The 72089-nt window shown below is 40.2% G+C and overlaps 2 protein-coding genes, 1 long non-coding RNA gene and 2 pseudogenes across 8 annotated transcripts; 1 reads left to right on the top strand and 4 right to left on the bottom strand.

The window, feature by feature from the left end:
- Window positions 1–29169: 29169 nt before the first annotated feature.
- Window positions 29170–30240, bottom strand: LOC147455540 (uncharacterized). Its single transcript, XM_086514297.1, has one exon. It carries the CDS (start codon window positions 30238–30240, stop codon window positions 29875–29877), a length of 366 nt encoding a protein of 121 aa, XP_086370423.1. The 3' UTR covers window positions 29170–29874.
- Window positions 30241–30524: 284 nt separating this feature from the next.
- LOC147455538 (protein STRUBBELIG-RECEPTOR FAMILY 8-like) lies at window positions 30525–35669 on the top strand. Of its 6 annotated transcripts, none has more exons than XM_086514293.1 (16): window positions 30525–30658; window positions 30860–30992; window positions 31089–31160; window positions 31336–31401; window positions 31495–31572; window positions 31654–31725; window positions 32150–32221; window positions 32315–32380; window positions 32482–32547; window positions 32648–33000; window positions 33285–33532; window positions 33993–34270; window positions 34350–34485; window positions 34575–34714; window positions 34803–34959; window positions 35074–35669. In XM_086514293.1, the coding sequence occupies exons 1-16, from the start codon at window positions 30559–30561 to the stop codon at window positions 35188–35190; spliced, it is 2154 nt and encodes a 717-aa protein (XP_086370419.1). In that variant the 5' UTR covers window positions 30525–30558; the 3' UTR covers window positions 35191–35669. The 6 variants fall into 6 exon arrangements, with proteins under 6 accessions (XP_086370419.1, XP_086370418.1, XP_086370417.1 ...); XM_086514292.1 differs by having other exon boundaries at window positions 33270–33532; window positions 33999–34270; XM_086514291.1 differs by having other exon boundaries at window positions 33270–33532.
- On the bottom strand, window positions 31110–32040 carry LOC147455539 (uncharacterized). Its single transcript, XR_015188380.1, has 3 exons — window positions 31673–32040; window positions 31371–31570; window positions 31110–31248 (listed from the first exon to the last, which is right to left on the bottom strand). It is a non-coding gene; the product is annotated as an uncharacterized LOC147455539 (long non-coding RNA).
- Window positions 35670–66783: 31114 nt separating the features above from the next.
- LOC147455537 (uncharacterized) lies at window positions 66784–67357 on the bottom strand (annotated as a pseudogene).
- Window positions 67358–69438: 2081 nt separating this feature from the next.
- Window positions 69439–70952, bottom strand: LOC147455536 (uncharacterized; annotated as a pseudogene).
- Between the last annotated feature and the right edge of the window lie 1137 nt (window positions 70953–72089).

Below are 72089 nucleotides of genomic sequence, written 5' to 3'. Positions count from 1 at the left end.
TAGAGAGAATCAAAGGTCCACCACTTGTCCAAGCTAGGGTCCATTGAAACATGGAGAGAAGGATGCTCCACCATTTGTCCAAGATACGCTCCATTGAAACATGAAGAGAAGCAAGCTACACCATGTCTCCAAGATGCTAGGCTCCATTGAAATACCTCAAACCCATGATATTTTGTACATGGGGGGTTTACATTCAAGGTCCACCACTTGTCCAACCTATTATCTCTAGTAGCATGAGTGGTTTGGTCTCAAGATTCACCATTTTTCCACTCTATGTCATTCTATTAAGAATATCTGGGTGCTAAGGTCCACCACTTGTCCAACCTATAAGGCTATATCTTAAACTTTATTCTTTCTCACCACTTGGAGTTACCAAGATAGGTTTTACATGGGAGTTTGGTTCCAAGGCCCACCACTTGTCCAAGCTAACTCTATTGAAACATAGAGAGAAGCAAAGGTCCACCACTTGTCCAAGCTAGGCTCCATTGAAACATGGAGAGAAGGATGCTCCACCATTTGTCCAAGATAGGCTCCATTGAAACATGAAGGGAAGCAATCTGCACCATGTCTCCAAGATGCTAGGCTCCATTGAAATACCTTAAACCCATGATATTTCGTACATGGGGGTTTACATTCAAGGTCCACCACTTGTCCAACCTATTATTCTTAGTAGCATGAGTGGTTTGGTCTCAAGATTTACCACTTTTCCACTCTATGTCGTTATATTATGAAGATCTAGGTTTTAAGGTCGACCACTTGTCCAACCTATAAGGCTAGATCTTAAAGGGTATTATTTCTCACCACTTGGAATGACCATGATATGTTTTACATGGGGGTTTGGTTTCAAGGTCCACCACTTGTCCAAGCTAACTCTATGGAAACATAGAGAGAAGCAAAGGTCCACCACTTGTCCAAGCTAGGCTCCACTGAAACATTTAGAGAAGGATGATCCCCCATTGGTGGAAGATAGGCTTCATTGAAACATGAAAAGAAGCAAGTTGCACCATGTCTCCAAGATTCTAGGATCCATTGAAATACCTTAAACCCACGATATTGTTTACATGTGGGGTTTAACGTCAAGGCCAGTCACTTTTCCAAGCTATTATCCCTAGTAGCATTAGTGGTTTGGTCTCAAGATTCACCACTTTTCCACTCTATGTCATTATATAAAGAAGATCTAGGTGTTAAGGTCGACCACTTGTCCAACCTATAAGGGTATATCTTAAAGGGTATTCTTTCTCACCACTTGAAATGTCCATGATATGTTTTACATAGGGGTTTGGTTCCAAGGTCCACCACTTATCCAAGCTAACTTTATTCTTCTCATAGAGAGAAGCAAAAGGTCCACCACTTGTCCAAGCTAGGCTCCATTGAAACATGGAGAGAAGGATGCTCCACCATTTGTCAAAGCTAACTCTATTGAAACATGGAAGGTTTACATTCAAGGTCCACCAGTTGTCCAACCTATTAACGCTAGTAGCATGAGGGGTTTGGTCTCAAGATTCACCACTTTTTCACTCTGTGTCATTATATTAAGAATATTTGGGTATTAAGGTCCACCACTTGTCCAACCTATAAGACTATATCTTAATGGTTATTCTTTCTGACCAATTGGAGTGACCATGAAAGGTTTTACATGGGGGTTTGGTTCCAAGGTCCACCACTTGTCCAAGCTAACTCTATTGAAACATAGAGAGAAACAAAGGTCCACCACTTGTCCAAGCTAGGGTCCATTGAAACATGGAGAGAAGGATGCTCCACCATTTGTCCAAGATAGGCTCCATTGAAACATGACGAGAAGCAAGCTACACCATGTCTCCAAGATGCTAGGCTCCATCGAAATACATTAAACCCACGATATTTTGTAGATGAGGGGTTTACATTCAAGGTCCACCACTTGTCCAAGCTATTATTGCTAGTAGCCTGAGTGGTTTGGTCTCAAGATTCACCACTTTTATTAAGAATATGTGGGTGTTAAGGTCCACCACTTGTCCAACCTATAAGGCTACATCTTAAAGGTTATTCTTTCTTACTACTTGGAGTGACCATGATAGGTTTTACATGGGGGTTTGGTTCCAAGGTCCACCACTTGTCCAAGCTAACTCTATTGAAACATAGAGAGAAGCAAAGGTCCACCCCTTGTCTAAGCTAGGGTCCATTGAAACATGGAGAGAAGGATGCTCCACCATTTGTCCAAGGTAGGCTCCATTGAAACATGAGGAGAATCAAGGTGCACCATGTCTCCAAGATGCTAGGCTCCATCGAAAAACATTAAACCCACGATATGTCGTAGATGAGGGGTTTACATTCAAGGTCCACACTTGTCCAAGCTATTATTGGTAGTAGCCTGAGTGGTTTGGTCTCAAGATTCACCACTTTTCCACTCTATGTCATTATATTAAGAATATGCGCGTGTTAAGGTCCACCACTTGTCCAACCTATAAGGCTACATCTTAAAGGTTATTCTTTATTACCACTTGGAGTGACCATGATAGGTTTTACATGGGGGTTTGGTTCCAAGGTCCACCACTTGTCCAAGCTAACTCTATTGAAACATAGAGAGAAACAAAGGTCCACCACTTGTCCAAGCTAGGGTCCATTGAAACATGGAGAGAAGGATGCTCCACCATTTGTCCAAGATAGGCTCCATTGAAACATGACGAGAAGCAAGCTGCACCATGTCTCCAAGATGCTAGGCTCCATCGAAATACATTAAACCCACGATATTTCGTAGATGAGGGGTTTACATTCAAGGTCCACCACTTGTCCAAGCTATTATTGCTAGTAGCCTGAGTGGTTTGGTCTCAAGATTCACCACTTTTATTAAGAATATGTGGGTGTTAAGGTCCACCACTTGTCCAACCTATAAGGCTACATCTTAAAGGTTATTCTTTCTTACTACTTGGAGTGACCATGATAGGTTTTACATGGGGGTTTGGTTCCAAGGTCCACCACTTGTCCAAGCTAACTCTATTGAAACATAGAGAGAAGCAAAGGTCCACCCCTTGTCTAAGCTAGGGTCCATTGAAACATGGAGAGAAGGATGCTCCACCATTTGTCCAAGGTAGGCTCCATTGAAACATGAGGAGAAGCAAGGTGCACCATGTCTCCAAGATGCTAGGCTCCATCGAAAAACATTAAACCCACGATATCTTAGATGAGGGGTTTACATTCAAGGTCCACACTTGTCCAAGCTATTATTGGCTAGTAGCCTGAGTGGTTTGGTCTCAAGATTCACCACTTTTCCACTCTATGTCATTATATTAAGAATATGCGCGTGTTAAGGTCCACCACTTGTCCAACCTATAAGGCTACATCTTAAAGGTTATTCTTTATTACCACTTGGAGTGACCATGATAGGTTTTACATGGGGGTTTGGTTCCAAGGTCCACCACTTGTCCAAGCTAACTCTATTGAAACATAGAGAGAAACAAAGGTCCACCACTTGTCCAAGCTAGGGTCCATTGAAACATGGAGAGAAGGATGCTCCACCATTTGTCCAAGATAGGCTCCATTGAAACATGACGAGAAGCAAGCTGCACCATGTCTCCAAGATGCTAGGCTCCATCGAAATACATTAAACCCACGATATTTCGTAGATGAGGGGTTTACATTCAAGGTCCACCACTTGTCCAAGCTATTATTGCTAGTAGCCTGAGTGGTTTGGTCTCAAGATTCACCACTTTTATTAAGAATATGTGGGTGTTAAGGTCCACCACTTGTCCAACCTATAAGGCTACATCTTAAAGGTTATTCTTTCTTACTACTTGGAGTGACCATGATAGGTTTTACATGGGGGTTTGGTTCCAAGGTCCACCACTTGTCCAAGCTAACTCTATTGAAACATAGAGAGAAGCAAAGGTCCACCCCTTGTCTAAGCTAGGGTCCATTGAAACATGGAGAGAAGGATGCTCCACCATTTGTCCAAGGTAGGCTCCATTGAAACATGAGGAGAAGCAAGGTGCACCATGTCTCCAAGATGCTAGGCTCCATCGAAAAACATTAAACCCACGATATGTCGTAGATGAGGGGTTTACATTCAAGGTCCACACTTGTCCAAGCTATTATTGGTAGTAGCCTGAGTGGTTTGGTCTCAAGATTCACCACTTTTCCACTCTATGTCATTATATTAAGAATATGCGCGTGTTAAGGTCCACCACTTGTCCAACCTATAAGGCTACATCTTAAAGGTTATTCTTTATTACCACTTGGAGTGACCATGATAGGTTTTACATGGGGGTTTGGTTCCAAGGTCCACCACTTGTCCAAGCTAACTCTATTGAAACATAGAGAGAAACAAAGGTCCACCACTTGTCCAAGCTAGGGTCCATTGAAACATGGAGAGAAGGATGCTCCACCATTTGTCCAAGATAGGCTCCATTGAAACATGACGAGAAGCAAGCTGCACCATGTCTCCAAGATGCTAGGCTCCATCGAAATACATTAAACCCACGATATTTCGTAGATGAGGGGTTTACATTCAAGGTCCACCACTTGTCCAAGCTATTATTGCTAGTAGCCTGAGTGGTTTGGTCTCAAGATTCACCACTTTTATTAAGAATATGTGGGTGTTAAGGTCCACCACTTGTCCAACCTATAAGGCTACATCTTAAAGGTTATTCTTTCTTACTACTTGGAGTGACCATGATAGGTTTTACATGGGGGTTTGGTTCCAAGGTCCACCACTTGTCCAAGCTAACTCTATTGAAACATAGAGAGAAGCAAAGGTCCACCCCTTGTCTAAGCTAGGGTCCATTGAAACATGGAGAGAAGGATGCTCCACCATTTGTCCAAGGTAGGCTCCATTGAAACATGAGGAGAAGCAAGGTGCACCATGTCTCCAAGATGCTAGGCTCCATCGAAAAACATTAAACCCACGATATGTCGTAGATGAGGGGTTTACATTCAAGGTCCACCACTTGTCCAAGCTATTATTGCTAGTAGCCTGAGTGGTTTGGTCTCAAGATTCACCACTTTTCCACTCTATGTCATTATATTAAGAATATGCGCGTGTTAAGGTCCACCACTTGTCCAACCTATAAGGCTACATCTTAAAGGTTATTCTTTATTACCACTTGGAGTGACCATGATAGGTTTTACATGGGGGTTTGGTTCCAAGGTCCACCACTTGTCCAAGCTAACTCTATTGAAACATAGAGAGAAACAAAGGTCCACCACTTGTCCAAGCTAGGGTCCATTGAAACATGGAGAGAAGGATGCTCCACCATTTGTCCAAGATAGGCTCCATTGAAACATGACGAGAAGCAAGCTGCACCATGTCTCCAAGATGCTAGGCTCCATCGAAATACATTAAACCCACGATATTTCGTAGATGAGGGGTTTACATTCAAGGTCCACCACTTGTCCAAGCTATTATTGCTAGTAGCCTGAGTGGTTTGGTCTCAAGATTCACCACTTTTATTAAGAATATGTGGGTGTTAAGGTCCACCACTTGTCCAACCTATAAGGCTACATCTTAAAGGTTATTCTTTCTTACTACTTGGAGTGACCATGATAGGTTTTACATGGGGGTTTGGTTCCAAGGTCCACCACTTGTCCAAGCTAACTCTATTGAAACATAGAGAGAAGCAAAGGTCCACCCCTTGTCTAAGCTAGGGTCCATTGAAACATGGAGAGAAGGATGCTCCACCATTTGTCCAAGGTAGGCTCCATTGAAACATGAGGAGAATCAAGGTGCACCATGTCTCCAAGATGCTAGGCTCCATCGAAAAACATTAAACCCACGATATTTCGTAGATGAGGGGTTTACATTCAAGGTCCACCACTTGTCCAAGCTATTATTGCTAGTAGCCTGAGTGGTTTGGTCTCAAGATTCACCACTTTTCCACTCTATGTCATTATATTAAGAATATGCGTGTGTTAAGGTCCACCACTTGTCCAACCTATAAGGCTACATCTTAAAGGTTATTCTTTATTACCACTTAGAGTGACCATGATAGGTTTTACATGGGGGTTTGCTTCCAAGGTCCACCACTTGTCCAAGCTAACTTTATTGAAACATAGAGAGAAACAAAGGTCCACCACTTGTCCAAGCTAGGGTCCATTGAAACATGGAGAGAAGGATGCTCCACCATTTGTCGAAGCTAACTCTATTGAAACATGGGGGGTTTACATTCAAGGTCCACCACTTGTCCAACCTATTAACGCTAGTAGCATGAGTGGTTTGGTCTCAAGATTCACCACTTTTTCACTCTATGTCATTATATTAAGAATATTTGGGTGTTAAGGTCCACCACTTGTCCAACCTATAAGGCTATATCTTAAAGGTTATTCTTTCTCACCACTTGGAGTGACCATGATAGGTTTTACATGGGGGTTTGTTTCAAGGTCCACCACTTGTCCAAGCTAACTCTATTGAAACATAGAGAGAATCAAAGGTCCACCACTTGTCCAAGCTAGGGTCCATTGAAACATGGAGAGAAGGATGCTCCACCATTTGTCCAAGATACGCTCCATTGAAACATGAAGAGAAGCAAGATGCACGATGTCTCCAAGATGCTAGGCTCCATCGAAATACCTCAAACCCATGATATTTTGAACATGGGGGGTTTACTTTCAAGGTCCACCACTTGTCCAAGCTATTATCGCTAGTAGCATGGTTTGGTCTCAAGATTCACCAGTTTTCCACTCTATGTCATTATATGAAGAATATCTGGGTGTTAAGGTCCACCACTTGTCCAACCTATAAGGCTATATTCTAAATGATATTTTTTTTGACCACTTGGAATGTGCATGATATGTTTTACATGGGGTTTTATTCCAAGGTCCACCACTTGTCCAAGCTAGATCTATTATATATATATTATACATACAATATTCAACTAGATTCCCTACCTATCATGTCCAGTAGCATGGATGCTCTAGCTTGAAGGTCCACCACTTGTCCAACCTATACTCTCTTATGTAAGGGAGATCTCGCTATAAATTCAAAACCTTCTCGCCTAAATTTAAAATATCCCTCCCAAATCTTAAATATCCCGCCTAAATTTTAAACTATCCCGCCCAAATTTTAAAATTCAAACTTTTTTATAAAAATTTAAATTTTACTACTTAAATTTAAAATATTCCACGCAAAATTGATTTTAAATTCAAGTTTACCACAAAAAGATATCATTATACCACCTAAATTCAAATATGCAAACCTCAAATCATTATATTGTACATAAATTCAAACAAATTCAAATTAACAAGCCTAAACTGATATTAGTTTGCATAGATATGAATTTATCACACCTAAATTATGTCACCATGTTAGAGAGAGTGGTTAGAGAATTTGAACAAGGTCCACCACTTGTCCAACCTAGATACCAAGAAGGATTGAGTGTACAAGGTATTGTTTGGAGGTCCTTATAGTCCATTGGTCTCAAGGTCCACCACTTGTGGTAAGGGTCACCAAAAAGTGTATATATTCATCCAAAGAAATACACGTATTTTTGGTCTACATGTCCTAGTTTAAACCATTTATGTCCATTAGGTGTATCACTAAACAACACTACTATTTTTGAGAAACAGAAGTTACAATCATATCTACAAATGGATTAGAGGAAAATCAGCTCAGCATACATCCAGAACTCGCTACAAGAATCGACTTTAACAGATCACGCAAGTAAGTCTTCCATTCAATTTTACTAGTATTACAATGTGTTAGTTATTTGTGATATTTATGTATGTATATATACTATGTGTGCATATCGTAATTAAGTGTAATTGTGTATCTGCATTATGTATGAGTATTACAATGAAATAACACAAATATACATACATACACATAGATAACACAGACGCACACATACATGAGCATGTATTTTCAAGAGAGAGATAGCAAATACAGAGATAGATAGAGAGAGAGAGAGATAAATAACTGTTTTTTAGAGAGAGGAGAGAGAAAGATAACAGATTTCACTGTGTTTATGTATGTGGAAGAGAGGAAGACGATGTATGGGAATATGTGCACGTATTTTCAAGAGAGAGACAACAAGATAACAGATTTCATTGTGGTTATATATGTGGAAGTGAGGAAGACGATGTGTGGGAATATGTGCATGTATTTTCAAGAGAGAGACAGCAAGATAACAGATTTCACTGTGGTTATGTATGTGGAAGAGAGGAAGACGATGTGTGGGAATATGTGTATGTGTGCGGGGATAATTTTAAACTATGTATCTCTGTCTTTTGACGAGAGAGTGTGTGTGCAAGAAGAGTTACAGAGAACCATCTTCTCTATATGGAGAAAGACAGAGAGTGAGAGAGAGAGAAATACCTGTTTTTTCTCTATTCATGAGGTGTGCAATGTCTCCTGAGAAGACTGCCCGATCCTGCCCTTCTGGAAAGCGTTGTGTACGCTGCTGTTTCTTTGTCTTGTGCGCGAACTTTCAATCCTGTGCACTCCACCTGTGTGTTGTGTACGATGCCGAGCTTGCTCCTCTACGCGCGCGTATACTCCAACTGTGTGCGATCCGTGTGCGCTTTCTGTGTTTTTGCTGCTCGCCTGCTTTCTCTGTGTGCGTTTCTCGTGCGCTCTCTGTGTGCCTAATCTTGATAGGGTTTATTAGAATGCCACGTATGCTACAAGTCCATGTTTTATCATAGGATTAAAAAAAACAAAAGCAATATAAAAAATTAACCAATTCACACGGCCAAAATTAAAGAAATCATGGTTGAAAATATGAAAAACATGCATAACTCTATACTAGGAATTCACTTTTAAAAAAATAAATCTTTGGGCGCTGCCCCTAGCCCCGCCTAGCCCCGCGGGGGCGCTGCCCCTCGACCCCGCCCGGCAGTCGCGCCCGACAACTGCCGCCCTTGACCCGGGGCGCTGCCCCGGACCCCGCCCATAACAATATCCCAAAATCAACCTCCCAAGCCCCGCCATCGAGAGCGCTATATTCCACATCCCCATCAAGAGCGCTACCCCCAAACCTCACGTGGAAGCGCTGCCTTGTCACCCCATTGTGGCATTGCCCTAAGACCCCGCATCTGGAGTGCTAAATGGGAACATTCTTCATTAGTGAAATTTTGAACATAAATTATATTAGCATATACTTAAATATAATACAAATATTAACATATTAGCTATACTACTAATTTACTATAGCAGTTCTAGATTATGTCCCATACTATATTTAAGGTGCCAAAGGTTTGGCCTTATGGTCCTAGATTTAGCCAAGTGGTCAACACATATAGGACCAAGTGCACACTGTGCCACAAAACTTGGCCACCACTTCACTTGCCAAAGTTTAGGCCACATGGTCAATCCTAACTTTCCAATGTTCTTATTATGTCACCTTTTGCCTCGTGGAAAACCTAGGCTTGTTTTCACATACTCAGGCACTTCAAGCCACAATAAATTGTCATTACTCTTCGACAACCCTTTTGTTCAAGTCTTTGAAAAAACATTGTTTAAGGCCACCCTAAACCATTTTCATTTAGGGTGTCTAAAACTAGCTTTTTGGCAATTCGAGAAGAAAATGGTCAAAGTTTTATACTTAGTTTTAACCACTTGACCAATTCAAATATTGGAAAGCAAGGTCTTGTAATACTTTTCTTTGGACATCACACATTAAAACTAGGTCCCTCACTTGTCCAAGCTATGCTCTAATACAATAAAGGGCTTTTGGTTTCAAGATGCACCACTTTCCCAACCTTGATTCCATTAAAGAAGCTAGCTCTACTTAGACATTTAATAGCAAGGTCTTGCAGCAGTTCAGATTGAACATTTTCCATGGCAGCTAGGTCCACCACTTATCTAAGCTATGCTCTAATAGAGTAAGGGGGTTTTGGTTTCAAGATCCACCACTTGTCCAAACTTGATTTGGGAAGCAAGGTCCTATAATAGTTTGCTTTGGACATTCACCATTACAACTAAGTCCACCACTTCTCCAAGCTATGTTCTAATACACTAAGGAGGTTTTGGTTTCAAGGAGAACCACTTGTACGACTCTGTTTTTGGAAGTAAGGTCTTTACATAGTTCACCTTGGACCTTGGACCTTGGACATTGGATACTACAACTAAGCCCACCACTTGTCCAAGATATCCTCTATATATAGCCAAAGGGTTTGGGTTTCAAGATTCACCACTTTTCCAACCTTTCTTCCATTAAAGAAAGGAGGGGCTTTATAACTAGGTCCACCACTTGTCCAAGCTATGCTCTGATATGGAAAGGGGATTTTGGTTTCAAGGTCCACCACATGTTCAACCTTGCAAGACTCAAGGGATACTTGGACATTGGAAAGCATAGTCCTATAGTAGTTGATAGGTGGCAGTGGGTATTACAACTAGGTCCAACCTATGCTCTCATATAGCAAAGAGGCTTTGCTTTCAAGGTCCACCACTTGTCCAACCTTGCTTCCATTAAAGAAATGAGGGGCTACGTAAACATTGGCAAGCAAGGTAGCAAGGTTCTAAGGTGTTTCACCTTGGATATTGGGCATTATAACTAGGTCCACCACTTGTCCAAGCTATGCTCTGATAAAGAAAGGGGATTTTCGTTTCAAGGTCCACCATGTGTTCAACCTTTCTAATATAGAAAGGGGATTTTTGTTTCAAGGTCCACCACGTGTTCAACCTTGAAAGACTCAAGGGATACTTGGACATTCGAAAGCATAGTCTTATAGTAGTTAATAGGTGGCAGTGGGTATTAAAACTAGGTCCAACCTATGCTCTTATATAGCAAAGAGGCTTTGGTTTCAAGGTCCACCACTTGTCCAACCTTACTTCCATTAAAGAAATGAGGGGCTACGTAAACATTGGCAAGCAAGGTAGCAAAGTCCTAAGGTATTTCACCTTGGATATTGGGCATTATAACTAGGTCCACCACTTGTCCAAGCTATGCTCTGATAAAGAAAGGGGATTTTCGTTTCAAGGTCCACCATGTGTTCAACCTTTCTAATATAGAAAGGGGATTTTTGTTTCAAGGTCCACCACGTGTTCAACCTTGAAAGACTCAAGGGATACTTGGACATTGGAAAGCATAGTCTTATAGTAGTTGATAGGTGGCAGTGGGTATTAAAACTAGGTCCAACCTATGCTCTTATATAGCAAAGAGGCTTTGGTTTCAAGGTCCACCACTTGTCCAACCTTACTTCCATTAAAGAAATGAGGGGCTACGTAAACATTGGCAAGCAAGGTAGCAAAGTCCTAAGGTATTTCACCTTGGATATTGGGCATTATAACTAGGTCCACCACTTGTCCAAGCTATGCTCTGATATAGAAAGGGGATTTTTGTTTCAAGGTCCACCACGTGTTCAACCTTGAAAGACTCAAGGGATACTTGGACATTGGAAAGCATAGTCCTATAGTAGTTGATAGGTGGCAGTGGGTATTACAACTAGGTCCACCACTTGTCCAACCTATGCTCTCATATAGCAAAGAGGCTTTGGTTTCAAGGTCCACCACTTGTCCAACCTTGCTTCCATTAATATAGCAAGGAGGATTTGGTCTCAAGGTTCACCACTTGTCCAACCTATGCAAACCTTTTTCATGTTGTAGCATGATTTTTGGTTTGAAGAGTATTTTTCTATAACTATGGATTTAACAATGTAATCTTTTTACTTACAGGATGGACTTCGAATCTGGGGAGAAAGTACATATGATACTTGACAATGAAATCGTTGGTATTGGTTGTGTGTGTAGAACAGATCCAGATTCCACTTGTGGTGGTACAAAGATAGGGCTGAGAAATGTCTCCATACTAGTGGAGGAATGCTTGAAGGATGTGGTCCTACCTTTTCCTACAATGGATACTTCATCTCTCCAAGGCTCATTATGGAGTGCTGTTCGATGGTCAAAGCTTCTTTTGCAATCTTTTGTATTAAATGGGAACTTAATTGATCCACACGAAAGCTACAATGGTGATGAAGAACATGATCATTCTGATCCTCTAGTTACAGATGCAATACCTATGACAAGCCCAGAATTTGAAGCAATGATTCGAGAGTCTTGGAGAAATCAGAGGGTCCTTTTAAAAGATGACACAATGATGCAAACCATGAATGAAGGGACCATCTTATATGTATTTCCACATGATTATGTCAACTTTCAGGAACTTGGTCCTGATTGTGTGGGTGTGGGTATTGAAAGAGAAAATGCAAGCATTGATGATGTGGTTGAAGTGGGTAGCATCACTTTGCTAAAGTGGCCCATCAAGCAGACAACAATGTTGAATGGGAGCCCATTACAACGCTTTGTTCCTATTGATGGCATGCATGCTACATATGAGGATGTATCCAACGATGGCAATGTTGGAAAAAAACTTGATGGGAGTAATGTTGTCCAGTTGTCAAGGAAGAGACGATACACTTTCATGAACAGGACTCAAAAATCAAAAGCAGCACCAGCTTCGACTTTTTACCTTTCAAACAAATCAATTCAAAGGGTATCATGCATTGATTGTTGTGCACAAAAATGCTGCCAATTTGCAGATCGTGATATGGTGACAAGGTTACGACAACAATTTTGGGGAGAGTCTCAAAAATCACGCACTAATTATGTTTATGATGTTCTTTCTATATGTTATCAGAAAGATGAGAAGTCACGATACCAATTCAGGCTAAATGGCTCTATTGTTTGTTGTAGAGCATGGTATGAGCTACATGGAATACCAAAGACATCATTTTATCGATACAAGGAGAACTTTGAAAATGGTGTGCGCCAATATGTACATGGGAACACATGTACATTGAGAAGGGGACTTCAACATACTAGTTTAGCAAGAGCACTACTAAATGAGTTTGTGGAAAACAACTCTGAGAAGATGCCACATAGAAGTAGAACACTGCTAGATGGCTCAAGAGAGACTCAATTGGTGATTCCATCAACATACAAACAAGTGGATATTTTATGTGAAATCAACACGACACTTGACCAAATGGGCTATGAGAAGAAGCTATCCCAATCTTCTTTTGGTAGAATTTGGAACAAAGAGTACCCACATGTCACTTTAACAAAGACGAGTGAGTTCTCTAAGTGCAATATTTGTAGCTCAATCAAGGCAAGGTTAGAAGCTAAACCTTCTCTTGAAGAGAGAGCTCTTCTCTTGAGGGAGAGAGAAGTTCACATGGCACAACAAAAGAGTTGCAGAAGCCTATATTATGCATGGCGCACGTATTCAGAAACTCAACCACAAAAATATGTATGCATAATCCATGATAAGATGGATCAAAAGAAGACTGCCATTCCTAGATTACGCATTGTTCCCAAGGGTGTGGATTCAGGATATAATCTGCAGGTGGCATTGATTGGCATGATCACTCATGGACATGGAGAAGGTCATTACGGACACTTTGTCTTGAATGGTTTGTGGCCAGCTGATCCAAATCTTACAATTGGCTCAATTGCTAATTGTTTACATAACCTCGAGAGGATAGATAAGCATCCTCTTGGTGATCTAGTAACAAATGGACTTCCAAGGAGCAATATTTCACTACTACATGCTTTGAACTCAAGGGATGCTTTGGACTACCATAACTTGAGTGATGGAAAAGAGCCCATTGTGCAGTCGTCAGAAATTGCAGAAGAGGAATTGGGGTCAACATTTCGCAGATTGCCAGAGAACTTGTTGCTACAATTGGATAATTGTGCAGGGGAAAACAAAAATCGATACTTATTTGCCTATTTGTCAATGCTTGTTGCAAGGGGTGTTTTCAAAACCATCCAGCTGGGATTTTTAATGGTTGGGCATACACATGAGGACATAGACGCCATGTTTAGTAGGTTTTCAGAGAAGTTGAGAGTTACACAAACCTATACTTTGCCACATTTGATGGATACATTACGAAACAGCTCATCTTCATCTCCAGCTCCATTTTTTCTCACAAAGATCCCCGATTTCAAGCAATATTGTGATGGCTATCTTTGTGATGGACAAGACATACTTGTTGGACATTCCAAACCGCTTCAGTTCAGGTTCTTTATGCAGGATGAGACACCAATGATGCAATATAAGGCACATGTAGGTGTATCAAGTTGGAGTGGAAGTATTCGCCTTTGGAAAACAGAGACACAGAAGGCAAGCCAATGTTACCACATGGAGATCCACCTCTAGTACAAATGGCGGAGTATGTCAAGGCCCACGAAGAAGTCATTTTGGGGCTAAAGAACTATATAAAATTTTGGAAAAATTTAGGGAATGGTTCAAGTATTCCGCGATATTATAGACCCGTGATAGATTATTGGAGTAAGGTAATTGAAGAGATTGGAAAAGCAATCATATCAGAGGGAGTCTTGTATGAAATGTTTTGGCCAAAAACTCAAGAATATTCTCACCTACAAATCACTACACTGAATTTGCAACAAGGAGCAGAAAGATTCCTAGGCCTTGAAGAGTTGAACGATCATTTTTGTGGGCCTCAACGAGATAGGCCAAGGGAAGAGTTTGACCCTATGTCTGATGTGCACCAAGGTGACTTTCTTATGCTTGTTCCGAGTGACACAGAAATCTATCCAGTGTGGCTTGCAATGGCTTTATCTGACATTGATAATGAGCCTACATCACCAAACTACAGAAAACTCTTGATTCAATATTGGGCACCTTGCGCGAGAAAAAGTGGGATGACAGATACTCAAGCTTACAGTAATTGTTGGAAGGGTTATTGGGCTGTCAACTATAAGGACCCACAAGTGTGGGAAACTATAGATGCAATTGTTTGGTCCTGGAGACCCAACAAAGAAGGACCATTTTCTAGAATAAAGATTCCAGAAAGACATGCTCTAAAAGCCAAAGAAGGCCTCACTCGTGCACATCAGCCACACTTGGATCAAAGTTCAGATATGGTATCAAATGTGGAGTAGAATTATGTGGAGCTTCTATTGTGACTATACTAGTCAATTTGTAAACAAAATCTTTTTTGTATCTTCCTTTGTTTTATGTAATTTATAGTTATTATTCAAATCCATGTGTTGTACATCCTCTTGACTTTTGGTGTTTATCAACACCACAATCCTATGAGATTTTCACTTTATTTACTAGCCACACACCTCAATTTTTCCCACTTTAAGTGGAAAATTCCCAAATTACATGAATTCGGTCGATTTGGAGATTCCCATAATGTGAGATTTTTACCAAAATACCTAATATGGTCTTAAGCGTTCTGAAGTGCAAAAAGCAATAAAGCATGAGTGGTACAGAAGATATTGGCTGGCCAAAGAAGATTGGAAGAATGCGAAGAAAGCAGCGTGCGAGAATCTTGACAAGTGGAAGCAACAAAAGGAGGCAGCCAAGGCACGAGTAGAGACAGGGAGCTCGCACCACTTAGGGAGCGGCAGGTGGGCATCATTTGAGGCCGATTTTGTAAGTGTTTTTGCATTGCTCTTTAGGTTTCATAGTTTAGGGTTTAGGGGTTTTTAAATTCTAAAATAATGGATTCTTTGTATGTTTTGAACAGTGGTTGATGACAGGACGTGACCCCACAACATTCGAGCGCGAGTACGTAGGCAGGAAGGGCTTAAACGCCCGGATGGACATTCTGAGTTCTCATGGCGGCATGGTTAGTATTAGGGTTTACTCTTTTCTATTTGTTGTATTTTTTTGTAAATTATATGTTTATACTTACAGAAAGCTGTCTTATTGTTTTTTTTTGTAGAATCCAACAGATACGCCTCTTGGATGCGATGAGACGTCTAATTAGACGACGTCAGTCTAGCCGTAGCTAGATAGCATTAGTTTCCTTTTGTCATAGCATATGTATCATGAGATGACGTGTATACGTATTTTTGTAACTATTGAAAAACCCTGTATATTTTCTCAATAATGACAATGGTGTTGTAACTATTACATTTGCAAAGCTTAACAATCAAGTAATTTTGCCTATGATGTGTACAATTGTCATTGATTTACTTTTATCAATTTACTTTTGTCAGTTTTGTATCTTTATTCTGCAAACAATACTATGGATGATGGAGTTAATGGTTTTATTGTCTTGAGGGTGACTACTTTGGGTCTATACCTAAGCTTGCACTTGCTTTCAAAGGTGAATCTGGGCTTATCTTGGATTCATTTAGGTTTACTCTATTATTGAAACATTCAATATGGTTGATGGGTGGCAGGGCATTTGATGCCTTGTCACCCAAAAAAATTAATCTCGGGCGTTGCTATATAAGGCTCTGCACCGTCGCTATAGGTGGCCAGTAAGCGTCGCTATATAGCAATGCATGTAGTGATGTCCATAGCGACGTTCCCGTATCGACACTATAAGCGACGGTCTTAGTGACACCAAGGAGTATAAAAACCCAATGTATTTTCGTTGCTAAAAACGTCACAAGTGCCCACAACCTCTTGTAGTGGCCCAAGGGGCTATTTAATGGGAGGTTGGGAGGTTCATTCTCAGGCAGTCCCACAGGGGGCTTTACAAAGGATGTGATGTAAGTGATATAGATGTGGCTATAGATTCAAGGGGTGCCACAAATATGTGGCAAATCATATCAATGATTGTGACAAGATCTTGTCAAGGCTGGAAGAAGTGAACCTTACCTTGTTTGGGCAAAAGTCAGTGTTTGGTGTGAATGAAGTTCTTATTGTGGGACATATGTGTGGGCCATATGGTAGAAGACGTTGTCTAAAAAAGATGGATGTGATTCAAAGAATGAAAGATATATGTATTAGTGTGATTGAAGTTCGAAGGTTCTTGGGTTATTATCTAGATTCCACATTATGCACATGTGGTAGAACCTTTGTATCAACTCTTCAGAAAGAACAAAAAATTCCAATGAGAAGAAATGCATACACATGCTATGAGGAAATTAAAGAAGTTGTTGCTTATGTTGCCGACTTTGAGGAAGTAAACTATGAATGTGCAAGACATGTGATTGTGATAGTGGATACTAGCCCCATAGGAATCGGATGGGTGATTGGCCAAGATGATGAAGATGGTAAGCGATATGTAACCTATCAAATGTATTCTAATATACGTCATTGTGATGGGTTGCACCCTACATACCCACTAGCTATGCATTATAAGTGGGTAGTAGATCTAGTTACAATGCCATTGGGCTTGTAGAAATGAGATACATAGTGCTTGCACAAGAAGATTTAACTAACCATGTTGAAGGTTGTCCTCTAAGAACAAAAAGCACAGAAGGGATATGTAAGTTCCTCTTAGATGATGTGATTAGCCTTTATGGATGTGTTGGGAAAATAACAGCTCACATGGATGAGTTGGATGTTGACAAAGCCAGGGAGTTTTTCTCTAGGTTGGGCATTAAACTCGCTATCACTATTGCATACAATCCTGAAGGGAATGGTAAATCAAAGCATGGGAATCCTCCTATCATTAAAGCTTTGGCTAAGACTTGTAAGGAAATTGGGAGAGTAGCCTAAGCTATTTCCTTATTCTTTATCGGTTAATCATACAGCTCATATCTTAGTTACTGGTTATATGCCATTTGCGTATATGCATGGTCAGAAACCTGTAATGCTAATTAAGGATGTAATTCCCACATGGAATGTATTACCTTGGGAAGATGGAATGAATAGAGAAGACCTTCTTGCTTTGCGTATACAACATTAGAAAGAAAGCCTCAAGATATTGAGATTACAATAGCACGATTAAAAGAGGCAAGGTTAAAGAATGACCGATTTGATAAGAGGTACAGGCTCATACCTAAAGCTATTGAGGAAGGTGATTGGGTGTGTTGTTGTATGATAGTAGTCTTGACAAACAACATTCAACAATAAGAAATCTTTCTAAAATAAGGCTTGGTTCTTATGTGGTTAAGCATGTACATGGGAATGCAACTTACACCTTGCATGAGCTGGATGGGACGGAAATGAAGATTCCCATTACAGGGAAAATAATCAAAGTGTTCAAAAGAAGAGATGATACATATCCCTTTTATTCATAGGGAAGTCCAAATAAGGACTTCCCTATGAATAAAAGAGAGGACAATGCTTTAGAATTCATTGAAAGTGATGATGAAATTGACATGTATGTTGACTTAAATGAAAAATGAACCTGCAAAAGATATGTGTGGCACATGCCGAAGGATGTGCAGGTTTAGAGGGGGTGGATGTCATGTCGTGGCATGTGCATAATGTGAAGCTAAATATATCTACCTCGTTCTTAATGCTTTGTTATGTGGGACCAAGTGCTATAATGTACATAGTGTCATACATGCAAAAACAGATGCCATGGTTGCAGTCGTGTACATACCTTGCTCGAAAGAAGAGGCCCTGTACGTGGCATTGGTGCATGTTTTATCACATTAACATATGCCTAATTTGATTTAGAAATGTACAACTTTCAAGTGTTTCGAAGTGGCACGCTTCTTTTGCCTAGAAAGTTCAATCCGGACAATCTCGGCCAAAAGTAGAAAGTTTCATGCGCTAGCATAAGAGATGCATCTAGAGTGCTTTCCAAGTGGAAAAATAAGTTTAAGATGAAACTTTGATCCCAATGGTATTTTTCCACAATTATAGGGATTCCTCCCAACTTGTTTGGGCTTTTAACAAGCAAAAAAAGAACATTTTTGGGCCAAAAATGGTTATAAAATAGTTTTAAATGGTCAAAAATGGCTCAAAATGCCACATCACTCATGGTTCCGTGACTATTGAGGGATGAAGGAACATTTAGAAGGAAGATATCATCACTTTGTGCTCCTATGTGAAGGGATACTTAGCCTACATCTATAGTGTGCTAATGCAGTCCCGTGCTATTCCAATCCTATATTCAAGGTTGTGAGGCCACCATTTAAGGTTTCCCCTCTTCAAATACTTACTTAGGATTTTCTAATGAAGTATTAAATATTTATTAAATGGCTACAATGGAGAATTGAGGCATTTGTTTAGGGTTTTTATCAGGGCGAAAGAGCACTGCAACTGTGCAATTGGGAGCGAAGGTACACCAAATAATCACACACACAAGAGTCTTGTTGATCTTGGTTCTTTTTCAAAGTGAAGCTTTCATGGCTGGTTTTTTCTCTTTTTTTGTTTGTTTTTAGCTTCAAATCTTCCACAACTCACTTGATTTTTCTACGAATCCTCACAGTCAGAGGCCTGACACTTTCCTTGCCGCACTCCACACTTCTTGACACTACAATGGCTTGGTATATCCTATGCATGTATATGAGTTTCAATACGGCATGGTCTTGGTTTTGTTGCTATCATGCTTTGAGCAAGAGACAAGACGCGTCTCCTTTGTAGGTGAGCTCCACCATGTTCAAGAGATAGAGCATTTAGTTGTGCAGAAGTGGCAGTAGACTCTGTAGAGACATAGATAGAGTGGCAGTGCTCTAGTGAGACATAGCAAGTGTTATTGGAGTCTGTGCAGGCAGAGGTAGAGCGGTTTTACTCCTTACAGACACGGGTAGAGATTATGGACATGGAGTTCTTTGATATGCTCATACTAGAGGCTGATGAGTTTGTGCCATGACGCACAGTTTTGTCTATGGGTGAGAGGGGTGTAGCCATCCCAGTGTCAACGTTGACACATCCATATGCAATCAGTATTAATGATGCACTCATGATGTAGTACATGCAGATAGCGTAGGGGAGGCTTTTGCGTAGATTTGATCAACATTCGAGCGTCTCATGTATGACCTACTAGTGTCGATTTTAGCAGCTACAATGGGAGCATTTGTAGCAAGGATTGTCAATCGTACGGTGATTGATATTAGCATGATGCATAGAGGACTTTTGCAGACCATACAAAGTTGTCTATGGGATTTACATACAAGCTCTAGCGTGGATACGCACGCTCGCCTATCACTACAACGGATCCTATTGCATGTAGATTAACTAAGTTAAGTCGAGTCACTCATGCTGGAAAAGATGAGCATAAGTGTAAAAGTCTATTAACTTAATCATGGTGGAGTGACATAGAGTCAAACACTCACTCACAATTCATAGTAAGATGAGAGCACCTATCCTTGACATATGCTACTAAGTATTCCAAAAATAAGCATATCCCACTGGGTTTTTTCCTTTGGTCTGCAGAAGTCTGGCTGGCAATGGTTTTTCTCCCGCAAGGTCCTGAGATCATCTGCATATCCAAATAAGCTATAAGTCAAGGAGATGTCGAATAGGGGTGTTTCTCCTTGTGCCCCTTGTAAAACTACAAGATTTACCCCTATTATACCTAGTCAAATAGCTAGGTGTTAAAAATGACGTAAAAGAGTTATTAGGGGTGGTCAGATAGTTGGGCCTTTTGAGAGATGGAGAGTCATCATCTTTGATACAAGGTTTGAGCAGTCCAGTGGAAATCTTGACTCCCTTATAGTTGGCATATGTGGTGAGATAAGTGCCAAGCTCTTCAGATTTTAGTTCCTTAAGAATGTCTAGCATCAGGTTTCTAAAGGCATTGAAAGCAATTTGTGCGACTACAAGGGACTAAGCTTGCCCACCTAGCCAAGAGAAAATTAACATTAAATGGAAATCAATTGGTTTTTTTGGAAACAAATGTTCCAAATGGTTGAGAATGTACCAAATTGCATGATCAAACCACATACCGATGGATTCACAGGAAGCCTTAGCACTAGACTTGTAACGAACCACAAAATTGGCTGAAGCCACAAAAATGGCTCACATCAGGATTCTAGTAAATGAAACATAACTTTTGTATATGACATCAAAATTTCATGAAACTTCTTAATTATGGGTTCAAGATATGAAAATGTTTCTAAATACACAATTAACATGAAAAGCTCAAAAATAAAATTAAAATTACTTTTTTAAAATTAGTAAATTTTACGAAAAACTGCACTTCAACACTTAACTTGGAGAAGTAAAAAATGTTGGCAGTCTTTGTATACGGGTTAAAAAAGCTTGCTACATCTATCACATATCTATTGAGGGATTTTTCAAAGAAGTTTGGGCCTGCTTAACAATGATTTGATTTACTTTCAAAAGAAAATAGATAATTTTTGTCCATCCGCACAAGTTAGTTGTAGAAGATGGCAATGGAAAGACACCTTTAGACTTTCATTTAGCTCTGTACTATTTTTTATCAACTCATATTGAGTTGGTCATAATTCCCTGAAACCAATAGTGTTAACAAATTTTTTACAAAAGTCTCAAAAAGCCACAAAAGTGGATGATTGTTTACAAGACTAGTGTTAGGGTCAAGGAATTTATAGGCACACTTTATGTAAGTCAAAAGATATTCCAAATAGACTCAGTGTAGAAGTCGGGGTTGCTTTTGGCAAACTCCATATTCCCTTTATTGTGGATGTACAAGCCGTCATGGAACATTTAGTATGATATCAATAAAGTTGAGGTTAAAGGAGCTTTGATGAGTTCCCCTTTATTCAAAATTGTCCACCTTTTAGTACTTTGAGTCTGCAATCTTCCACGATAGATGCCAGAAGATTGGCTAGATAAACCCATGTTTCACTTAGTCTTGGGGGTGCACTATGTAATCATGTTAATGTATAACGTGAGTTCAAAAGGAGGGGTTTTGAAATGCAAAAATTTTAGACAATTTAACAAAAATATATTAAAATAAGGGGGTTCTATATTCAATTCTGGGAAAAAAAATCCTAAAATAAGGGGTCATTTTATTCATCCAGACATGTTAAAAGAGGAGTTTTTTTAATACCTCGCGAACGCATGTTATATAGGGGGTATTAAACGGTAAACCCCCCGAATACTTAGTATAGGTGTTGAAAAGGCTTTGTTGGGGAGAATCCATAATTGATGGTCTACTGCAAAAGACTCCGCTTCAATCTACCTGACTGGCAAGAAAAGGAAGACTTTAGAGACTTTAGGAACAATTTCAAGGAGGGTAGAGTCACTGAGGGTACGAAGATTGCTTTGGAATTCTTTAACAGCCTCTAGAGCAGCATTGTCTCTACAGAATAGGCCACTTGTTTGTGGGACAACAATGGTAGCCGGAGTGATAATAAAAGTTGGGTTAAGTCTACACAATTTTTAAATAAAAACAAAAACAGGGAGTTGCGCTACATATTGGGAAATCATAGTAACTCCATCTTCTGAGAATAATATGGCCTAAAAGGAACCATATAAAGTATTTTTTAGTCAAAGAAAATCACTTTGGTTTATTCCTAACTATAGTAGTCAACAAGATATACTCTGAGTAAGCAAGTAAAGGCAAAAAAGTACTTTTCTATATGTAGGAACATAAAGTAAGTTTTCTAAGTGCTTTATGTCCTAATTACTATGTTGGTGCAGATAACAATATAAGACGTCAGTTTATTGCCCAAGTTTTGAGAGATTAGTATAAGTGCCCTAGGAGATGCAACATTATGTATCTATCAACAAACAATAAAGCACCATATGTGCATTTCGATTGCTCCATATGAAGACCGCTTGCTAAAAAACCCAAAATGGTAGTGGGCCAACCCATATCACCTTAAGCCAATAATATCAAGTACGCGACCAATGTTCTTCAAAAACTATTTTAGCAACCAATGAAAAGAAGGAGAATATTGGAAATCTCTCGATTTTAGTGAAAGTTTTTGGGTTTTTAACTAGTTTTTACATTAAAATCCTCTAAATTTAGCCGGTTTTCATCAAGATGGCCCTCCAAACTAGGCGGGAATTTCCTATTTTTGCACTTTACAAATATATTGATGGCCAATTTTTTGTGAACAATGTCCGCTATACACCCTTCATGAGAGTGAGAACCAGGGTTTATAATTGATAGGCATAGTAGACAACATCTACGATAGGCAATTTACCATGCCCGTTACCTATGCTTTGTGCATAGAGACCATAATTTCTCATAACTTTTAGGGTACAACTATAAAATATGTCAAGCAATTCTTAGCATATCAAATGGCATGAGATTTTTCAAAAAGCATCTATTTTGACATGCAAAATAGCCACCGAAACAAACAGATGGCAATTTTAGGGCCACACAATCCATCATATAACTCAAAAAGCATTGCTCGTCATCAAACCAAGGGGGATCGAGCTGCAATTGCTCAATCTATACCCCAATGCACACATCAACTACGTTTTAAAAAAATTTATCATTTGCGAATTGCAGGGAATACCAAAACAAACGATAGTGTAAAAAAGAAAAACCCACTTATCATCATGAATATGGCACCAACCTGTGACGGCTATTTTATGTTGAATTAACTCCATTATGCTTTAGCTCAACTTGCTAACAAAGGGGAGTTAGCCAAGTTCTCTTCTGATGATTTTAGGAACGGGTTACTTTTAAACAAACTGCACATATGAGGATTCCTTTGGGATCAAGAGCAAAAGCATAAAATATATCATTGATAGGCTGTGAATGACAAACACACACACACACACACACACACACACACACAATCACGTACGCACGCACGCGTGCGCGCACACACACACACACACACACACAGTACTGGTATTGGTACTACTACTGGTACTGATACTGCTATACTGCTATACTTGACCGGTATTGTGCTGGTACTGTATATAGTGGTACGAGTACTAGTACTTACTGGTAATACTAAAATATATTGTGATTGATACTGGTGTTTTACTGGTACTGGTACTGGTACTGAGACACATACACAGGGTATTGGTACTGGTAGTACTGGTACTGGCACTACTACTATTGGCTGATACTATTATATTAGACTGGTAGTACTAGTACTGTATATACTGGTACTGGTACTGGTACTTACTTACTACTAGACTATACTGGTACTGGTACTGGTGCTGGTACTGATACTGATACTGATACTGATACTGATACTGACAGTGCAGCAGTAATCTTTCACTACACTCACTCATTTTTCCAAAACACACACACGCAAATATGCCAAGGCTAAGTGAGAGGAAAGGCATCCCTCACCTTTTATATTGTTTGAGGTATGTAGCAGCATTAAACCAAAGCGGAGAGGATCCCACCATTCATGCCTCAAGGATCAAATCATTACCCAAGGCAACCAGCTATGAAGTGTAAGGTTAGTAGGGAGATAGCTTTAGCAATGCTTGTGCAATACCTTAGAGAGAGAAAACCAGAAGCCAATAGTGTGCAGACCCTCAGGAACAGGCGGGTGAAGGAGTGGCGGGAGCCCCTTATTACATAGTTACCATAGCCGGTCCAAGTCCAGAGACATATAGTGCGCCAGGGGACTCGAGGCTCCAGCCGCCTGAGAGCATTACTTAGATTGTAGAGGTAAGTGAAGGGGCGATCGAGTGGTACAGTAGGAGGGTAAACTCTCATTAAGACGCTGAGTTGGGATACAAGAGCGGCTATAAAAGCCTTGGTACTGTTCAAGTTTTTTTTTCAAATGTGTGTGTGCGGTGCGGTGCGGTGCAGTGCATGCGGGGAAGGGGATCAAAAGTAAGACCGTGTTGTGTGGGTGGAGCAACCTCCAAGAAGTGAGAGAGGATCTCCTTATTCTTTGATATATCAAGAATAAGGTTAGTGTATGTACATACAGTGGGACGGTCACGCACTGGACATGCGGCCCTAAGCAAAGGTGCAATGTCTTTACCCCAACAATATTATTGAGTGTCCGATGCAAATTAAGGTTTTCACTAGAATGATGGGCAAATATGCAAGCCAAGGGTTAAAAACATGCAATTCAGGTAAAAAAGAGCCCTAATAGTCCTAAGTGTGTCCACACACTAGTACCATAATATGATAACAAGTTTCCCACGGTGAACATAACATGGCCTTCTGGCCTTTTGTAAAAAGATCACTAGGGTTGTTCTACGCATGTACCTAAGCTAACAAGTCCCCCCCTTGGGAGGGGGTGGTACACCGTACGGTGTGTGTGTGTGTGTGTGTGTGTGTGTGTGTGTGTGTGTTCACACATAGCCACAACACGAAAAAAAAATCTAATGCCTTCAAGTTTAGAGATCTTCTGCACAAAGATCCTTCTCCATGCTCGATACTCTCCAGATTCTCCAAGATCCCCTATTTTTGTAGAGATGCCAAGCTACCTCTCAGGGTTCCCTTGAATCTCAAGCAGGGCTGCACATGTTGAGGAAGCCAAACTCTGTCGAGTTTCCTCCGATACACCTTCTCTTTGCCGGATCTAGTCTGAGCTCGATCCTCAAGCTCACATGGCCGATGCCATAACTAACGAGCTCACCGTGAGGCCCGGATCTACCCCACCGTAGCTCTGATACCACTTGTGAGTGCACTCGTCGCGCGAGTGCTTGTGTGCGCGGTGCGGTCTGTGTGAGGAAGGGGAGAAACAAGACCGTGTTGTGTGGGTGGAGCAACCTCCAAGAAGTGAGAGAGGAGCTCCTTATTCTTTGATATATCAAGAATAAGGTTAGTGTATGTACACATGGTGGCAAAGGTGCAATGTCTTTACCCCAACACTATTATCCAGTGTCCAATGCAAATTAAGGTTTTCCCTAGAATGATGGGCAAATATACAAGCCAAGGGTTAAAAACCTTAAAGTGAGTGAAAAAAGAGCCCTTATAGTCCTAAGTATGTCCACACACATCACTACCATACTATGATAACAAGTCCCCCCTTGGGAGTGGTACGGTGAACATGACATGGCCTTTTGGCCTTTTGTAAAAATATCACTAGGGTTGTTCTACGCATGTACCTAAGCCAAGCTGACCTCTCTGACAGAGAGTCTTTCATTGGCATAATAATAATGGACCTTGATGTGCTTTGTGCAAGCATGGAGCATTGGCTCCTTGCCAAAGCACTCTCGCTCTATTAATGAAGATAGTGGTGGCAAACTATATTAGTTGTCCAATAACCAAATCAATGAAAAGGAGTATGAGCCAAAAGCACTTAATAGTAGTTGTGACAGTTTCCTATGCTCAACCTCACAACTAGAAGTGGCTAGTATAGGCTCCTTCTCACTCAGCCTCAGGACTAAGTAACAAGGGGTCTTTAATGAAGACCCTATCATGGGATCCATGGCAAGGGAGTGTGCGCACAAAAGCAGAGGTAAGCTCGGCCGTCCGATTTTAAACGGACGTGTCCGAGTTTACTTTTGTCTGCGTGAGTTTACCATATAGGGTTTATTTTGTGCCTTGATGGCAACAAAATGCACACACCTGCGTGGTTATCTCATCTCGTTGCCATGGCTCAAGTTGTGAGTTCGAGTCGTCAGCCGAACGTTGACCCTGCATTTTTGTTGACTGTCGATCGCCCTCGAGATGCGTGCGTGTCACCTCTGCCGTCAATCTCATGACGAGGTCTTCGTTAAAGACCTCGTGTTCTTTAGTCTTGTGGCTCACTCAGCAATGCTCCTTTAGGGTGAGCTTTTATAAACAAAAAATAAAATATAATCATCAAGATTTTTTAGCGTCAAATAATATAAATTATATCAAGTAGTGGTTAAACATTATGAGTTTAATAGCTAAATTTAAGTTAGTTGTCAAAGAGGTAAGTATGCACTTCATCAGATTCATGTGCACTTTTAGACCTTGCCTGCCTGCTTAGAGGTCGACATCTCATTTTTGCGCATACGTAATTTTTTTCCCCTCCTTTTGATGTGACTATAACTTTGGGTAATTATGCTTATATACCGTACATAAAATTTATGCCTAGGGTGAAAATTGATTTGCATGAAATGATCATGCAAAAATATGTGGAAATATACTGGATGGTGTCTATTACAATTTTGAGTTACTTTCCTAGTAAGCTAGTGAGTTTCCTTTCTAGTGGACGCACAAATAACTACCATTGTCCTCTTCAATCCTCAACACCTAAAGGGCATGGATGGAAAGAGATGGGATCCGCGGTGGGGGTCGAAAGGGGGATTCTCAAAGCGAATGGAGGGTGGAAAAAAATAGATGGCCATCGCAAGCAAGGGGACTCGAACCCTCACCACCGTCGTGAGAGCCCAATGCACTAACCACTATGCCCACGACGGACACGTTGACATGTGGACAAAGCATAAAATGATAAATAAACTTGGACAGACTCCCCGCTTGTCCAAGTGTACTATATTTTGTCCTAATTTACCCTTGAAATCAAGGGCTGTGCGTGCCTTGATCTCCGCCTCCTAGTTTGCTTGCCATTGATCCCACCGCTCCATCTTTGTTAAAAGCTTCGTGTCCTTTAATGTTGAGACTCTTCAATGGCAATTATTTTTTACGACACATTAGAGTGGGGCTTCATTGCAACACGCATGCAACTGTGACAACCCTTGCATGAGAAAAAGAAAGATATGTTGCAATAATCTTTAAGATAGGTTGAAATGGATAGATAAACAAAAAACATAAATAGTTCATAAATATCAAGAAAAGATATATGAAAATAAATAAAAGATAGATAGATAGGCTTTAGGTATATATAGAAAGAATCTAATTTGTATAGACATGTACGTACTAATGAAAGTAGGTTGAAATGGATGGATAAACAAGAAACATAAATACTTCATAAATACCAAGACAAGATATGTGAAAGTTTAAAGACGTAGCAATATAGATAGATAAGTTGAATAGCAAATCAAAAAATAAGTAGACAAACTCATAGATAGATATAAAGCAAAAAATGCTGTAGTTTAGTGTTGCCTAGGCTTTATTGATGAATAGATAGATGAAAAAAGACACGCATAGATAATAAACAAAAAGACAGGCAGATAAATAAAGAGATGCTAAAGATTGAGGGAGATATAAATAGATGGATATATAAGCAAAAGAACGATAAGAGATAAATAGATAAACCAACAGATATAAATCCATCATAATAAATATTGCACACGAAATGTAGAATAAAATTTTAAAAGAGAGATATTATCAAAATGTTGATTATATAGCATTTGATCAAATCTTATTTTATCCAAAGTTTGGTCAACTTGATTGACTGTCCTCATATTATTCAAATTTATGTAAATTATATGGGATTATTTGACTGAATGGTAATTTGAGACAAATAATACAACATAGCTAGTATTTTTCTTTTATTTAGAGTCGAGAACCACTCTAGTCTAACATTTTCTCCCATTATTGATCCATTTTTATGTTGGATTGAAACTCCATTTGAGTTTAATCCTATTATATGATGCTTCCTTTCCCTCATTTTATTTACATTTCATTTTTATTTTTCATGGCAATCTGCTTTGTGTTTGTAGGAAGGCTGTTGTGGACTTTCACTATCCTTGACTATAATTATTGAAAATCGCAAATTTAAAAAGTATGTTTCTCTAAAAAGATAAACAAGGTGAAGGTTCACTTGGACATTCTAAAACATTAAAAAGAAAAGGAAATCAAGTACTTGAAGGGCATGAAATGAAGGGACCTTTTCACAAACTAAAATAAAAAGAGATTTCAATGCTTCACACTAAAAGATATGTCCCATCTGTATAGGAAATAATAAAATATCAAATATCTACCTAACTCCTGTATTTTAAAAACAATTGCTATCATATTGAAGTATTATGTTTTTTTCGAAAATAAGTGTACCAAATTACTAAAATGACCTATTTAGCATAAAAATTAATGAATAAAAAACTGTTTGGAAGCATTGTAAGAAATTGATTAAAAAAACAAAGTGAAAGAAGATGAGAAAGATTGTGTGTGACCCAATATTCAATGCCGCTCTTCAAAAACCCTAGGCACGTAAATGTCAACACCCTCTCACAAGAGGCTACAAGAAATAGTAAGAGATACCATTAGCTTACCATGTGGCACTAATCAGCAAGCTTTATCCAATGGTCCACAATTGCATCCAAAATGCGACTTTACTAAGCACACCTTATGCAATCCAATATAGGACTAGATGCTTGCATGTTCATAATATAGTGAACACACAAGTCATTTGTCTCACACAACCCTAGTAGTTTGTTTGTTCTAGGCTTCAAGTGGTCACTCATCAAAAGTTCCCTTTATCAAGTGCCTTCAAGAGACTATTGATAGTACCCTTATTTACACGATATATTTACACTATGGGTGTCTTTTAAAAACCGTAACCCTCCTCTAAAGTATACAAATTTATAGTAGATATAATCCTCTCCAATAACCCATGTGATATGGTACATGTTCTGAAGAGTGACCGCCCTACGCTTCCAATGGGCAAAGTTCGTTAAGCTTTTAAAGAACTCGAGTGATGCTACCGTATAAACAGTGTTCCCAAATAATAAAACCTGGATTATCAATTTTTTCAAACACTTGTACGCTTCACATACCTCAATGTTCTTGAAATTTAAGGCCACCATTAGCAAGCTAGATGCTTCACAACCACACTTGATGTTCTTTATTCCACAAAATGGTTCCTCTTTACCACTTGATACTATTTGGAAGCGAGAATAAGTAGTGTTGAAGATTGCTTCCTATCACCTTGAAGGTGAAGCCTCAATATGCACCAAGCAAAGAATGTCAAGCTTAGCCACATGGTGTAGTAAGGACAGAATACTAATGCTAAAGAAATTTTTTTGTAGCAATATGGGCATTCCCGCTCGTGATATTACAAGAGAGCATGCGTGAGCAACTACCAAGGTCGTCTCGCTGCACTCAAACCCATGAACGGGGTTACGAAAGAAAAGTACTCAACCAACCAAGCTAGGTTGGACCTAATGCTAAAGAATTTTAACCTAGCATCTGCGACAAAATAAGCAAAGAATCCCTCTTAAGCAAAGTACGGTGGGGGTGGGGTGGGGTGTGTGGGTGGGGTAGAGAGGGAGAGGAATCATTAGATGTGTACACAGATGCTTGGAGTGAGTAGCAACCTTCACCTTAACTCAAAGTGTAGGCTAGTCTAGAAATAGAAATTTTATTGAATTTTAAAGTGGGAAAGGCTGAAAGGAAGAAAGGTAAAGTGATGGAAGGGATTTTGTAGCAACAATTTGACAGATATTAATGTGTAAAAAATGGTTACGGCTATGATGGGAGTAGTATGTAGGAAACAAACAGTTTCCCACCACCACCCCCAACCCCACTGCCTTACGGTCGAGAGAGAAGTGTAGCTCATGAGAGCCCCCCTCCCCCCCTTCGCCATTCCATTCATCAAGCTTTGCTGCAGAAACACCTCCGCCTTCACCTCTCTTCCCGCCATCGCCAACCTCGCAAGCTTGCTTCTACGCCATTCGTGAAGCAGAAACTCCTCTGCCCGCAATCCCCCTTTGTTGCGTCCATAGCCCAACCTTTCTGGTTGCAGGTAACTTTACCGTCTATTCTTTTACCTTTCGTATCATGCCGCAGGTGCCTCTTATCTTTTTCCTCCTCCTTTCTCACCTTACGTGCAAGACGCCTGCAGAAAGCTCTTTGCTTTCCGCTGACTGCTCCCTCTGCCATCGCCACAGCCAAATCTTCTGCAAAGTTGGCCCTGCGTCTCAGCATACATACGTCCCTATGACAATAATCGACAGTCTCGCAAGTATCTTTCTCTAGTCTAAACAGCATTTGAGACCGCCTTCCGTTCTTCTTTTGGTGTTTGATCTCTTTGAGAGGTCGGAGGTGTCAAGAACGAATCGAGACTTCATAAGCTCAGGAAAACCAGGCTGGAATTTTCTGCAAGCAGTTAGGAAACACGAGAGTAGGAGGAGAGAGCAGCTGAGCGTTTGCAAAGTATTCTGCAGAGTCGTGGACAACGCTTCTAGTACACGAAGAAGATGCACCTGTTCTGCAATGTTCTTGCTGGTTCCTTCATGAAATCAAACGCTACTATTCTACATTTTTGCTCCGAGCCTTTCTGTTTTATCGGCTAAAGAGAATAGAAGAATGGCCCTTACAATTACATGTAAAGCTGAGGTTTTCCTTTTTGTTATTCTGTTCAACAAGCTGTTGGATTCTCTGCATGCCACCACCAACCAACCGGATGGTAACTCCTCTCTCTCTCTCTCTCTCTCTCTCTCTCTCTCTCTCTCTCACACACACACACACACACACACACACACACACACAGCATAAGTAACAAGAAACAGAGTACAAACCTTAAAACTTTGGTACAAATAAATTGCACTCCAATAAAAAGACTGTTGCTTGGAGTCTTCTAGTCATAAATGTTAGATGGTTCTTGCAGTTTCCGCTCTGCAGAATCTCTTCATCAGCTTGAATTCAGCAAGCACGTTGAAGCATTGGAGTTCAAACGGCACTGACCCTTGCAGTGACGCATGGGAGGGTGTCACATGCTTAAACCAAGCTGTGACAGAAATGTATGTGCTTCAAAATTCAAGAACAGCATGAAGTTTCAGTAAGTTTTACCATCTTCTGTTCATGCTCGTGTCAACCGTCTGTGTGATCTTTTACAGCCATCTCTCTGGTTTAAACCTCACAGGCAGCCTTGGCTACAGGCTCGACCAGCTCACATCCGTGACTATTCTGTAAGTTCTGATTCCAGTTGCTAGACTAATGAAATTGAATTTGACTTTCATTAATGTTTCTTACTTCCGCTTGAATGTTTCTTCAAGTCTGAAATTGCCATTGTTAAGTATTCAGGTTCTTTATTGGAAATCATTCTTAATATCTTCTTATTAAGTAGTCTGATTGCCTTTTCAGGGATTTGAGCAATAACCAACTCTCTGGGGGTTTACCTTACCAATTTCCTCCAAATGTGCAACAGCTGTAAGTTTAACCTTGAATGGTTTCCTCTATCCAAAAAGCCTGTATAAATTCTTTAGTGGCTCCCATTGAAGCTCCTTCACTTTCTATACACAGGAACCTTGGCAGCAACAACTTTTCTGGCTCTGGAGGCTTCCCATTCTCATTCATGAGCATGACTAATCTCACTTCCCTGTAATGCATTGATAGAAAATTGACTTGTCATGAATAAAGTCTGAACAAAGGATGAAAACCAGCTAATTTTTAAAATTGCAGGAACATGAGCAATAACCACCTTTCTGGAAAAATCAATGATGTATTTTGGCATTTCCACAACTTGATCACATTGTGAGTTGGCATTGCAACTGTTTATGCACCAAAGAAACAATAATAGAAGCACAAGCTGACGTGGCCAATTGTGTAGTTAGAGGAAAACAGCAACGCAGCGCTTTAACCAACACTGAATTCACTCCCAATGGAAAATGAAACCTCCTTAAAGAGAAGGAAGATACATAACCTTCTTATAAACTAGCCAGCTGCAACCTCATCCTAGCTGTCAATACCAAGGATGCCCAATCAATAATTAATTGCAGTACTGTTGGCTCGGAAATCTTTAAACGTTTTTAAATATAATTAGAGACTCTATCTTGGGCCCCAAAAAAGAAATTTACTGTATGTCAAGGTATAGAAGGGGCACACGATCTCAAGTTGCTATGTACAGCAAAGAGGTAGACAGGAAGTCAACCTTACTGATCAAAATTGGTGTGTGCAGAGATCTATCTTTCAACATCTTTAGTGGAGAGCTTCCTCATTCTTTCTCAAACCTAACAGTTGTATCGGTTATGTATGCAGCTCCACCTCGTTTTGCATGAAATGACTATTTGAACAACCAAATGTTTTAACACAACTGGACAGTTCATCTGATGGTGTGTGGCAGGTATTTGCAGAATAATGCACTCTCAGGAGATGTAGATGTCTTGGCGAACCTGCCATTACAGGACTTGTGAGTTATAAGCAATCACTCCTGCTTATAGCTACTCTGCTTTTTTAACTGGTGGCCATAACACAACTCAGTCTTAACAAGATGTTCCAAATTGGAATCAGGAATCTGGAGAACAATCAATTCACTGGCTGGATTCCCTCCACCTTCAACTCCATTCCAGACTTAAAGTATACATCTGTTACTTGCACCTCAAAATCTTTCAATTTTGTGGGACCTAGGCTTTTACCATGTCATCCAAACACAAATGTCCACTATAACTCACTGCAGGTTGACCGGCAACAAATTCAACATAGGTCCAGTTCCTGCTCCTCCATTTGTGGTGACTCCACCCACACAAGCACCAGATGACACGGCCACTAATAACAATGAATCTTCTGCTGGAGTTTTAAACCAACAATCCAACCCAGATGGCAGTGTCATAAGCCCGAGTGGCTCAAGCTCAAGTTTGAGTACTGGAGCAGTTGCTGGAATTTCTATTGCAGGTGTCCTGGCAATTAGCACTGTGGCATTCATTATCATAATTTTCTGCTTCAAACCTCAGGAAAGATTTGGAAACAAGGCCAACCAACAAACTGTGTCATCAATTGCAATCCAGAGCTTTTCCACACCACCAGCGAGAGGTAAGATTTTTGAAAAATAGCAAAACTTTATCTGCAAGTAAAAAAGACACTAGAGACAAGTGTCAACAGGGTACACCATTTTCATTCCTACACTCAAATGAATGAGAACTACCTTCAACCTTCAGTCATACATATTACTAACTCCGAATGCACAAATGATAAGCCTTATGCATTGTCAGCAAATTCTCACAGATGCACCTTTGACGTGTCACATTTACAAGTGCATATTGGTATTTTGCTACAATTCCACAAGTAACTCTTTGCCATAGTCTCAAGTCATACAGAGGAGAGCAATTTGGAAATTCCAATGCAACAGACAACTCTCAAACATCAACCTGCAGATTTAAACAAGAGGCAGAACAGCGAGCAGTTACAAACAAAATCTCCAAGAATAATTGAGAGCAGATCTTCAAAAACTGCTACAACATACTCAATTGCTGACTTGCAAGTTGCTACGGGCAGTTTCAGTGAGGAAAACTTTTTAGGAGAGGGCACCTATGGAGCAGTGTACAAAGCCAACATACAAGATCAGGTACGATGCACCACATACAACAAACAACAAATCACACAGATTAAGGATTAGTGCTTTTGGTCTAGGGGGAAAATAAACACTACAGAACAGCACTGAAAATCAAGCAAAATTCCTGTTGGATTTCGGAGTAAACCTTGGCCCCAAGTCTGCTGTTCGTCTTCATTAATTAATGCTTAATGTTTCAAAAGTATCAATAGAGACTGTCCCAACGCAGCTCAGCCCTGGATTTGTAAAACTCTAGCACGAAGATGTCCTAAGCCAGCTGCTCAAACAGTACAAGGACATTGTAACTGAAGATGTGCACTGCCTGCTGCAGAGACTTGAAAATCATCTAAAAGGAGTGCCCTTACTTCAAACCCAAGCTAGAGCACTTTACTGCCAGAAACAGAAGCACAAGATTTGTATTTCATGATGCCTGTCAAAAAAGTAATCTCAAGGTGCTAAACTCTGCTTTCTAAAGATGCAGACTGTTGCTGTAAAGAAATTGGACACATCCCATTCAACTTTTCCAAATGCTGAGAAAATGACAGAGTTCATCTCCAGCCTCTCTCGTCTCCATCATCCCAACATCACTCAGCTTGTTGGTTATTGTCTAGAACATGGACAATGTTTGCTTGTTCATGAGTACTTTGAAAAAGGCACGCTGCATGACATCTTACACTCTGACTATGACACAAGAACGAAGCTCACATGGAATGCTCGGATAAAGATAGCCCTTGGTGCAGCGAGAGCTCTAGAGTACGTAACTAACGAAGTTATTGTGTGTCTCGAGATAAGACCAACCCTTGACTGCATGATGTTGTCTCACATTTTGCAGGTATTTGCATGAGGTTTGCGGGCCTCCAGTGGTCCATAAAAACTTCAAATCAATTAATATACTACTAGACAAAGAGCTGAAGCCTCACCTATCTGACAGTGGAATTGCAGCATTCCTGCAACCATGTGAAGGACAGGTCTGGTCTTCATCTATCAAAAACATCATCACCAATGAGCTCATCATGCGAATTGCAAGCTAAACAGAAATCGTTTTTCCTGCTACTAGGCATCTGCACGCATGGCAGGGTCATCTAGCTACTATGCTCCTGAGCATGCCATGTATGGAGTTTATACCACCAAGACTGATGTATATGGATTCGGTGTTGTTATGCTCGAGCTGTTGACGGGTCGAATACCTTTCGACAGGTAAGATAGTGGAAGAAACTTCTAGCAACGACGTGTTCTAGCAACTTAAGATGGGCTAACAAATTGCATTTTGACTACTTGCGAAAAGCACAAAGCCACGAAATGAGAAGTCTTTGGTGAGATGGGCAACTCCCCAGCTACATGATATAGATGCGCTTACAAGCATGGTGGACACAGCTCTCAAAGGACAATACCGAGCGAAGTCTTTGTCCCGATTTGCAGACATTATATCTTTATGCATACAGGTAAAGAGCTGTGTGTGTGTGTGTGTGTGTGTGTGTGTGTGTGTGTGTGTGTGTGAGAGAGAGAGAGAGAGAGAGAGAGAGAGAGAGAGAGAACCTGAAAGCCATGCTTGGCAGCCCGAGCCGGAATTCCGCCCAATGATGTCAGAAGTGGTGCAGTTGCTGGTGCGATTGATGCAGGGTGCCAGCCTTGGCAAAAGAAGGCCTGAAGACGCTGATGAGCTCCCGGAGTAACCCACAATTTTGTTTCGCCAATAAGGCGTCTCCTATGGGTGTCGCAACATTCAGAACAGACGATGGCATAATCCATTGCCCTCAACTACCCCAGAAATGTTTTCATAAACCTCAGAATTTGCAGGAACAAACTTTCGCTTCCTTACACTACACGAAAACCTTAGTTTTTTAATTTTTCAACTTTACCTAGGGCTATACCAATTAAAATAGAACTAAAGATGTTAAACATTCACAAATATATAGAAAATGAGAAATATTGTAAGATCCTTGGATAAAACAACACTGAGGCCTTGGAAAGCCAAATGTGTCATAGTAGCCATTGCTAATACACCAAAAAAAAAAAAACTTAAAATGATACATTAAAGGTTGAACCCCTATGTTTGATAATCAAGGATTTCAAACCCATTGGAGCTTGGTGAGATCACTTGTATCTGGATAGACTAAGTAGAGAACCATTAAGTGAGATTCATTTAAGCTCATAGCATGTGTGATCTTTCATTTGGCTCACAAAAGCATTTGGGAGTATATGTGTGGATAGATTTACACAAAAAAACTCCAATTCATTTTGTAGATCTATTTTTTCCCTTATGCATAGCTTATTTTAGACAAATTCCCTGAGCTGTTGAACTTTGTAGTTGGACTTCTTCACCAATTTTGAGATAGAATGTTCTCCATGTAGGTCGTTACAGCAGTAGTATTTTGAAGCTTGATTTGAGTTTCCTCCAAATGAGATTTTGAAGACACCTCTCCCAATACTCCACGGTTTTTTTAATCTACAAATTTGTAGAAAGTTTTTGCAAATTTTTCAAGGTTTGGGAGATATGATGATCTAATTGCAGGTTTTTTAGTACACTACATCTGCGACGACCATCGTTGTACGGTTTAGCATCGACAATGATGCCCTTTTTCCCGAAGGATTGGACATGGCACTAGTGGATTGAACTCAACACATATACACATGGATACACATACAGTCGCTCACTCAAGAGTGTACTTTTTGGCACACTTGAGAGCACTTTGTAGACGTATGTGCTTTGGTTTATGTATGTCGTAACCGGGTTCGAGATTGATCTCTACCGCTTGTATGCATAGCCAGATTGGCTTGTCAATTGTACAAGCTTGTATAGAGAGGATTAAGTGATTTTGCTACTGTGTTGGGAGTCTTTTGGGTCATTTGTGGTCATTTTACTCATTTTCTGGGGACACTCTTTCAAATTTTTTTGAGATCCTTTCCATAGATTTTTGACACTTGGTAGTTATAGCTTTTAGTTCCGAGAAGGACATTTATAGCATCCAGAAGTTTGATGACACAAACTTCAACATCTGATAGGAGAGGCTTCATCATATTTTGATTCAAAAAGATCAATTGGAGCCATTGTTTGAATGCCAAGAGAGCGATGTTACACTGATGCCTAGTGAAAATCACTCGATGCTAAAGCTAGTTCCACTATTTATATCTTGCAAAGTCAATGTATTTCACTTGATGCTAAAGCTAGATCCGCTATTTGATTATATCTTGCAAAGTCGGTGAATTTCACTAGTTTTGGTGAAGCTACTTCTCGTACCTTATGCAAGAAGTTGTGTACTACATGTGAGAGCAAGAGTATAAGTAATAAAGACTTGATGAAGAGGTTGTTTGAGCTTTGTATGAAAGAAGGTAGCACCATTTTTGGACATTTGAATGAATGCAATGTTATCTTCTGTCAATTGATACCATAAGGACTCACTTTCGATGAAGAGGTTTAGTTTATCTTCATGTTATGCTCTCTACCTTCCTCATGGAATACTTTCTACATAGCCATAAGTAACATTGTGCCTAGAAGCAAGTTGGTCTATAATGATGTAGTCAGTAGTTTTCTCATCAAGAATGTTGTTAGGGTAACAACCAAGTGGCCGATCAGACCACCTACTAATCCATCCACTAACCCGTATTCTTTTTTATCCTAATAGAATAGGGAGTGCAGCATATTGCTACGAGCTCCACACAATATCAATGTCTTGTCTCCTTCACCACCATAGCATGCTCCTGCTTGCATGCTTCATTTGGTACTCAGTACAAGTGCACCTCTCAAGGCGGTCGCTTTTCAAACATGTATCATATTACGTAAGTTAATCATAGAGGATTGTAAATAGTCAAAAATGTATACCTTCGGGGGGGGGGGGGGGGGGGGGGGGGGGGGGGGTTTGGGTTGTGTTAAGGGATTTGTAAATAGTCCCATAGAGGATTATAAATAGTCAAAAATGTATACTTTAGAGGGGGTAAGGAATTTGTAAATAGTCCCATGGTGTAAATATGTGTAAATTTCCTCCCATTTGCATCATAAAGTTCCTCATCACTACCCATTATACTTTCTTCGAATGCTCCTGATGCATTCTCAAAGCTCAAGAAATTGAATTGGAAGCTTAGAATAATGCTAGATTGATTTGCATCACATGTGAGAAGTGTTGCGAGGTCAACTTTCTTAGTTTTCCTATCGTCAATTACTTCTTTCTCAAAGCTTCAATCCTTGTGGTATTTATGCATGTGTTGAGCTTAACAAGAGCTCTTGAAGTCCCCATTTTCACTTCATTTGCAGCCCCAACCATAAGCATCAAGTTTGTCAGTTTTTGTGTATAAGAAGCTTTGCTTCACCGAGTTTAAATTGACTATTTTTAACCTTCTTCACGCAAGGCAATTCAGTTGGTGAGTTAGCTAAGGGCTATTGCCTTTACATATCCACGAAGTCTTGGGTCAAACACCTTGCCAACTTTGGAACTTGGATATATGGCGGCTATGGGGCGGGTCTGGAAGTGATGCTTCACACGGATGCTAGCCCTTTTACCTAAAGCTACAAAACTTCAAGTTCCCTCAAGTTGGGCCCACATAAAAGCTAGGTCTGCTAGGGAGTGTTCCTATGAGCAAGTATGTCGAGCCAAAGTTCCAAGGTGAGGGTGACTTCACACTACTACACAAGGTCATTCTCTCAAAAGAAGGAGGATTCCACAAAGCTACAAAGGGGAATCTTTTCTACACAAGGGCAGATCCCCACCCCATTTGCAAAAGTATTCATCATTGGTAGGTTTGTCCACAATCCAATAAAATTTATTCCAAAGTCTCAAGGGATTCAAAGCAAACGAAAAAATTTCACTTACAAGAATGTCGGCTACAAGAATCCCTTGCCCTCAAGACTAGGATTGGAGGACTTTCCCCACCATGGTGCACCGAATATGACACCCTCAAAGAAGCCATCACCAAGCTCAATGTCATTCTTCAACAAAATCAACATCGAGCGCGATACTTTCTCTTGAATCAACGACATGCATAGGCGTGTGCCACCTAGCCAATGCATCCTCACTTTCAAGAACAAAGAAGAACGAACGAGGCTATTACGCCAATCTCTACACCTCAAGGGGACAAAGCTTTGGATCGCCGAGGAATTGACTACAAATCAACTCAAGCTTAAAGCAATCAAGCTCAAGAAGATGCATGAAGCCCCTAAACAAGGTAAATGGGCAATCTACTGTGGTGGTAAAGACATTATTTAGGAGTTTCAAACTCCCAAGCCAGCTCCCCCTCCACCTGACACCCCCTTAGGTTTTGTTCTTGTTATTTTCCTTTCCCCTTTACCCATGATGAACCGTCAATCCCCAACTACTATGTATAACACCTCCACCCTGAAAAAATAGATGTAATGTTTTGTTTTGATCCCATGGGTCATATCTGATCTCCGTGGACGATAATTGAATCTCTCTCTCTCTCTCTCTCTCTCTCTCTCTCTCTCTCTCAATTTGTGCACCCAAGCATCATTTAAAGTTATGGATTTGTATGTAATCATTTTCTTTGGAGATGATTTGATCATAATGTAATTGTGAGGATTTTCGACACTGGAACCTATTGGAAAATCTCCATAGGGTGTTTAGACCACTCCATTAAGTCTTATGGGAGAAAAGGATATAGAAAAATTTAATGGCCACGTGTACCATACTTGGTTGACTAAAATAAGAGGATATTTAACAAAAACGAATTTATGGACCATCATTAAAACTTTCCTATACTAGCAACTAGAGCTAGACTTAACACAAACTGGGGCACTCTAGGGACACTACCATAACAAACCATATTCCAACATCAAGCTCAGAGAGCAAGCCTCAATCATTATCATAGCTTTGCATATAAGCCATGTTCATTTTGTTGATGAGTACACAAGTGCTTTTGAAGGTTGTGAGGTATTAGAAAAAAAAATGGAGCTAAAGCAAAGAAAAGTAAGATGACCTTGAAGAAACAATTATATAGAAATACCATGGAGGGTAGGGAGGCCATTGCAAGTCTAACCTATAGATTTAAAAGCCTCGTTTCACAACTTACATTGCAAGTTTAACCAATATATTTAAAAGCCCAATTACAAAACTTACCTACATTAAAAATGTACAAAAAGAGGAAAAAAGTTGCAAAGTCAATACGATCACTTCCAAGCCAATATGATCACATTGTCATTGATTTAAAAGAAAAAGACCATGCACTAGATCTTCAAGCACTCAAGAAGAGAAAGAAAAAAAAAAGGTCCTAATTAACTCAAGGAGAGGAGTGTATCATATCTAGCTTCTACTTCAAAAAGAAAATGCTTCACATGTGGAAAGCTAGTCCACCAAGCAAAAGAACATAATGAAAATAACAAATGTCTCCATTATAGTAAAATAGGTCATCCACATGTGAGATCATAGATGCTACTTCAAAGACCAACTCAAGAAGAAGAAGACCATCACAACACCAAGAAGATAACCAAAGATGAAATACATGTTGCAGAAGACAAGGATGTTGACGATCATGGATCCACTCACTTTTTTTATAATTTTGATTTAAGCATATTGTAGAGCACTTATGACGACCATTCTGTACCTCATTCTATTGTATCTCTCAAAGTGCTTGGTCACACTTCTGAGCATTAGTTTAAGGGGAGGGTACCATGAGATGAGTCACTTTGGCACCTATGATTCACTTAAGATTTATGAGTTGTCTTTAGGCTCTTAGGAGTATGAATATGAGTATAGGTATGAGCCATAATAGGCACCTTATGAGTATGATATGAGTCATTGTTGACACATCAATGTTTCTACATAGTCTAAATCCCAAGGGGTGGTTTAATGAAGATGGGCTTTAGCCTATGAACCAACCCTTAGGGAATGCACATGACATGAGATGGCATAAGATGAAATGTAACTCAAATGACATGCATCAGTTGACTTCCACATCAACCCCCTCAAGGTCAACCCTCTTTGTAGGAATGCTTGGCACATGCATTTCACACTTAGTGCAAGTGCACCTCCACCACCTGGCACCTACACTCAAGCTTCTCTCTTGTCTATAAAGAGAGCTTCATTGTACCTCTTTTCTCATCTATTTCAATAATCAATTCCTAATTTCATTTTCACTATTTTGCATGTGTGCTTACGATTACGTTAATCACGAATCATGGTACTTTGCTCAATACTCCATACCTAACATGGATACGATTATCTAAATGCATTTTTTGAATGATTGTGAGATTATTATCTTTGAGTTAGCTGAATGTCTAAGATGATGAAAGGGGAGTATGTGATGTAGTCTAGTGATGATGCTTGTGGCTTGTTTCTTTGGTATTGTTCAACTTGGTGAATAGATGTTCTAGTAACATTGGGTCATGAGGATTATTCAAATTTATCTATGATCAAAATTAGTAGATTCGAATGAGTGGGGTATCAAAAGGACCCATTTGAACTCCATTTAATCATGCATAGAGTTACCCCCTGTTTTCTGTACTTTAGTAAGGTAAAGAATTTATAAACCCTTAGCGCACTTGGCACACTAAGATTGGCTCCTAAAGAGGGTTCCTTTTCACAATATGATTGGCTCTTAAAAAGTGATGCTTTTTTGTGTACAGTTTTGAGATGAGTGATTGTTGATTATGCTCACACAACAATATAAGGAAAGTCTCTCATTGTTCCAACATGGAATACACAAGAAAAATCTCTCTCTCTCTCTCTCTCTCTCTCTCTCTCTCTCTATATTATATATATATATATATATAAATATATATATATATATATATATATATATATATATATATATTAATTTTATATATATATATGTGTGTGTGTGTGTGTGTGTGTGTGTGTGTGTGTGTGTGTGTGTGTGCATACTATGTATTTGAGGATATACTATGTATATGTGTGTGTGTGTGTGTGTGTGTGTGTGTGTGTGTGTGTGTGTATACTATACATTTGAGAACATACTATGTCCTACTTCTTGAGTAGAGATCTCTTCCAATTGATGTCATGGGCATGGAAAGGGTTGTGGAGTACATGCTAAAGATGCATCAAAACCCCTCACATCGACTTCCTACAATTGCATGGAAAGCAAGCAAAAAAGTTCAAAGACATAAAGAATTGGTTTGGGAGATGGGATGCATTACACTTGCTACATGATGCCTCAATTGACTCACACGTGAATGAAGCTTTTCTACAACGCCAATGTATTATGGGTTGGGAGGAATCCAGTGTGTCACGCTTCATACATTACACCACCCATATTGCCCCCAACTACAAAACCATGTATTTCGATGAAAGGGGAAATCGTACTCACACTTACAAGCTTGAGCATATCCCCTTGTCAATGATACGCACTATCACAGCCATTCGGCTTAGCTCCCACTCCCTTCGATGTGAGACAGGGTGTTGGGGCAATGGAGAAGAGTCAAATCGGCTGTGATCTAAGTCATGGGTAAAAATTTCACATTTTTAGCCATGACTTAGATCTACACACTTTCCTCTCCCAACCACAATGTGGGCTCTCCATTGCAACTCTCATTGCCATAATTTTAGAGCATTGAAAGTCACTCATCAGCCACACACATACTGCATCACATGTAACTTTGGTCCCATAGGTCATATTTGACCTCCGAGGACGATAATAAAATCTCAATCTCTCTCTCTCTCTCTCTCTCTCTCTCTCTCTCTCTCTTCCAACAATGCCCTTGGACATCCAAGAGCAACCATGCACCAGTGTAGTGTACTTCATATAGTTCAAGTATGCCTTGCACATCCAAACTGATATGCGCACCCACAATTTTCTTTTACACTAGAAAAAATATCAAATTAATTACACTTTGGCCTCATCCACTACACTTGAGAGTGGGCACGCAAAGTGTAATTTCTTCATCTTGTGCAATAATATAATTTTTACTCCTGTTCAAAAAGTACACTTGTTTGCGAAGCCACTAGAATCCAATAAGTACATGCCTTGATCACGTTGAAAAAAGGGAGTTTGTTTTTTGTAAATATGATGGTATCATGATTTCATCGTACTCTAATTTGTCTTGCTCTTCTAGGCGCTTCCCTTGATCATGCAATATAACTAGAGTGCATCAACATATGTCTTTATTAGTAATATTCATACTTGAGTGAGTACATGCATTGAGCGCATTGTAAAACGGGAGAGCACTTGTAAATATGATGGTGTCATTATTTCATCAAAATCTAGTTTTCTTTTCTCTTCTAGGTGCTTCCTTTGATCATGTAATATAACTCGACTACGTCAACATGTGTCTTAACTAGCTCTTCTAGGCGCTTCCCTTGATCATGTAATATAACTAGGCTATGTTAGCCTGTGTCTTAACTAAAAAAATTCATATTGGAGGCACAACAATAGTCAATGTCACCAAATCTAATGTACATCTCAAAATCATGGTAATAAGTGATTGCACCCCTATAAAGAGCTTAGCGAATGTAGTCTAAAAAAGTCCTTGAGTCTTTTTGATTCCATATGTGGTGAGAAACTGTGATCACAAATACTTGCCTTTTGAAGGACTTTGGCATCATGTAAGACATTGATGTGGGCTAAAAGGTATGATTGAGGTCATGTCTCTATACCATCTCTTTGTTTAATGAAAGTTCATAGATATGAAAGTGTGGTAGCAAACAACTTGATGGCTAGAGCCTCTAACCTTGATTAAAGCATGATCAAAGTTTTGTATTTAAAGGTGAAGACTTTCCATTAAAGGCATCAAAGAAAGAGTATGAATGATGTTATATGTGTATATTGTATGCTATGAAAAGCAAAGCAAATTTTTAAAAACATAAGGTCGAATGTTTAATTATGTTGAATCTCCCAATGTCATGTTGCTTCACTTCCATGATGCGAAAAAGGAATATGGGATGCAATATATGCTTGCTTGATGTGTCTACACTATTTGTGCAATGATTGGGCACGATTGTAGGCAAGATTAGATGAGCATGTATGTCGTGCCATGGGTAGGATTAGGTGGGCACGGCCCTGGCAACGTGTCGGACACACATGCAATAAAGGGGTCCATATATGGAAGAGGGCCAAGGGCTTATATATATAGGATGGTTGGGAGGTTATTAGCATGTCTGTCTACCCTATGGTCTAACATTGGTATCAGAGCTAGGGGAGAAGGAGGGGGAAGCATGCATCGTCGTGCGTGAAAGCAAGCTCTTTCTCTATCTCTCTCTCTCTCTCTCTCTCTCTCTCTCTCTCTCTCTCTCTCTCTCTTCATGGAAGCTCCGACAGGAAGGGGACGAGCAGCATGCAAGATCGAGGCTCTGGAAAAAGCTTGGCGTTCTTTCTTTCTCTCAGAATCGAAGTGTTCTTTCTCTCTCTCTCTCTTAGAATTAGGTGTTTGCAGGATGCAGGCCCTGCAGACTCGAAGGGAGCAATGGTTTTTTTTGGTGGGAAACTGTGCTTGCGAGAAGGAAGGCCGCCGGCGGACCTACACCAAATTGGCAGAGGCGGGTGTCTACGGCATCGCAGGGCTGGCTTGGGGCAATTCGCATCACTGTGGGGCTCCATGTTGAACAACCCAACTCATCGCAGGCCTCGATTTGCTGATGGGCGCAAGGCCGCCATCGCTGTTAATAGTGAATTATTATTATTTTTTGTTATTTTGCATTTCACGTTTGCAAAGGTGCCCTGTTTTGGGGCACCCACATCGGATAAGGGCAGGGACCCATGTAGCATGGCATGTAACCATGCATGCATGGATTGCATGCCACCAACGTCATGGATTTTTTATGCTGCAAAATCAAAGCATGTGGCTCGGCAAAGACGATAATGCTCATTGATTTGAGGATCTTCGACGCATTGATCTTGTGTAAACAATGCTTGTTACAGACATACAAGGATGTCATCGGCAAGGCTACAACCTACCATGGTAGGGACCCTAGTTACGTCTCCAACTACATCTTAAATACTCGAGCACGGCTCGCAATTCAACAGGGCATCCGCAAGGATCCGACAAGCTTTCCATGCATGCTTCTACATCCTGGCAAACATTGACAGCACGGCAGGTCAAGCCGCAGGATTAATACAGTATGCTTCTATTCTCCATTTGTTTGGCAAATGTTTCACAACATGCTACATAGTTCTATCATGCACAAGAGGAGAGTGTACTTTGAGCATGGCTTGTCACAATAACCTTAAGCACTGATTTTGTTAAGAATCACTGCTTGGTTGGAAGACCCCAGTCAAGCATGGCTTGAATATAAAATACTTTCGATTAGAAGCATGGCTTCTCTCGAGTATCTAAATCGAGCACGTTTACATTTTGGGTGCAATGCAAAGGTCTAGAATCTCACGGAGATTGGCACAACCTGTTGCTAGCCGAAATGAAGGGAGCCAAGTTGCTCCGCAGGGCTGGCTCCTTCTAACAAACGGTGGAGAATACTTACCATGCAGCAATATTAGCAATTTCAGGTATGCTTTGCAACTGCAATTAAGCTATATGTCTATTGCAGGTACTTTAATGATGTTTGATATAATATTTGACATGGTTGTTTAGTTGCACACGTTTGACACAATTGGTTCTCTTTTGCCATGATATATTTATGGCAGTAGCAACATCTATTGCCTACTAGAACAAAAGTATTTATGTGAAGCAAGGCTTCAATTTGGGCATTTGGCATTGACAATTCCCACATTGGGAATAGGCTATGAGCATACAAATTGGGGAGGATTTGTCAATATGTCTACAGTGGATGTTGATGGTACCCGCGACAACTCTCTCTTGCACAGCTGAATTGGCTATGACCCAAAATTGCGCAAGTTTTTCCTATGCCATTTCAAGACCACTGGTTACAACAACGACCAAGCTAGCCAATTTTAAGTTCTTCTTATTTTTCCATGTTTACACAAATTTGGAGAAACTGGTAAAATAGGGAATATCACCTCACAAAATATCTACCAGTATAGACTGTGCAAGGCACTTCTGGTTTTTGCTCTCACGTTTGAGGCCATTATTCTCGCCAAGGGTTTACCACTCTGCATGCAAGGCATGCTAGCCAGGTGGTATGACCTCCACCACTTTTTGGTTTATGCTTCCGCTCTAACGCCAGACACTTTGTCAAGGACAAGATAAGTTCTGGATTGTTTAACATGATTTTTGTGTTGTTGACAAAACACAACAACACTAAAAAGAACCTAAAACTCGGACTTAATTCAAAAGCAAAGCGTTATCATTAAGTCACACTGGTGTCTTCACAACCACATACGCAGTACGTGGGTCAGTCTGTGACTTGTTTGTGTTTTTCTGTTACCTTTCTCGTTGAGAGAGTCATAGCAAAAAACTATTGCATACTTATAGGATAAGCTGCACGTTAGGTATAAGATGCACAAGAGCATGGCAATCAACTATATAGGTCATAGTCATTTAAGGAAATTTCCTCAGCCCAGCATGCTCTTCTTTTCTCTCTTTCTTATTTTTCTCAAAGAATAATGAAAACTTTTTAACAATATTTTGATACATGTTTTGCTCGTGAGTCAATCTAAGCCAAGGTGCTCTAACTCTCAGCTAGTAAGTGGCCAAGACACCACTCCAATTAGTCTTCATTGGTTCCTCGACCTCTATAAAGCCTAAGCTAGAGGAGCCAATTCTTGACAAATTGGTAAAAGGTATACAAGAATTAAATTTGAATTTAAAAGCTGTAAAACTTGAAGCTTTAAGTGCAAAGGGTTCTACATCGGACCCCAGGAAACATCCTCCACGTAGAGATTAGGATGATCAATGCATATAATTTGACAATTCAGATGATAAACATAAAGATTGTGAAGATTTCAATGAATCTTACAAGAAATATGTGATTTTTTGGAAGGACAAATGATCCATATCAAGGCAACTAGGGAGTCTCTCCACTTGAATTTTGGAAAAGGTGGTATGAAGAAGCTAGTGGAGGAGAAGTAGCATAATTTTGCTCTTATTGAAGCATCTACATATGGGTTGCTAATATATAGTATGGATGATGATGGAGGTGTAAGAGTTAAGGGAAATTTATGGCCTCATGCTTTGAAAACAGTGGAATCGGGCAAGGTGGCTCTCACAAGAAGCTATGCCGAGTGGAAAATAGCATTTGGGAAACTACAAGGTGGTCATATCCAATGGATTCTCTTTTGGTATATGCATTTATGTCAAAATCTTGGGCTAATGAAGCTATAGTGGAAAAGAAGCGTAAAAGGGATGAAGATAATGTAGGGTCATCAAAGAGGACTACAAGGTCTAACAGTAAAAAGGAAGAGGAGCCTACTCCCATGCCTACTCCTAAAGTGGTTATGGAAGAGGCGTCAAAGGACAAGAAACAAGGTAAGCCCAAAGGACCTTCTCATAAATTAAAATCCCCAACATTGAATTGGCTACATATTTAAAGAAGTTTTTTGAGTGTATCGTCAATAGCAAGGTGGAGCTCACATTGGGTGACATGTTGGGGATAGAAAAGCATGACCTTCATGAAGGAATCATCATCATCATCAAGATGAAACACTAGGTGCAAGTAAGTAGGAATTTGATTTAGTACAAAGCCAAATGATTTGCCATATTAATTCAATTTATTATTGCTTTTATAACAAAGAATTTAAAGATGAAGGGTCAAAAGTTGTGGTGGTTTCAAATCAAATTACACCTGAGGTAAGGCATGTTCACTTTAATGATGATGGAGATGAAAAAATTGTGCCCAAGAGACACTTTTCAAGAACTCATTGGGCTAGAGAAACAATGGAGGCTATTGTGAAGCTTGGTGACACTAATAAGCCGGTCTTAGAACTTGTTGATCATGGATCAAAAATCAATCTTATGGCAAAAAAATTGCACCAAAGGGAAAGTGGACTATTGATATGGAGCATGTTTGGCATATTTGAGTTTCCAATATGCTTCTAGACAATCTTGATTGTGCATGTGCAAATGTGCACGTAACAATTGAAGATGTTTGTGATGAACAAAACTTTTTTGTATAGGAGCATTTCTCCTATTCACTCATATTGGGGCAACCATACATTACAGATGTGTGTGGAAACAAGGATGAGCCATCATCCTATACAAGAATTCGCAGTCAAAATAGTAAAAGAGTTGTTCCATTATTAATTGTGTGTGTTGACCATCCCAGAAATAAAGATAGTTTGCGTGATCATCCATTGCCAAAGATACACAAAGAGTTCAGAGAACACGGGTTTGCTCAAGATTTTCTGGGAGTGCCATTATAAAGCAAGATTACGGTGGTACGGAGAAGGAAACTTCTTGCCAAAATTTCTTGACCAAGAGACTTTTTTTTCAGGATTTTTCGGACTAACATATTGAAGAGTGGGCATGCACGGAGGCATGAGTACAGTGTTGTGTGAGGATGGAGAGCATGGAGTGGGTGAAGCATAGAAGGTGATTTATCCTCTCATGCTTCTTATTTTATATTAAGTGAGTAAGTAATGATGGGTTCGTAACACGAGTCTGGCCAGTTGGTGTGAACCCCAACAATCTCCCACTTGTAGACAACATGGCCCAAGTGGCCTTTGTATTTACAACCTATACAACCATGAAGCATTGGAGTGGCTTCATCCTATACCCATCATCTCAATGAAATGTGCAAACTACTCTTAGGTTAAACTCTTTGTGAGAGCATCTGTAGGGTTGTCATTTGTATGAACCTTGATTATCTCAATGCTCTTACTAGACAGTATATCCCGTATCATATGATACCTGACCTCTATGTGTTTTGAATCGGAGTGAAACATGGGGTTCTTTTCCAATGCAATAGCACTCTAAATATCACAATGCAGCACTGAAGTTTGATAAATGCCAAGGTCTACCACTAGATGAGCTAACCATACAACTTCCTTGCTAGCACCAAAAACTGCAACATACTCTGCCTGTGAGGTGGAAGACGAAGTGCAATCCTCAAGACATGATCTCCATGACACAAATCTTGTAGCAAATAGGAATACATAGCCAGACATGGATCTTTGACTATCCACATGACCCGCATAATCCGCATCCGTGTCCTCACTAAGGGATGCGTCATTTTTCCAAAGTGTAAGCACATGTTTGTTGTACCCTTTAAGGTATCTCCAATGTGTTTCACTACTTTACAATGCTTCCTGCCAGGATTTGCCATAAATTTGGTAACCACTCTTACTGCAAATGCAATGCCTTGTTTGGTGTCCACCATGGCGTACATAAGATTGCCTATTGTTGAAGAGTATGGCACCTTTGCCATTTCTGCTTTCTCATAGCATATTAGATTTGGGAGCATCATTCTCGCTAAGTGTAGACTATGGGAACATGTGTAGTTGAGCATAAGTTCATTCATTAGTATTTGGGATGGATTTACAATTCTACAGTATATATTTCGTTAGAGCCCAGTCTGGGTACCTATAAATAGAACCCATTACTTCATTTTGTGGGCTAGTCATTCTAGAGTCTAGAGTTACCCTTTTGTAATCATTGAGAATTTTCTTTGAGCATCATTTAGCTCTTTGTAGATTATCTGGTGCTGGGTGTACAATTTTTAGTATCCAAATAGATATCAATTCCAGTCTCTTGTCTTCATATTTCCATCTTAGTCTTTGTCTGGTTTGTCTCATATCTGAAGTCTGAACCTGAAGGTTGAACATCTGATCTAGTTTGATTGACTCCAAGTCTCTAACCTAGAATAGCTATCAAAAGTGACTAGCTCATTCCATTTTGGCAATCACAGTGATGAGCTAAGGCTCTTGATAGGGAACCTATCTCCTTGTTTTTGGGGTTTGGAGTAACTGAAGTCAACAATGCCACCCAAAAGATCAAGAAGAGGAAGGAGACCAACCACAATGTTCATGGAGGAGCAAGATCACGTAAGCACAATGACTAAGGAGTGAAAGTGAGGCTCTGGCAATGAATGCAACCTTGAGAATGACATGGATGCTCCCCTCGACCAGAGGGAGGCTGAGGGACTCGGGGGTTCCCAACATTCAACTCAATCGAGGAGACGGCATTCAAAGAGAGCTGAGAGACACTCTCGGTTGCATGGATCTCAGAGGGCAGATAAGGGCAAATACAAATATCAGACTGTAGGGAGTGGCGGCATCAAATGGAGTTGCAAAGTAGCACACAAGAAATTTGAAAGGAAGCATGAGACGGACATATCCATAGAAATCGACGATCAATACAACAATAAGTGGGATGCAGATACTAACCATTATAGCAAGCATTGCACTAGAGAGCAAAAATCAAACTCAAAGAAGAAATCCAGACACATGGACCATGATTCACACCATCACCAAATTGGACACACTATGCACTCTATAAATATGAAGATTGCTTTTCCTATATATTCAACTATAGAAAGAAGGATGATCCCAACATTCACATTCACACATTCAAACAATATGGTGAATTGAAGGAAATTGATGAAGATGAGTGGGGAGAATATTTTCCACAGACATTAAAGGATGCGGCACGGAAGTGGTATTACCACTACTCAACCTCTGTTAGCTCAGAATGTACAACAAGATGATCAAATCCTTTCGTCTCAAGTATATCGACAATAGAGGTGATGAAGATATTTTATGCAAACTAGATAAAATTAAGCAGTGAAAGCTCTCAGTCAGAAGCTATCTTGGGAAAATCAAAGAATTGACTAGGCAATTGAACGATCCTCCCTCATAGAAAATAATGAGAGCTTGGTTCCTTAAGGGTTTTAAAACCAAAAAGCTCCAGGAATAGGAGGTTCCAACACCAACAGAGAAGTTCAACGACTTTGTACAAGGAGCATTGAAGCTAGAGCAACATGCAAAGAAAGAAAGGGGGCCACAAGGGACTAAGAGACTCCAATGACATTGAGACGTCAACTGAGGAGTCAGAGTCCAACACTAGATCTAGTTCGTTTGATAGTGAGTCAAATGATCGGGTTAGAGGAAAGAAGAAAAGATCTTGGACAAGGAAAATTGAGGCAATGTAAAAGCAGATTGCAGAAATTTCCAAGATCAAACCTTCAATCGACAAAGTAGAGACCTAGTGTTCAAAGTGCAAATCAAAAGATCACATGTCTGATGAGTGCTATCAATGTACATATTGTAAGGCATTTGGCCATGTCTAAAATAACTACAAAATTACGGTACATCATTTTAAGAATGTCAATGATTGCATTAACGAACCCAAAGGTGCCAAAAATAGATCGAACATCTGGTACTAGAGAAAACAAGGCTAGTACCTGTACTGGGCCTAGAAGAGAGTTGTATCAGATCACCAATGGTCAAGGACAAGATAGAGCTAACTTCCAACGAAGGAATTATAGCTTCTACACTTGCAAAAAGTATGGACACTTCATGGCCCAGTGTCCAAATAGTGTAAAGCCAGAAGGATCTGAACCGGAAGCCAGCTAAACTAGTTCTAGAAAGAGTTATTACCAAAAGTGTTGGAGTGGTGATCGAGGATCTACTAGATGAACCTGAAGCAAAGCAGACTGAAGAGGCTTGGAGATGGAAAAAGCAGCGGGCTACATGGAGAGCTAAGGGAAAATCTAAGGAGGTTGATGAGCGGCAAGAGTAGAGAACTCTCGCACCCAAGATCACAGAGGATCTGGTTAAGTAGATGCCAGAGCAACCTAATTTCTCTAAGGTTGGAACCATCCAAAGGCTGACGCCACAATTTTCAATAGCTCAAGAAAGTAATCCCATAGAAGGACTAGTATGGTATGGAAAAATATAGTCAAGAAATGGATGAGTTAGTGACGACCTCGATAGAGTGCCTAGAGGAGCAATACGGCAAGTTTGAACAAACTTGGCCGGGGATGAGAACACAGAACTGAGGAAAAAAAAGGCTCAGGGGCAATCAAAATCCTCACCCAAGGGTCAATTAGCCACCAGATGCTCAGGTGAGAGACATTGCAAGGACAATCAATTAAACGAAAGGTCTTCCAATTTAGACAACAGCTTTGGCAATGAGCAAGATGAGATTTATGTTAAGGTTTGCAAGACCATTCAGAAGCTAATTGTCAAGTTAGACGATATCAGGTGAACCCACCAGACTACAAAATTTATCAGAAGGAAGAGAAAGCAAGCAGTTGAAGCAATGGCCATGGACCTATCTACCATCAAAGACAATGAATTGCTATTCATCCAGGTAGATTATAAGATCCGTAAGCAATGGGAATCTTTATTAGGTGTAATATTGTATGGCAGAGCAGGAGTGAATATATTAGGAGAACATGTCAAGCAAAAACTCAGTATTCAAGAAATGAAACCAACGGCATTCCGGATAAGAATGAGTGACCAGCGAGTTGTTGAGGTCACTGGGTTGGTGGAAAATTTACAAATAAGAATGGGGAAAGGAAAAGTTCAAAACCAATTTTCTATTGTGGGATGTGCAAGGAGCATATAGCATGCTATTGAGCAGATCGTGGCTTAGGATTGTTGGAGCCATTCACAACTATGTGAGTCAGATGTTGACCATTCAAGGGTCCAATTGATGTATCCAAGTAAATACCAACAACATTAGGAGCTGAAAGAAATCCATGAGACTAGAGGAGCTCTGTAGGAAGTACGGGACAAAGAATATTGAGCGTATACTTGCATATATGAACATATTTCCCATACTAGAGATTGATATGAATGCAGTGATGGTGGATAGGGGTCAAGCTGAGAGGCAAAGGAAACAATATCCAAAAAAAATATTGAGTCCAATCTAGGCAAGAGGCCAATAACTTTGGACAACAAAATATCGGTTGAATCAGCATAGGACATAGAGGATTCTAGATCAGAAGCAGATCAAGGGTAGACCAATGCAGAGAATCCTAATCGAAGCACTGAATGGATAGAGAGGGAGGCATGGTTAGTTGAGTTAGGGAATCCATTCAATGAATATGCAACAAGAATTTGGTCTGATAAGGAGGGTTGTGAGTCACTGGCAAAAAGGAGAACCAAATTGGTTATTGCCAAATGACCAAGAAATAGAAGAATGAAATCTCGGTTCAGAGGATAATCCTAGAATGGTCAAAATTAATAAGCATCTGAAACTAGAGATCAAGGAAAAAGCCAAGCAACTATTTCAAAAATAGAAATATGTGTTTGCTTGGGAACACACAAACCTGAAAGGCATTAATCAAGAGGCTTGTCATCACAAGATACCACTCAAGACAAATGCGATACTGGTACTACTCTAGCGATATTGAATGAATCCTAATTATGCCAAGGAGGTGAAAGAGGAGATTGACAACCTATTAAAGGTAGGATCCATAATAGAGGTAGCAAGCAGTGACTCGTTATCTCCAATAGTGGTTGTGCCAAAGAAGAATGGGAAGCTAGGGGTGTGTGTCGACGATCAAAAGTTGAATGCCCAGACAGTCAAGGGCCCATTCCCACTTCGCTCATGGATATGATGTTGGAAGAAATAGCGTGCCACAAAATGTATAGCTTCATGGATGGCTACACTGGCTATAATCAGTTGATAATTGGACCATAAGACAGAGCAAAGACAACATTCATCATTAAATGGGGAGCATTCATATACCTAGTCATGCCATTTGGAGTGTGTAATGGTCCAGCTTACAAATCTGCCATTCAGACATTGCTTACTGGGCAAACTATTCAACTTCTATGTTGATCATTAGGCTCTCATATTTTTTACAAGCAAGGTAATAATTCCGAGAAGACAAATCAAATGGATGATGTTCCTGATGGAGTTTGAATTCAAGATATTCCACAAGCCGAGCAAGACTAACTGTGGTGAGAATTTTCTGTCTAGAAGTACACATGGCATTTCAACAACATTGGTGAGGGATGATCCAGTGGATGTGGAGTTGTTTTAGAGTACATCTGCAGATGGACTAGATCCAAACTGGCAGGACGTATATGATTTCATTCAGTTTGGGGAATTTCAAGAGGAATGCTCCCAATCTAGTAAAAAGGCACTGTTTATCAAGAGTTTGAAGTTCGTTATCATCAGAGGAGCATTGTACAGACTCATAATTGATGGGGTGCTTTGATGTTTTGTGGCTATGCAAGGAAGGATGCAGGTTATAACCTAAGCTCAGAATGGGAGCGTAGAAGGACACTTCCCACTAATATCACTCACAAGAAAAAATTTCAAGTAGGGTTATGGTGGCAGAACATTATGGCTGATGTTAGGGCCTTCTACAAGACTTGTGATATTTGTTAGAGAATGGGAAGGCCAACAACAACAACTATGACTCCTTTGACCACCATCTAACCATCAAGGGTATTTATGAAGTGGAGAATGGATTTCATGGGTCCATTCAAGAAAGTTACCCCAAGGAAGAAACTGGCCATATGTTATGTCAACAAGTGGGTTGAAGCCAAGGCATTATCGGAAAAAAAATGCAAAGTCAACATCATGCTTCTTGTACGAGCACATCATCTGTAGATTCAGATGTCCCATTGAGATACTTTAGACAAGAGAACACACTTTATCAATGAAACAATTCATATTGTCACTAAAATATTTTCATCAAGCATTGAAAATCCACACCTTACTATCCCAGATGCGACAGATAGGATGAAAGTAGTAATAAAATGATCAAGACCATTCTGATGAAGATTGTTCAAAAGGAGCCATATCACTGGGATGAAAAGCTTCAAACAACGCTATGGGAGTACCGAACAACTCACAAGGTAACAATGTGTATGACTCCATTCAAGATGGTATATGGCACAAAGGCAATAATGCAAATGTAGTTTGCAATTCCCAGCCTCAGATTGGCAATCAAACATGATATGGATTTTAATGCAAATTTGAAAAATAGGTTGGATGAGCTACTAAAGTTAGATGCAATCGGACAGAGAGCCATGTTGGAACAAAAAGCTGTACAGCAGAGAAGGAATTTCTGGCATGATAGCAAGATGAAGGTTTGGGAATTTAACAATGGAGACTTGCTCTTGTTATATTAGCCAAAGTTAGACCCTAAGAAACCTAATACGAAGATAGTGTGGTCAGGACCATATGAGATAGATTGGGTTTTCTCAAATGGCACAGTCAGACTTAAGGATTCACTGGGATTACTGTCGCATGGGGTCTACAATGGAGCCAAGATTAACTTATATTGTTCCAGAATAGAGGAACCTCCAGCACCAATGCAACACAACAGAACAAGACCAATTCAGAGTCAAACGAAGAGCCTTTAGACATGTCCAACATTACACTGGAGTTAGTAGGAATGGCTGAGGGTTAGAGCCATGTTTGAAACTGGAATCATATAGGGGAAGATCCAAAGATAATTGGTTCTCAGCTCATAATGGTAATTGGTGGGCTATTAAAGACCAAATCTTTTGGGGAATCTTGCCATCACTCATTACCAGGACAAACCAATTCATGTGCACCACATCAAACACGGTGGACAAAACCTCGAGGTACCAGATGAGTGGTGCATTCATGGCTATGATAAGGATAACAATGAGGCATGTTCACAATCCTCCCCTCATTCCTCCACATCTCGTGCACCTTGCACCCTGTCTTGAAGAGCACCCTGCACCATCACGTGTGTCACTTGCACCCACATCTATTGTTATGCATGCATCACCTTCTCCATGACCTTGCCCAATGCCTGCTACATAGCTCAAAACCCCATCTCAACCTATTCTTGTCTCACATCATTGGTATCATCAAGTGAATTCTCCTTCTCAACAAAGACTCTCTTGCAAAATTTAGACATGGTGAGGGGCAGCTAATGTCACAAGCTATACAAATTTCCATGGATGACAAAGAAGCAGAGATTGAAAAGCTCCTTCACCCCGTGGAGAAACAATGTTTTGTATCCCATCAAAACATTGGGAAATACATCTTTCAATAAAGGGAAAGAGTGGTGCTCACAATTTGGGACATGGAAGTGGTGGTAGAAGTCATTAGGATTGCCTTTGACATCGGTACCATTCAACAGGTAATCGACACTTTGAACTTTGATACTGGTGCAATCATAATCAATGGTAGATCATTTCAAATGATTGTAGTAGCTTTGTCCCATATGCTACAATTATCAGTTTCTTCAAAGCCTTAGCCATGTTCAACCAACAAGGTTAATTCTTTTTTGAAAGAAAATCCTCGGGCTAAGAAGAAAAGAAAGGATCGGGGACATGACATCCCAATTTTTGCATTTACATACAGACCAACGTATAAGTTTGCAGCCGAGGCGATTAGTCTAAAGAATAACCCCACCTATGCTTTGGAAAATCTTTTCAGTATGTTGTTGGCCAGAACAAGGGCTAATAATCTCAGCCCAATACTATTCAACAACGTTATGATTCAGATATCCAAGGTAAAGACTCAAAATTTGTTTGAAGCCTGGTATGCATGGAAGTTTTTGTATTGGGCAACATGCGTTCCAGCACATGTGAATGCCACTATTGCTTGGGCAAAAGTTAGAAGTGAAGCAACAACAACCGATTAGAGCAGTGAACAAGAAAACCAACAAGGGAAGACAATTGAATTGGCTTTGGTCATTGTTGGAGCAAAACAGACTATGGAACAGTCAACAACGGGAACATCAAAACCAAAACCAAAGAAACAAAACATCAGAGCTGATGCCAAAGCAAAACAGAGTGCAAAATAGTCAGCATTTGAACATCAAAGCCGGTGCCAAAGAAACTACAAGACACACTTAATCTCCGGGAACAACCCAAGGCCAAGCAGAAGATAGTGCCAGCAGCCACTAAAACAATTTTATAGCCATATGCTAGACAAATGCAAGGCGCATTGACAAACAAGGCCAATGAACTGCCGGGCTCACCAACCAAAAAACCATAGTAGAAATAGTAAGGAACATGGTCAGGCTAGTACACCTAAAAGGGTCATTGTGGTGAGATCTTCCACTAGGCATACAATGTTGGACAGGCTACATATGCTACAAAAAATCCTGTGAGTGGGAAATTGATTATCAACACCTCTGGGAAGTTATCGGTATCATACCAAACTCTTGTGATAATTACATACAAAATTAACCGGACTGTTAGAGAAACCATTGCAGATAGTTGTGTCTCCACCATTCAAATAGGGTGGAACATGATAGTGAACACAATCAACCAAATGATGGAAGCTCAAGGCTCCATCCAACATTTGGATCTGAGCCATCTAGAAGCTAAGTTACAATAGGCTAAGAGCAAAGTTGAAGAATACAAACAAGAAACATTATGCCTTAAGGACGTTGTGCTCAAACTGCAAAAATTGACCAGGAAAAGGACGAGAAGATAATGTAGACACAACAAAAGAAGTTAGAGAAATTGAAGGGACAGAACGCAGCACTAGAGGAAGAGGAGGCCCAACTCGCCAGTGCTAATAATGCTTAAAGGGTTTTAATCAACCAGAAGACAACGACCTTGACTAGTCTGGAAGCAATATATAAAGCTCTAAAGTTAGATAAATACATTTATCCATCTTTGGTGGACATCTCAGATCAAGATGAGAATTTGACATTGAACATTGAAGACCTCCAAAATCTAGTAGGCTCTATCAAGTCTGATATGGAAGAGAAAACATAAGAGTTTGCAGTTGCACAGGTAAATCGGATATTACTGGAGCACCTCATACACAAAGAGGATGATGAGGAAGATGAGGATGATGAACCAAAGCAGGACAAGGAGGATGGAGATGGGACAACTAAATGAAGGGATGATGATGCTTAACCTCCTCTAACACCTAAATCAGCCATAGGTGGACAATAGACATGTATTACACAAGGGGCTAAGGGAACGAGTAGTTTGTTTGCAAACCATACCCAACAACAAATGGACCAGACACAATCTAGACTCAACAACAAACGCAACAAGGGTGGAATGGGAAATAGCAAGCTCAGGTTGTTAATAGACTAAATAAGGGCAAGGAATTACTTAAAGATTTAGATTCAGACAAAAATCTTGATTACTCTATCAGTAGTGACCCTGGGGGTGATGACGACCACGACATCAATGATGACAAAAGATGCCATCGCTAACCATCTAGCCAGAGTTGATTGCAACTATGATGCCACCCATACTTGTAGTGAACCTGACCATGACAATGACATGGACGTGGATAGTGAGTACAAAAGATCTAAATTTTCCTTAACATGTTGCTCGCTCACAATCTGCATTATGCTCTTGAATGCCCACCATCATTAATTGCCCCTTGCAGCACACCAAAGAGATAAATTTTCCTTAACATGTTGCTCGTCACAATCTGCATTATTCTCTTGAATGCCCACCATAATTAATTTGTTATAATAACTAATATCTAATTATCCTAAATGATTTTCTCATGTTAAAATGATCATTTAATATGGGGAAGTACCAGGGGAGAAAAAGCGAGATTATTAGTAAGGCTAGCAGATTGGTCACAGTAGGGGGGCCCACACTAGGGATCCAAAGGGGTACCATCTGCAGAAGAGCAATGTGCAATGTGCAATGTGCAATGTGCAATGAATGGGCTCCAAAGACCTTAGAGTTCAGCCCATTAAGACTTCCAAAAGGTTAAGTTCCAAAATTTCAAAGTGTAAGTCCAATGGTCAAATGTTAATGGAATTGGATACTTTGTGTGTGTACAAAAATCCAAATAGCTAGAGGACAAGTTAGAGGGCGAGTAGGGAAGATGACAAAGCTTGAGAAGTGACTAGACACACACACACACACACACACACACACACACACACACTATACACCTAAGCTTACCCTTTCCACAAAGTAAAGAGGACACATGTCAGGCATGCAAAGAAACCCCCAATTCTTGCCTGAATCCTATTGGATGGGCACACAGGTGGACCAATGAGAAGTTAGCTAGTGTAAACTAAAATTTTATTTTTATAAATGCTCAAAAAAATAAGCAATAAGAAATAGTCTCCCTAAAAGACTATTGGACAGTCAAAAGGTCCAATGATAATTAAGCAGATCCTAAAATTGCTTAATTCCTATTGGCCAAAGGACTAAAAGGTCCAATAGCAAAGCAGATAATTAAATTAATTATTTGACATTTACAAAATGGAAAAAAGGATGGACACTTGTCACAAGGATCTTGACTGGGCCTCTCAAAGGCTATTGGCCAAATTATTTACGGGCCAATAGGAACCCAGCAAGAGTAAAACTCGTACTCAAATACTATTGGCTAGGCTTTTCAAGGGCCAATAGGTATGCATCATGAGTAATTAGCAAGGGGGGTCAACCAAGAGGAGAGAGAGGGCTATTTTGAAGGGCATTATTCCACACACACTCACACAACTCATGTGTAGAGCAAGAAAATCATCTCCTTCTCCAAGCTTTAATGGAAAGCTCATCTTCTTCTCCAAGTTTGAGAGTGGAGGCCTACACCAACAACTCTTGGATATGGAATGCAAATCCAACCAAGAGCTAAGCTTCAATGCCATGCTTCTCTCCTCTATTATCTAATTACTAAGATAAGCTAAGCTACAAGAGTAATTAATTGAGAAAATACTTCTTTCTCGTAAGAATACTCCTTCTTCCTCTAGATCTACTCTCATACCCCGCTAGCTCTCACCATCTTCGAAGGTGTGTGAGGTCTTGGGTCTGAGACCAACGAGTAATTGATGTTATGTGTTATCACGTGTAAGTTTGGTGCATGAAGCTTCCATATTCATAGCACCGATGATGTTTTTACCAAGGAACACAAAGAATTGTATTGTACAAAGTCTCTCTTAATGGGAGAAGTTATAATACAAATGCCTAATGGAGGGGGGACTGGTCCATGTAAATCCGGTCCTCAATAATTGTCAATTGTTCTATTTCTCTCCCTCTTTCAAGTATTGTTATGCTAAACTAATTAGGTGTTATGCTAATGTTGTTATCTCCAACCAAGCACTCTTGTATGCTCATTAGGAATTTTCTCTTAATGAAATGCTCACTATGTTAAGTTATTTTCCGCTATTTACAAGCTTTATAGACCAGTAATTGTTACATTGGTATCAGAGCTATCGGTTTCTCTTTTCTTGCTCAAGAAGAGAGGTCCTCAAGCTTGCTACAAATGGTTGGTATTATTAATTGCATGAGGGTAAGGAGAACATGGATTTATTATCCTTGACGTGCGCCTGCTTCGTGCAGTTAACGGGGTATCACAGTCGAGAGCTATGGTCTTAATAATGGATTCCCAAGGGGCTTGCCTACGGCTTAACCATTATTGAGCTATTAGAAGCTTGACAGGAGCCGGTGCCGACTGGGCTATGATAAACCCTCTCTTCTATTCCTTGCAATTAATGATATTCCGAGGTACGGGTATAGATGCTTGAGTGCTTATCTTTGAAAGTAAAGAGGAGTAGCAACTAGGGCTTGAAGTGCCAAAGTACAAGTACAAATTTACACCTAAAACTTAGTTATAATGGATGACAATAGTAGAGAAAGTGAAATTAATGTTGATGGCTTTGATTTTGCTAATGGTCAAGCTACTAATGATGCCCCTATGCTTGTGAACTATCTTGTTACTAGGCTTCAACAAGCCATGGGCAACCCATCCCTCCAAGGTGAAGTACAACAACAATTACGCATCCATGGGATTATCCAATCTCCTCACCTAGAAGAGGGAGTACTCGCCTATGAAAGCTCCTAGTGAGATTTCTAAAAGAGGGCTTTCTACGGTGAGAGAAGAGGAGGACCCATACGAAGGACCCGAAAGCTTACAAGTTGATGGGGCAACTCCCTCACCAAGGAGAGCCCAAATCTCAACGGTAGAGCCCCCACCGAAAGAACGAGAAAGAAGTGAATCTCCTGCCACCTCGTCGGAGATGGCACCACAAAGAAGGCGGGCAAAACGCTCTCCAACACCCCCTAAACGGAGAAGACCATCGGATAGTCCTTCTCACCGTAATTCAAAGAAGGAAGAAAGGAAGTATGAGAAGAAAAAGGCAAGAAAGAGGTCACCCTCTTCTCCATCTTCATCATCCTCCTCCTCTTCTGAAGGAAGTGATGGTGTGGCTCCCAAAGAATTCAAAAGGAGAGGCCATAGGAAATCCTATGCCGCTTGGAAGAGGTCTTCCAAGCTCAAACAGTTCAAGGAGGGAGGAAAGAGTATCTCTTTTCTTACCTACGATGGCACCTTTGGTGCTACGGACAAAGTCTTGGCCTTTATTCAACAATTTGATGCGGCATTTGGAGATGAGGGCTTCACGGAGTCCTCTAAGATACGTCATGTAGCCATGCATCTCCAAAAGTCTACCAGGCAATGGTGGTCTAGCCTACGAGCAAACGGTGAAGCTCCACAAACATGGAAAGCTTTAAGAGCTTCCATTATGAAGCAGTTTTTGGCTAGCGATGCCAAAGACAGAGTGCTCACCGAATATCAAAGCTTGAAGCTCTCTCCCTACGAATCTATTCACAAATACGTAGACAAGTTTTGGGATTTACATCTCAAAGCCACTGTATACAAAAAGATAGATTTTGGAAGAGCAAAATCAACAATTTTGTGCGGGTTTATCTGAAGATATGGCGGAGTATGTCAACTCCCAAAGGCCTTGCACTATTTCAGCGGTCATACACCATATTATGGTGGCTTCAAGAATCCACTTCCAACAAGGGGCTAAGAAAATTCTTAAGCCCATGGAAAGCAAAGACCGTAATGAGCCTAAGGGGAAGGACCATGTCCAAAAGTTTCCCAAGGGCAACTTCAACAACAACAAAGCTAAGGAGAAGGGAGTCTACAAAGGCAAAAATAAACTCTCTCCTGAAGAGCTAGAGCGTTATCGCAAGGATAACTGTTGTTTCAAATGTGGGGAGCAAGGGCATGCTTATCGTGCTTGCCCACAGAAGAACACACACAATGAACCTCCTAGAGCTTCCATAATTGAAGTTAAAGAAGAAGATGCTCACCGCAAAGGATCTCCTCTATGCCATGCTTGGGGGAAGGTGAGAGAACATGATGCTTTCATTCTCTTCGACAATGGCTCTACTCACAATTTCATATCCACGGAGTTGGCCACTAAGCTAGGCATCCAAGCCTTTGAGATGGGAAATCCCCTACCAGCCGATAGTGATTTCAAGGGAGAAGAAGTCCCAGTTACTCCCTTGATTGGGAAATTGAGGCTTCATGTCCAAAGTTATGTAGACAAAGAGGATTTCTTCATCTCTCCCCTTAAGCATGAGGATGTAATCCTAGGGGCACCATGGTTTGATCGCATGGCGGCCAACATCAAGTTTCCTGAAAGGCAAATTTACTTTAAATACAGGGACAAAGACATGTACATACATGCTAATGAGTCAGGTAACACTATACCTCTTGTACATAAGCAAGCTTTTGATAAGTCAATAAAGAGCTCTATTTCTGTGTACATGATATTTGTAAAAGACTCTCAAAATGAACCTAATGTTCTGTCAAATAAAAATAAAGGGAATAAAAAAGAATTAGGGTTATCTAATTTCCTTAATGAATTCCAAGATGTTTTTATTGACAACATTCCTAATGAATTGCCTCCAAAACTAGGGGATGATGACCATGCAATCGAGCTTCTTCCAGGAAGCTCACCGCCTAAAAAACCTCCTTATCAAGCTTCTCAAGCTCAACAAGAGGAAATTATGCGGCAAGTGCATGAGTTGGTTGAGAAAGGAATGGTTAGGCCTAGTTCATCTCCATTTTGTTCACCAGTTTTATTAGTGCAAAACAAAGATGGCACATATCGTATGTGTGTCGACTATAGAGCACTAAATAGGATCACTATCAAAAATAGGTTTCCCGTTCCGCGGGTAGAAGACCTATTTGATAAGCTACAAGGATCGACCTACTTCAGTAGGATTGACCTAAAAAGTGGCTACCACCAAATAAGGATTGTTGATCAAGACATTGTAAAGACCGCATTGTAAAGATGGCACATATCGTATGTGTGTCGACTATAGAGCACTAAATAGGATCACTATCAAAAATAGGTTTCCTGTTCCGCGGGTAGAAGACCTATTTGATAAGCTACAGGGATCGACCTACTTCAGTAGGATTGACCTAAAAAGTGGCTACCACCAAATAAGGATTGTTGATCAAGACATTGTAAAGACCGCATTTCGCACTACGTTTGGTCTCTACGAATTCATTGTCATGCCTTTTGGCTTGACCAATGCACCAGCTACATTCAATCGCATGATGGAGAACCTCTTTAGGCCTCACCGTAGTTACACTGGAGTGTTCTTTGATGATATAATCATCTACTCCAATTCCTTGGACGAACACAAACAACACCTCCAGGTAATTTTTCAAGTTTTGCGAGAGAATAAGCTTTACATAAATCAAAAGAAAAGTGAATTTTTCTTACAAGAGATTCAGTATTTAGGTCATATTATCTCTAAAGATGGAATCCAAATGGATCCATCAAAGTTAGAAGTAATAAAAGCATGGCCTAACCAAAAGAATCTGCATGAATTAAGAAGCTTTATAGGTATGTGTGCATACTATAGACGCTTCATAGAAAAATTCTCACTCATAGCAGGACCATTGCATGACCTAACAAAAAAGAACGTTAAGTATGCATGGACTACCAAGGATAACACTGCTTTTGAAAAGCTTAAAGAGAAGCTTATCTCTCAACCTGTGCTTACACTACCGGATCTCTCAAAGCCATTTGAGGTCCAATGCGATGCTTGTGGTGATTGCCTTGGAGCCGTGCTGCTCCAAGAAGGGCACGCCATAGCATATGAAAGTCGAAGGCTCGACCCAGTTGAGCAAGCTCTAGGCATATATGAAAAGGAACTCCTCGCAGTTCTACATGCCTTAGACACGTGGAAGCACTACTTATTGGGGACTCCTTTCATTCTACAGACGGATCACCAAAGCCTCAAGTACTTCATGACGCAGACCAAGCTCTCTGACAAACAAATGAGGTGGGAAAATTTCCTTTCGCAATTTCATTTTCATATTGCTCACATTGTTGGCAAGCATAATCAAGTAGCTGATGCACTCTCAAGATGACCGAGAGTGAATGCGGTTTCCATAGCAACTCACAATGATCTATCTTCTATGATAGATGAGTACGCTATCGATTCCGATTTTAAAGATGTGATGTCAGCCCTTGCACTAGGAAAGAAAGAGGAACCATTTACCTTACAAGATGGTTATCTTCTCTATGGTAATAGGCTATGTGTTACTAACTCACTACATGAGAAAGTAATGTATGAATCTCATGCTCCTCCATATGCGGGGCATAGAGGGATTCAAGCTACCCTAAGAGGGAAAGCGAACATACAAGAGTATGTTTCAAAATGTGTGGTTTGCCAAAAGACAAAGTTTGATAGAGGGAAGCAATCTGGTTTGCTTCAACCTTTGCCAATCCCTAATTCACTCTGGGAGAGCATATCCATGGATTTTATCTTTGGATTGCCTAAGTCTATCCATGGGAATACGGGAATATGGACAATAGTAGACAGGTTCAACAAACAAGCGCATTTCATACCTGTCAAAAAGACTATTAAGGCCCATAAAATGGCAACCCTCTTTATATCACAAATCTTTAAGTACCACGGCTTGCCAATGTCAATAGTGTCGGATAGAGATCCTAGAATGACCAGCAATTTTTGGAAGGGTCTCTTTGAGAATTTAGGTACAAGGCTAAATTTCTCTTCGGCCTATCACCCGTAAACGGATGGTCAAAGTGAGATATCTAACCTAACAATTCTTGATCTACTCAAAGCTTATGTCACTGAAGTAGATCAAAGATCCCAATGGGAGAAGTACTTACCTTTAGTGGAGTATGCTTACAATAACACAGTACATACATCCACGGGAAAAGCACCTTTTGAGGTAATTGAGGGCAGATCAAAAAGTCCCCTGCTACTTAAGGTACATGGGAAGATCTTCGCTGCAGATGAATATAGCCGCGACCTACAAGAATCTTTCCAAAAGATTAAAGATGCTATATCCATCTCACAGCAAAGGCAAAAGGCTGCTGCTAACAAGCACATAAGAGCCCTGACCTTTAAAGAAAACGATTGGGTCTTGCTTAAATTTCCCAAGGCTCGAATAAGGCACACAACGGCAAGAATCCTACATGACACCAAAAATACTATGCTAAACTAGCAAAAAGGTACTATGGCCCCTTTAGCACATCAATGAGACAGCTTATCAACTCAAGTTGCCCAACCACTGGCTCATACACAATGCTTTTCATGTGAGCCTGTTAAAGCCTTACCAAGGAGATCCACCCCAAGAAGCAACCATAGAAGACCCAGCGGAGATTGAAGACCAAGAAGAGGTACTACAGCCAGAGTCCATTCTCCGACACGAAGACAAGTTATTGAGAGGTGGTAATATTATCCGACGGTATCTTAATATGTTTAAGAATCATCCTTTTGAAGATGCTAGATGGATGCAAGGCATACAATTAAAGGATAACCTAAACCTTGTCAATGCTTACAATGATTCCCTAGAGTAAGCAAATGTAAATATGTTTTAAATGATCAATGTTTTTGTCTTGTAAGACTCTTTCTTTTTTTCTTTATTGTGCACAAATGTTAAGAAGTATGCATGCTTAGGATCAAGTTTGCAGAGACGACGTCTCCCAAACACCAAGTAGAGCTTGTCACTCTACTATGGAAGATTGATAGGACTAATGAGCATACATGCTTGCGGCAGCTTCAGCTCTCAAGCGCCAAATGGATTAGTCATCCATTGCGGAATGATGTCGTAGGGTAAAATAGGGATCCTATACCCGCTAAGCAAAAGACTAATAACTATGCTTTATCATCTCTACCTCATAGTCGAGGACGACTATGATTTCAAGAGAGAGGTAATGTCATAATCACTAATATCTAATTCTCCTAAATTATTTTCTCATGTTAAACTGATCATTTAATATGGGGAAGTACCAGGGGAGAAAAAGCTAGATTATTAGTAAGGCTAGGAGATTGGTCACAGTAGGGGGGCCCACACTAGGGATCCAAAGGAATACCATCTACAGAAGAGCAATGTGCAATGAATGGGCTCCAAAGACCTTAGAGTTCAGCCCATTAAGACTTCCAAAAGGTTAAGTTCCAAAATTTCAAAGTGTAAGTCCAATGGTCAAATGTTAATGGAATTGGATGCTTTGTGTGTGTACAAAAATCCAAATAGAGGACAAGTTAGAGGGCGAGTAGGGAAGATGACAAAGCTTGAGAAGTGACTAGACACACACACACACACACACACACACACACACACACACACTATACACCTAAGCTTACCCTTTCCACAAAGTAAAGAGGACACATGTCAGGCATGCAAAGAAACCCCCAATTCTTGCCTGAATCCTATTGGATGGGCACACAGGTGGACCGATGAGAAGTTAGCTAGTGTAAACTAAAATTTTATTTTTATAAATGCTCAAAAAAATAAGCAATAAGAAATATCTCCCTAAAAGACTATTGGACAGTCAAAAGGTCCAATGATAATTAAGCAGTTCCTAAAATTGCTTAATTCCTATTGGCCAAAGGACTAAAAGGTCCAATAGCAAAGCAGATAATTAAATTAATTATTTGGCATTTACAAAATGGAAAAAAGGATGGACACTTGTCACAAGGCTCTTGACTGGGCCTCTCAAAGGCTATTGGCCAAATTATTTACGGGCCAATAGGAACCCAGCAAGAGTAAAACTCATACTCAAATACTATTGGCTAGGCTTTTCAAGGGCCAATAGGAATGCATCATGAGTAATTGGAAAGGGGGGTCAACCAAGAGGAGAGAGAGGGCTGTTTTGAAGGGCATTATTCCACACACACTCACGCAACTCATGTGTAGGGCAAGAAAATCATCTCCTTCTCCAAGCTTTAATGGAAAGCTCATCTTCTTCTCCAAGTTTGAGAATGGAGGCCTACACCAACAACTCTTGGATATGAAATGCAAATCCAACCAAGAGCTAAGCTTCAATGCCATGCTTCTCTCCTCTATTATCTAATTACTAAGCTAAGCTAAGCTACAAGAGTAATTAAGTGAAGAAATACTTCTTTCTCGTAAGAATACTCCTTCTTCCTCTAGATCTACTCTCATACCCCGCTAGCTCTCATCATCTTCGAAGGTATGTGAAGTCTTGGGTCTGAGACCAACGAGTAATTGATGTTATGTGTTATCACGTGTAAGTTTGGTGCATGAAGCTTCCATCTTCATAGCACCGATGAGTTTTTACCAAGGAACACAAAGAATTGTATTGTACAAAGTCTCTCTTAATGGGAGAAGTTATAATACAAATGCCTAATGGAGGGGGGACCGGTCCATGTAAATCCGATCCTCAATAGTTATCAATTGTTCTATTTCTCTCCCTCTTTCAAATATTGTTATGCCAAACTAATTAGGTGTTATGCTAATGTTGTTATCTCCAACCAAGTACTCTTGTATGTTCATTAGGAATTTGATCTTAATGAAATGCTCACTATGTTAAGTTATTTTCCGCTATTTACAAGCTTTATAGACCAGTAATTGTTACAAATTGCCCCTTGCAGCACACCAAAGAGGGGTGTAAAATGCCACTTGACATTTCTACAGATAGCTCCATCCACCACCCCTCCACAAGGTTGAAAGTCGTAAGCCCACAAGGCATCACTGTAATGTAGTAGAAAAGCTCCTTGTGCCAAACTCCAGGGTCTGAACCAAACTTTGCTTCAAGTATTGCATCTCTGACCATTCTCCAGCATGCCGAAATACATTCATGCACGTTCGTATATAGTCGATATGTGCGATGCCCATGGAATTCCAAAGTATTCTCTTCGATCACTATGATAACATATGCATGTGTCAAGGGGTCCATAGCCATAGTGACCTTGTGCAAAAGACCCAAATAGAGCATGTTAGGGAGGAGCCTCCAAGACTTTTGAGACAAGGTTGACGATGATGAGAGACCTACACTCAAAGACCTTATTACCGATGCAGACAAGGCCATGGGAGGCGGCCAAGATGGAAGCATCGGGGGCCCATGGGTTTGATATGCTTGTGCCAAAGGGTGTAGGCAAAGGGGCCCCTTGGTGGTAAGCATGAAGCATGCATTAGAAGAACCTGCCCTCCTAATATTGTTGGCTTGTGTTGGATTTGTGTGAGAGATGGCTGTTTGTGGAGAGGATTAAGTTCCAACTTTTGCACACACATCGACAAAATAGCTTTGCGCTTGTGGAACGATAGGAAGGAGCTTTTCTACCACATCATCAGGTAGAGTGCTTAGTGGGTACTCTGTGAACACTCCCACTGACAATAAATTAGAGACGTGTAGAGGAATTCTCATGCCATTTGCACACATTGCAAAGCATTGATGATCGCCCAAAAAAGGAGCGATGGAGCAAGGTAGGGTCTAAGGGAGATGATGATAAACAGAGATGGCAGAACAGCCCAAGGATAGAAGATTTTATCAACACATGGAGAATTCCTCATGCGAAACTGTTGAGAGAAAATCTAGACGTAGGGGAAAGAAATTGTAGCAGAACTGTGTGAGCAAACAAGAGAGAGACCTTGGGACTTGGGCGTAGAGACAGGAGGGAGAAAGCGAGCAAGCTGCAATGGAGCCACCCATCTTGCTAAGTCTTTAGTCTTTAAGAAGACCATCATTTAATAGTGAAGCCGATCATGGATGTTGTTTTTGACTTCTTCCTCCTCCGACATCAAAAAATGCACTCGAAATCTTTTTCTCCTACCACGCTCGCTATAAGAGGTGTCATATCACTGAAGGCTTTTGCTCCAAGTCACCCTTCACCCCACCAAGGCATCATTGCCTTTACAACCCACCTTGTTGGCACTACCTACTTGCATTTAATGATATAGTCTTTAGCCTTTAAGAAGACCATCATTTAATAGTGAAGCCGGTCATGGCTGTTGTTTTTGACTTCTTCCTCCTCTGACATCAAAAATGCACTCGAAATCTTTTTCTCCTGCCACGCTCGCTATAAGAGGTGCCATTTCAGTGAAGGCTTTTGCTCCAAGTCACCCTTCACCCCAGCAAGGCATCGTTGCCTTTACAAACCCACCTTGTTGGCACTGCCTACTTGCAGGTAATGATATAGGCGTGGTTCCTATCAAATCTTGTACACATTTTTTGGCCTGCCCAAAGGGAAAAGACTATATAGATGCTTTCTCTTAACGCTGACTAAAATAGGAAACAAATTGAGTTGTATTTTCAAGCAATTTTTTATAGGCCAAAAATGTTGATTGGTTGAAATAGCATAGTGGGCGCTCATTTAGATGACTAGTGTGTAAATCTAATGATGGACTTTAAAAGTGTCTTGAGTTTTGAAATAGGAAGTGAATGCTCATTGACCAAGGAAAGGATTTTGGGCTCAAAGCATGAAACATTGAAGTTTGAACTAAACTTTTACCTCAAGTAAATTTTTGCTAAATTGATAATATTGGTCTTGTGTAGAGAGAGTTCACATGAAAAAAAATAGATGGTTTATTTTTAAGCTTACAAACTCTAAAGCTTAAAAATTGTTGATCTAGTGTTTCCTCTTTTTTATGAATTTTGAACAAAATATAAGTTTCATAATTTAATCGCTACTGGGTCTGCGCTCCTAATTAACCTGAATCTACGCAGATGCTGTTGACTTGGACGTGCAAATTCGTTGGACAAAAAACAAAACAACAGACGACGTATATGCGCAGGCGATCGCACCTTTGTCCTCTTGACTCGCTGGCAGGTAAGACAAAACGAGGTTCAGCTGCACTGTCTACATGGTGCCTGAGGGAAAGCGACACAGAGAGCGCAATATGTTCAAAAGCATCAAAGACAGAGTTCTGTCAATATTTCAAGAGCAATCCTTGACATAACTGTAACAGAAGCCTAGGCATGTTAGTTCTGTCAGACAAAACATCCACTGTATACAACGAGCAGGGATGACCAGAGTACAATAAGGGCGTTTTTTCTATGGAGTTTTATACAGCCAAAAAAACCAAAACATCTTGGTGCCGCCAGTAATTCCGTTTACATTATCAGAAGTTACAATTGTTTTGTACAGCAAGAAAAACCAAAACATCTTGGTGGCGACAGTAATTTCGTTTACATTATCAGAAGTTACAACTAGTTGGAGCTAAAACCAAAACATCTTGGTGGCGACAGTAATCTCGTTTACATTATCAGAAGTTACAACAAGTTGGAGCTCCTATTCAGGATATTTGAAAACCTGCACAATATCGTATTAAGTCTATTCACTTGGGTTTTAAGAGCTGCGAGTTCTTTTGCTAATGACGAGATTTTCTCTTCCAACTTCGTGACTTGTATATCAGCAGCATTGATTGCATAATTGTCGATTGCATCTTTCGAACTATGTATGGCTTCAATAAGTTCCAACCAAAGCGGACGGGTATTTCTAGTTTCATCTCCACCCAACTCTTTCAAAATTGCAGCAAGCATGTCCTCTATCCTGTCAATTCGTGGGTCTTCTATGGTACCAAAAGACTCATCTGGTTGTGTCTAAGTCAATCAAAGCATCTGATTTTCATCTTTCTCATCCATTTTGACACTGTAGACAAAACAAATTGTTATCACTTCTATATTTTTTGGCTATAATAAAAAAGAATAAAGTGATTGGTAGCAAACACACCACACTAAGAAACTGTTGTCACATCAAGACGATGCACAAGCGGAATGAAATATTCTCCTACTTCTGCATCTCTTATGTCAACATCAAAATCAGAATTATCAACAACGGTTGTTGATGGACTACAAAACACATTCATCATGATCAAAAATCCCATACCAACAATAGTTCTGCATCAACTTTGACAAGCATACCTCTGTCTCTCTTGCCAACGACAATGGAACCACTCTGCACGAGATTGTGTGTTTCCATCGACATCATCATTAACAAAAATCTTCACAATATCTTGGTATGTTGCTGTGGATGGATATATCATACACCTCCACAATGCTTTGATCTTTGCAAGGTGCATTCCACGACCCTGATAAGGAGTTATCCAGGATGATGAGGGATAGTACTTTCCAGTTTTGACCATTATATGCAATGTAGATAGAAAGTCATTCCCTGCTGGGTGCGTAGCTTAAATTTCCAATACATTAGTGCCCTATCAAAGATGTTCGTTGGTGTCAAGCAGACCCTATTTTTCAATTCATCAGCTCCATATAAGCTATACAACTCTACACCGGTATTCACATCGTCACTACTTATATTGTGCACGACTTTTTGAAAACATGGTTCATCTTGGTCTTTTAGACAATACCCTACCATGCCTTCAAACGTGTGCATCTTGTGTTGTTTCAACCCGCGACACAAAACCATTCCCCCTGCAGGCAGTGACTTACCCCAACCTAAGTAGGCTTTTATTTTCTTATTGACTGCAATCAATGATGTTGCCCAAAGACGGACAACCATTTGCAAATGAAGGTGGAAGAGTGCCCCTCCTCTTTCCAATGCACACAATCCAGCCAATGTTTCCCTTTTCAAGAAACAACTTCATGCACCCCAACAACCCTATGTCTACATCATCACCACCCATAGATATAGTAACACTGACTTCCATCACTCTTGCCTCTGGCTTCCTTGCTTTCAAGGAGCCAGCATTGCAACCTTCAGTATTGGTAGCAATGCCAACACCTTGTTTCCCTTTCCCTCGCGCTTCAGACTTTAGCATGGTCATTGTTTACACCTACAAGAACCAAAGCAATGCGAAACACCTATGGTTGGCTCAGAACAACAACGAAGATCAAAAGACAGAGCAGGGCACAACAAAACTGCTATAACTCACTAGAGCTGCCTACACTCAAGACTAACAACAGAGCAACGAAAGAATAATCCACAGATTTGCTATAGCTAAACACAAACTACAACAATGAATTCATGCACTGAAGAGCAACAACACAACACGTCCATGACACACAAGTTGCTATGACTTACTAGAGCTCGATACAGTCAAGACTAACAACAGAACAATTCATCGGCTCCTATAGCTAAACACACATTGCAACAATGAATTCATGCAGTGAACAACAGCAGCACAAGACGTCAGCAAACTTACATCATGTTCGCGCTCGTATTCGTCAGCAAAAATCCCCAAGACACACGTAGCGACCAAATAGACTTCGAACAAATACATGTCTCCTTTTCCCCGCCGTGCCTTGCTGGAACCTTCTTGCAACGTGTCATATCTAGCCAAGATTTGCATGACACGCGGTGTTCTCTTTTCCATTAATTTCTCAAATTCCAAGTAAGCCACAATGCATCTGCAGAGATTCCGTCTAATAGCCCTGCTTGTCAAAATTGGGGGCGCCTACTCGCTTTTCAAACCTTTTTTTTACCTAATTATTTTGAATTGCCTTAGTTTGGGATATGGTCAAAGAGACTATTACAAAATAAAGTAATGGACTTGTTCAAATGGCTATCTGCAAATGAGTTTGACATGTAGGACAAGTCCTCCATTCCCAATAGATTGGGAATGTTCATTCCTTGGGTACAACAATTCCATATATATATATATATATATATGTGTGTGTGTGTGTGTGTGTGTGTGTGTGCGTGTGTGCGCCCCGTGTGCGTGTGTGTGTGTGTTTTAAGTTGTGATAACTTTATTCTAGTCTACCATTTGCCTCTATACTCTTATGAAATTTTGCGCCTCCTCCCCCTCCCCCCAAAAAAAACAAACATTAATTTATTTTATGAAAGAGTGTGTGTGTGTGTGTCTCTCTCTCTCTCTCTCTCTCTCACACACACACACACACACACACACACACACACATATATATATATATATATATATATAGAGAGAGAGAGAGAGAGA

This window comes from Adiantum capillus-veneris, chromosome 6, assembly GCF_014529385.1.
Source record: "Adiantum capillus-veneris isolate H3 chromosome 6, ASM1452938v2, whole genome shotgun sequence".
NCBI lineage: Eukaryota > Viridiplantae > Streptophyta > Polypodiopsida > Polypodiales > Pteridaceae > Adiantum > Adiantum capillus-veneris.
This window is presented reverse-complemented; position numbering and strand designations above follow the sequence as displayed.

What these genes read in the sequence shown, in the direction of transcription:
- LOC147455540 (XM_086514297.1), bottom strand. Translation starts at nt 30,240, where the DNA reads ATGCTGTTTAGACTAGAGAAAGATACTTGCGAGACTGTCGATTATTGT.
- LOC147455538 (XM_086514291.1), top strand. Translation starts at nt 30,559, where the DNA reads ATGGCCCTTACAATTACATGTAAAGCTGAGGTTTTCCTTTTTGTTATT. An exon ending in AACTCCATTCCAGACTTAAA is followed by an intron (nt 32,548 to 32,647) that starts GTATACATCTGT and finishes AACTCACTGCAG; the next exon opens with GTTGACCGGCAACAAATTCA. An exon ending in TTATATCTTTATGCATACAG is followed by an intron (nt 34,960 to 35,073) that starts GTAAAGAGCTGT and finishes CATGCTTGGCAG; the next exon opens with CCCGAGCCGGAATTCCGCCC.